Genomic DNA, 69,498 nt, shown 5'->3' on the forward strand with positions numbered 1-69,498 from the left:
GGTAGAACAACAAATCAATTTCTCTCCTCTCCCTTCCTCTCTTTCCCTCTCTCAAATCAATACAAATAAATAAGTAAATCCCTGCAGGGTGGAGTGGATGGAGAGGGGGAGGGAGTGGGGACTGGATCACCCACCATTGAATGAGATGATGGAGAGGGATGGAGGGAAGAATGTGAAGGAGTCACAGTGTCTACAGCCTAGACCAGCCGTGGGCAAACTACGGCCCGCGGGCCGGATCCGCCCGTTTGAAATGAATAAAACTATTGAAAAAAAAGACCGTACCCTTTTATGTAATGATGTTTACTTTGAATTTATATTAGTTCACACAAACACTCCATCCATGCTTTTGTTCCGGCCCTCCAGTCCAGTTTAAGAACCCATTGTGGCCCTCGAGTCAAAAATTGCCCACCCCTGGCCTAGACACAGGCACATCCGCCTTTCTGAAGTAGAATGCCAAAACTCTCATTCCTTGGGGTCCCAAGTGCCCAAGAAAGGTGTGAATACTGGTCTGTGTATGCAAAGTGGGGAGAGGACCTTGCCTCCTGAACTGGGCTGAGAGCATCTCAGAGCCACACTCCACGGACAGCCAGGAGCCATGTTCACCTTCAGGGCCAGCCTTTGGACCAGAAGGGGCCAGAGACTGACCAGGAGGCACCCCAGTCACTGCTTCATTTGTCTTCGGGCCTTCACCAAGCCCCTGCCCTTTCATGGCCTGAAAAGCTCTGGAATCAGCAGGTACTGGGCTACTGCTCCCCTCAGTCAGTCACTTGACACAGAGTAGCCTGCTTATTCCTCACAACAACCTGGTGAAGGAGGTAGTGTTGGTCCCATCTTGCAGATTCAGCCACTGTGACTCAGAGTTGTGATTGTTCAACACATTAGGTGCAGAGCCAGTGTGACCTCCCAGAGGCCTCTGGGGCACTCAGGGTCAGTGAACCACACCCACCTGGGCTGTTTCTGGGAGTCTGGTGCTTTGGGCTACTCTCCCCCGGGGGACTGCTTCCACTCTAGGAATCTTGCCAACCTCTGTGTCATCATCTTTGCACAGAGAGGCCACACTTTAACAAGATCCTCTTCAGAGTGTGGCCCAGATGGCCTTTCTGACAGCCCTTTCCCTATACCACCGCCCCCACCTTTCTTCACTAGGCATGCCCTTGTCCCTCTGCCTCCAGCCTGGAACACCCTGTTTGCCATTCTGTACGTCTTGAAATCATTTTCATCTTCTAATACCCACCTCAAGCCAACCTCTGGGAATCCTTACCACGTGGCCCTGTATCTCTAGATCTTAGGTTGCTTTGCCTTGATTCAAGGGAGTTGGGCACACTGGCTCCCCTACTCACCCTGGCTGCTTCTCCCCGGGAGCCTTATCTCCCCTCTCCTGGAGGTGCCACATTAAAGGTGTGTGGCAATATTGGCACCAGAGCAGCCTGCACCTGGAGGGCTGCAGCCCAGCCTCTGCTCGCACCACCCCCACAGGACAGTCACCTGCCCAGGCGCCACTCGGCTGGTTAGAGACAAGGCTAAGTGTCCCCCAGGATGTCAGAATGATGCCAAGCAGGCGCCTGACACAACCCCTGGACAGGAAAATATTTTTTTCCCTCTTAATAACAGTTATTAAGGGACCTTTGCCCGACACACTGGTCGGGGTTTAGCTATCTGTATGGTTCCCATCACCCTGGGTCCCCACCCCTAGCCGCAGGCCCATGGCCAGGATCCATCTACCGACCCTCCTGTTGCCCTTTACCCATTCGGTCCATAGGGAGGGGCCTCCATTCTTGCAGCCCTGGGGGGTTTGATTTACATGCTTTCATCATCAGGATGCCAGGGATCCCTTTGGCTCAGTCTTCCCACCCCTTCCCTTCTCAATTGAGCTCCCTTGTACCAGAGTTAGGGTCCAAGCCATCACTGTCCAGGCACTCATGTACACAAATAGATCTCTGCCCAGACAGGCACACATGAGTATGTATACACAGATGCACACATAGGTAAATATACACTGACATGCAGCTAGATGCTTAAAGACCGCCAAGTAGACACACAAACATCACAGTACATACATGTACATACACGCACATACATGCACAGGTACAGTTCTGCATAGTTATATGTATATATGTTGAGTCGAACCATATAAAATTGTCAATATTAAGTGTGGGGGTTTTTTACTTACAAAAATGAAATATAATACAAATGTGGATATAGAGGGAAATACATAAAAATACAGAGTCAAATCTGTATACCTATATTCAAGCAGCATTATTTACAATAGTCAAAGGGTAGAAATAACCCAAGTGTCCATCATTGTGTGAATGGATAAACAGTGTGGTATATGCACACAATGGAATATTATTCAGCCTTAAAAAGGAAGGGAATTCTGACCAGGCTACAACATGGATGAACCTTGAGGACATCATGCAAAGTGAAATAAGCCAGTCACAAAGGGACAAATACTGTATGATTCCACTTCCATGAGGCACCTAGAGTAGCCAAATTCATAGAGACAGAAAGTAGAGAGGTGGCTGCCAGGGTCTGGAGAGAGGAAGAAATAGGGAGCTATTAATGGGTACAGAGTTTCAGTTTTGCAAGATGAAGAGAGCTCTGGAAATGGATGATGGTGATGGTTGCACAACCATGCATGTGTGCTTAATGCCACTGAACTGTAAATGGTTAAGATGCAAACTTTGTTATGTATATTTTACCACAATTAAAATAGTTTTTTTTAAAAAGAAAAGTAAAAAATATATACCATATGCATGCTGAGGGATTAACACAGGGACTCAGCAACATAGAAACGTGGCTGCCTTCCCTCCCAGGAGCACTTCTTCAACCCAGATAAGGCCCTGGTTCTCCCCTCAAATAAATCTGAGGATAAGGCCCTAATGAAGGCCTTGCCACCTCGGCTGCCCCACAGCTCATTACCTTCCCACGGCCTGACCTTGTTTACTCAACCTCCTGCCCCTCACACAGCCACTCCAGCCCCAGGGAAAGGTCTCCTTCCAGCTCCTGCTGCTCCAATTTCTGTCCCTGCCCCTGAGATGGGATGTAGTGTTCCCACATGTCAGCTCTTGGCCTAGGCTACTTTCTCCCCCCACCCCACCCCCTACCCCTTGCTCACTTCTAAACTCCTTAAAGACAAAGCCAGCCTCATTCGTCTTTGATCACAGGGGCCAGCTCGACGCTGAGGGGGCCTAGTTCCCGCACCCCTGTGCATGTGTTGGGCCCCGTGTGGGAAACCCTGTGGACATAAAAGAACCTGAGCTCTGGGCCTGACCCCAGATCAGATAGACCAATTGCAATCAGCACCAAACAGGGTCTCCAGACATGGCATCAGGCCTCCTGGCCATCCTCATTGGACCTCACCCTCCATAGAAGGTGGTCCCTCAAGCAGGCACTACTCTGTTGTTGACCACTTCTGCCGGGCCTGGCCCCCCAACTAGCTGCCATCTGCTGACCCTGCTTCTCCAGAGCAAAGCCTCCCACCCATGCTCCTGAGGATGCTGGGACTTTGGCCTATGTTAGGAGCAGAGATAAGAAACCTGCCAGCCCTGTTTGCCTCCTGACTTCGCAGTGTGTTCCCCTCCCCCCTCACATTCTTGGAAACCACCTTTCTTACTAACCATTTAATACTCAGCTTCTGAGGCGGGGAGGAAGGCTGTGGTCTGGTCCCCACCAGGCCCAGAGCTTCCCCGGAGTTGAGGGTGTGGGAAATGCGGCCTCTGGAACAGCATTCTTCAGGGGTGGGCTTCAGCACACTGCCCCGGATGCACCATGTCACTTTTTTTTTTTTTTTAATATATTTTATTGATTTTTTACAGAGAGGAAGGGAGAGAGATAGAGAGTTAGAAACATCGATGAGAGAGAAACATCGATCAGCTGCCTCCTGCACATCTCCCACTGGGGATATGCGCGCAACCCAGGTACATGCCCTTGACCGGAATCGAACCTGGGACCCTTCAGTCTGCAGGCCGACGCTCTATCCACTGAGCCAAACCGGTTTCGGCACCATGTCACTTTTAAGAAGGCAGACTCCAGGAGCCCACTCAGACCTTGTGAATCAGAATCTCCGGTGGGTGGGGCCTGGGGATCTGCATTTTAACACATCCTGGCTAGTCTTGGGAACTGTAGAGTGAGAGCCACAGCTCTAGACCCTCGAGGATGGGCTGAAAGCTGGGGTGAAGGTGGGACAGGTGACAGTGATGCCACAGCTATGGAGGTGGAGAGTGGCAAGGCCATATGGGAACAAAATAAGGCCCACAGACAGGTCATGTCGTTGGTAGTCCTGTGACATTCCCTTCAGCTCTTATTAGGGACTGTGTGCAGGGGTGCTAGGCTTGCAATAGCCATCAGGGTATGTTTGGGGTGATGGCTAGTCTCTGAATTAGTGCTTGGATCTGTTTACATGGGATCAAAATGTGTGGTCTGCACGTCAGCCTGTAGGCTCTGCGTGTCTGTCAACTCTCAGTACGTCAGTCAGCCTGCATGCTTGTGTGTTCACGTCTTTATCTTGGTGTCCTGAGTCATTCATCTACGTGTGTGTGTGTGTGTGTGTGTGTGTGTGTGTGTGTCCCTGAGCAAGGGCATAATACAACCTCCAAGGGTGCTCTGGAAGGTCAGGGTTTGAAGCAAACTCGCTAGGAGCTGGTGTGGATGGGGCACGTAATGCTGGGTGGGGGTGTGGGGGGTGGGAGTGTGCTAAGGGCCTACCACTGACGTTTTCCTGGGAGGGCAAGTCCCAACAGCAGGCCAACAGGTGAGGCTAACCCAACAGGTTCCAGAAGCCAGGGGCAATGGGGCGGAGCATAGTGCCTGACTTAGGTGGCAACGGGTTGGGGGCCCTGCCACACTGGGGCAGGCAGGCAGGCAGGCAGGAGACGCATTTGCTGCTATCTTCCTGCTGCAACCAGCGGGGTGCAGGCCATGGAGCCCACTGGAGGGTGACAGCAGCCTGGTGGGCGGGCATGTTTGGAGGCCTGGGGCCTGGGGGCCTGGGAGTACAGGGCATGGCAGGACCCCTGCGGGGCAGGGTGGAGGAACTGAAGCGGCCCTGGTGGCGGGAGAGCTCACCACTGGTGCTGCAGCACAGCGAGGCAGCCCGGCTGGCGGCCGACGCCCTCCTGGAGCGGGGTGAGGCTGCCTACCTGCGGGTCATCTCGGAGGAGCAGGAACTGCCCTTCCTGAGCTCCCTGGATGTGGACTACATGACCAGCCATGTGCGTGGGGGTCCTGAGCTGGGTGAGGCCCACGGACTGGAGGCCTCAGGACCTGACCGCCTCAGCCTGCTCTCAGAAGTCACCTCGGGCACTTACTTTCCCACGGCCTCTGACATAGACCCCCCGGACCTGGACTTGGGCTGGCCTGAGATTCCACAGGCCACGGGCTTCAGCCCCACCCAGGCTGTGGTCCACTTTCAGCGGGACAAGACCAAGAACATCAAAGACCTTCTGCGTTTCCTCTTCAGCCAGGCCCGCACGGTAAGGACCTCATCTCTTCAGATATTCATTTCACAGATGCGAAAACTGAGGCCCCGGGAGGGAAGGGATGAGCCCAGGGACACACTGCAGCTTCGGTGCAGCACCTATCAGACCACAAGCTCTTAGAGGGTGAGCTGTATTTTATTTATCTTGGTAACCCCTTGGCATTCAGGGTCATTATGGATAAGCGTAGAACAGGATGGCCCTCAAGGACTCCACAAACATCCTGAAAATGCATGCAAAGTCGTGCGTGTTGCAGAGAGGGATCCTTCCTGCATCTCTCTGGGGAGAGGATGTATGGCTTTCATCAGATTCTCAAAAAAGTTTATGATCCCCAAACTAAGAATCCCAACCTTGGTGAAATGTGAGGCACCCTTTGACTTGCAGAGGAGGAAACTGAGGCCAGAGAGGGGCTGGGACATGCTCAGGAAGGTGCAGTCAGTTGGTAAAATAGAGCCCAGGGCTCAGGAAGGAGAGGAAAGGGTCCTGACTCAGGTACAGCCCTGACTCCTGGCGCATCTCCATCCACCCCTCACCCCTGTGCACGGTGCCTCCAGCTGGGCCTGCGGCAGAGGACCCCTGATTCAGGAGGCAGGGGGATGAATCACATGGCCCTAGGCAGGATTGCAGTGGGTTGGCTTCGGTGCCCTTGTCTGGGGGAGCAGCCCGGAGGGTGACTTGCAGACAGCAGGAGCCAGGATGCTGGGATCTCAACTGTTCATTCGGAGCCTCCCTCGCAGGCCTGCCTTTGCCCCGGGCAGGGGAGGGCCAAGTCTAATTGGCACTGGGAGTGAGGTTATTAGTGAGGCAGCTGCTGTGGTCACCCCGTCCCTTTGATCTTTCCTGCTTGTCCTTTCTTCCCTTATCCCTGGTCAGGCCTGTGCCATGTACTGGGCATCCCCAAGCGCTTTGCCTCCTCACCCCCCATCTAGACCCTTCACCTCTGGGCCAGAAGCTTCTGCTCTGGGCTGCCACCGACTCTGAGTAACTTTGGGAAGCTTCCTCTCCCTGCTACCCAAGGCCCAATGTCCTCGTTTGTTAAGGAGGCAGCGGGAAAGGAACATGTGTTGGGCTTCCGTTGTGCGTTGAGTATTTTCACATTTAATTCCCCGTAACTCTGAGATGCAGCTACCATTACCTCCATTTAGCAGATGAGGAAGTCGAGGCTTCCAGAGGTGAAGCTACTCGCCCAGGGCCATATTACTAGGACGCAGCAAAATGCAGGTATGAGCCCAGGTCTGTGTGGCTCAAGCTGGAATGCTGTGCTCTGCATGTCCTCCTGTCGGCCCGTGTTGGGAGAGGGTCCCCTAGCAGATCTATGAAGTGGGAGGGCGAGGAACAGACAGTTGGGGGTTTCGTGGCGCCAGGGGTTATGCAGGGCTTCTCTGACGCAGCCCATTATATGAGGGAGGCCGCAAGCCCCAGCCCCTCAACTGAGGAGAAGACCTGGTCCCACTTGGCATGGGTGGAGTGAGGGAATCCATGGTTGTAAGATGTCTTGCAGACCTCTGTAGCTTTATAGGGAAACTGAGGCGGGTCTGGCAAAGGACATTGAAGGCCCCAGTGTCTGGCTTGAAGCTCTGATCCTTGAGAAGGGAACCTCAGACAGACAGTCCCTGGGCCAGAGCTAGGGCTGGAGCTAGTGGGGAGAGAGTGAGGACCCAGACTGGGAACTGGGGTCTGGCTTCTGCTTCTGGCTCCTTCTCCCTTCTGGGCCTTCGTTTCCCCATATGCGGAGTGAAGCTTCAGACGGGTGCAGTTGATCCACAGACATCTTTGAGAACCTGATGACAGATACACACTCTGTCCTCAGAAAAAAATACACACAAAAACTTTCATACAACGTCTGGCAGTTTAAGACAGCGAAACCTCCCTGTGTCTAAGTTAAGAACCATGGGGCTAGGTCATGGCCAAAAGCCCTTTCAGTTCAGGTTTTCTTGCGGGGTCCGGCCTCCTGCCTTCCCATCCAGCGCTCTCTTCCTAGGACCCCGGCATTGCCTCTGGCAAGGCTGAGCTTCCCCTCTCTCCTCCAGGTGGTGGCTGTGGTGATGGACATATTCACAGACATGGAGCTCCTGTGTGACCTCATGGAGGCCTCTAGTCGGCGTGGCGTCCCTGTCTACCTGCTCCTGGCTCAGGAGCACCTGAGCCACTTCCTGGAGATGTGCTATAAGATGGACCTCAATGGGGGGCACCTGCCGGTCAGTGAGGGACAGGGGCAGTCACCAGGGGTGGGATGGGGAGTCAGGGAGGGCAGAAGAGTCACTTGGGTGGTTAGTGAACATTGAGGGCGGGCGGGGGGGGGGGAGGTCCATGGGAGTGGGGGACTTGGTTCCTTTAGCTGTTTAAGGTCAGAGACCCCATGGGATTTAGACATGGCCTGAGTCCCATTCTCTCAAGATCACCCCGAATCTTCATCCCTCCTTGGTTCAGAACATGCGTGTGCGGAGCACATGTGGGGACACATACTGCAGCAAGGCGGGCCGCCGCTTCACGGGACAGGCCCTGGAGAAGTTCGTCATCATCGACTGTGAGCAGGTGGTGGCGGGCAGCTACAGGTGAGCAAGCAGGACAGGGGCAGAGGGGCCTGGGGCTGGGCCACTGGCTGGCAGGGCCACCTGGGATCTGGCAGCTTTGAATTTTCATTCATTCATCCATCTCTTCCAACATGGGCTGGACAGCTGCCACCTGCCAGGCACTATGCAGGGCTCAGGGGACAGTGTGTGTGTGTGTGTGTGGGGGGAGTGAAGCAGTCCCAGGCTGGGCCCTGGAAGTGGTGCCTATGTGGAAGGATTACTTTAATGCTATTGGCATAGAAAATAACTATTTTACCTCGGAGCTGGAGGGACTTCAGAGAACCTTGCCCCTGGTCCATTCTATAGACGGGCAAGCTGAGGCCCTGGGACGGGAAACCACGTGCCCAAGTCACCAAGCCGGGCTAGGACCCATACAGACTCTGTAGTCAGAGCTCTGCCCCTCACTTGGAGTGGTGGTGGTGGAGTTGTCTTTTGCTGTGACTCCTGCCTAGGCCCAGGGTTCTGCACTTTGCTTCCTGACCCTGACACTCTGCCCCCAGCTTCACCTGGATTTGCAGCCAGGCCCACACCAGCATGGTGCTGCAGCTGCGGGGCCGCATCGTGGAAGACTTTGACCGGGAGTTCCGCTGTCTGTATGCCGAGTCACGGCCTGTGGAGGGCTTCTGCAGCGGCGAGGATCCCAGGGCACCGTGCCCTCCTCTGGCGGCCCTGGCCTTCGGGCCCAGCATCCCAAGCCGCAGGTCCTCATCGCCCTCCAGCACCAGCCTCAGCAGCATCAAGCACTCCCCTCTCATGGGCCGCTCCTCCTACCTTGCTCTACCAGGAGGCGGTGGCTGCAGTGACACAGGAATGGGGTCCTCATCCCCAGGCCCTACTTGTCGCAAAGCCAGTGGCCAGCCCTCCCTCCAACGCCAGCTGTCAGATCCTAACCATGGCTCACCACCGGGGCCCTACAGGGCCAACCTGGGCAAGATGGGGGCGTCCCTGTGGTCCCAGTCCTCCCCTGCCCTCAACCACAGTAGCACCAGCCCCTTGACCCTGGCAGTGGGGTCACCTCTGCTTACTCGCCCACGCTCCCTCCTCCCCTTCTCCCGGGGTGTCCCAGCCCTATCTAGGCTCCCAGAGAATGGGCTCCCAGCGAGCCAGGAGCCTTGCCCCCCACGAGGTCGCTGGGTACCTGGCACAGCCCTGGAGACAGTGGAGGAGAAGAAGGTGTCTTTGAGTCAGAGCCATGGCCAGCTGGATCTCCTCATCCCCTTTCCCAGAGCTCGAGAAGCAAGAGGCCCTGATCCTCGTGTTACCTCCAACTCAGACTCCCTGTGGCCTGGTGAGCAGGCCCAAAAGGACAGGAGGTTATCCCCAAACCAGAGATACAACCAGCTGGATCTCCTGCCCCAGGCCCAAGGTGCTGGGGGTGCCCCTGAGTCAGGTTCCCCCAGACCTGGCAATGGGAACCCAGAGCATAAGAGGCTGCCTCCAAACCACAGCCATGGCCAATTGGACCTCCTGCCACAGTACCCTAAGACTGGGGGCTCCAGAGGGCCCCCTGAAGCCAACTCCTCAGCCAGGGCTGGCAAGCAGGGTCCAGATGAGCGACGGCAGACCCTGGGCCACAGCCAGCTGGACCTCATCACAAAGTTTGGCCCATTCCGGGGTGAGGGGCCGGGGCCCAATAGTCTCCCTAGACCGAGCCATGCTCGCAAGCCTGGAGTGGGCTCTGCGGATGAGAAGCGGCTGACTCTGGGCCACAGCAAGCTGGACCTCATCACCAAGTATCATCAGTTGCAGGGTGCCAGGCAGGGACCTGAGCATGGCCTCCCGGGGAGACCCACAGGTGACCATTGCAATGGCAGTAGCAATGGCCCATTTGGGGATGAGAAACGGCTGACCCTGGGCCACAGCAAACTGGACCTCATCACTAAGTTCAACAAGTCCAAGTTCAAGCTGCTCCGAAGCCGCTTTGAGTCCTAGTCTTGCTCCCAGCAGGGACATGCCCCTCCTACATCTGCTGAGACTAGATTTGGTTAGGTTCCAGACTCTGGGGTAGAAGCTCAGGCACAGGCTGCACGGGGAGGAAAGGATGTCTAGAAGCCCAGGTTAGACACCCCCTGTGCTCAGGATTCTTGCTTACACACACACACATATGCATATGCACAGATGCACACACACAGGGAAATGGAACCCTCAGTTATTTGCCACTGTGCTGGGCACTTCACACCAGTTATGTCTCCCCTTCATCTTCACATCCTGCAAGATAGACCTCTAGTAGGTAGACAATCCTAGGATCATAAGTGTTAATCCTCCCTATTTTATAAATACGGAAGCTGAGGCCCAAAGAATTTGATGACTTGCTTGAAATCAGGTCGAAGTAAGTGGCAGAGGAAGGACCCAAATTTGTCTCTTACTCTTATGATTATGTTTTTGCACAGACACAACCCACAATATCAATGATTCATATGTGCCCAGGCATACTAAATATACACATCACAGTGATGCCCCAAATGCCTTCACAATATACATAGCACACTTACAGGGTTCACACGCATAAGCTGCACACCCATAAGCACAATAAATGTCATTTGACTAAATGAATGGTTACACAAAATATATGCATTCAGTCACATTGTAGACCCCTCAGGATCCACAGACCATAAATATGCACATAAACACACACACACACACACACACACACCAGAACATGCACCAACCAGTATTTGCTTGTACCTAGGCTGTGTACCCAGCCCTGCTGAGCATGCCATAGGGCTGACAAATGAATTAGAATTAAATGCCTAAACCACTGGCCAGCAAGACAAGGCTGTATCTAATGAAAGGCAAACCAATGAAAGAGGTTGGTAGAGAATGAAGGGCAGAGAGTCATGGTGATGGTAGAGTGGGGAGAAAAATTTCTTAGAGGAGGCAGCCTTGAGCCAGGCCTTGAAGGATGAGGAGGATTTGGACAGATGAAGAGGGTTAGAGGAATTCCTGGTAGAGTGAACCAGGTGAAAGAGCTATTAGGGAGGGGACTGAGGGAGTGGGTCTGAGATGAACTGGGGAGGATGAAGAGGATATACAACGGCATGCATGCACACACACACACTCACACCCACATTTTGCTGAGTGTTCCTAGAAGCACAGGCTCTGACAAGTTGTGGGTCCTTTTCCTGAGCTCACCACCTGCCCGGGACAGTGTTATATATGATACAAATCAACAAAAGCAGACATGTTATGACCGACCCAGTAGCAGCTTGGTGTGTCCCTAGGAAGATGGTGTTATGGAACTGTGCCTTGGGGGCAGGGGAAGGGCACCATTTAGTGCAATTATGGAGGGCTCTCTGGAGGAGTGTGGATGGCTACAGGAGGGCTGAGGGGAGGAAAAGGGCTCCAAGCACTCTCTGCCCTCACTTTAACATTCTGAGAGCTCTTATGGTTTTTGTAGATCCTACAAAATGTGGGTCAAGTACATCCTGTCCACGAGTGCCCGTCCCTTGATCAGCACCATCTAGCCAAGGGACAGAAAGTGGCTGCCGAGTGAGTGATCAAGCACATGCAAGGGGCACATAGTGGGAGCCAGTCAGCCCCACACCCTTTCCTACTCTGGACCCTCCCTAAGACTCTGCTTCATCCATCCTCTCCTCTCCCCAGTACCTTCTTCAGCCTGGTTTCCTCTACTTCTCTGACTGTGCCTCTTTCTCCAGCCTCTGTCCTGCTCTCACTTCTCACCTGGTCTCACCTCTATGGGTGACCTCATGCACCCCAGGCTTCAGCCCCAAATCTCAGCGCTTCACTCCCCCCTGGGCTCCAGATCCCGCCACGTCTGTCTCAGACCTCACATTCAATATGTCACCCTCCCCAGACCTGCTCTTCCTCTTCAGGCTTTATTTCAGTAAATTCTCTATCATCAACTCATATGTGAGACATCCCCGGCTCCTCTTATATGCCTCACATCCAACCAGCCACAAAGAGGTCAACTGTGCCTCCTAAAATGTTCCTGGTCAATTGGGGGTGGGGCGGGTGGGGGTGGGGAAACATATGTAATACTTTCAAGAATAAATGATTATTTTAAAAAAAGTTCCTAAAGGAGCCCTAGCCGGTTTGGCTCAGTGGATAGAGTGTCAGCCTGTGGACTGAAGGGTCCCAGGTTCCATTCCGACCAAGGGCACATGCCTGGGTTGCGGGCTCGATCCCCAGTAGGGGGTGTGCAGGAGGCAGCTGATCAATGATTCTCTCTCATCATTGATGTTTCTATCTCTCTCTCCTGCCTTCCTCTCTGAAATCAATCAATCAATCAATATATATATATATATTTATAAAGTTCCTAAAGGCATGAATGAAGAATGAATGAATGGCGAATGAGTGAATGCCTGAGTGTGAGCATGCGGGGGGCGGAGCGAGGTGACGTCACAACCGGCCGATTGCAACCATAAAGTGCACCCAGAGGGTGGAGCTAGAGAGGCTGCCAGCGCGGCTGGGTGCGCCGGGCTCTCCCGGAAGTCTCCTAGGCGGAGGCGGAAACGGAAACCTACTTGGGGCAAAGAAGGCCCATTCGTAGCGCGTCGAGTTTCTGGTTGCCCGCTGAGTCCGTGTGGAAGGTCAGCTCGGGATCCCCGGGTCATGGGGTGGGGGTGGCCGAAAGACTCGGAGGGGTCAGTGGGCGGGACCGGAGACCTGAGGGGCCGAGAGGGTGGGGCCGCGGTGGGGCCGGAGGGGTGGGGTCGCGGTGAGGCCGGAGGGGTCACCCCGGGGGACCAGGAGTCGGGCCGGAGAGGACCCGCCGGCCCTGAACTCCCGGCCACCGCCCCCAGGCCTCATGGCGGTTCGAGCGTCGTTCGAGAACAACTGTGAGATCGGCTGCTTTGCCAAACTCACCAACACCTACTGTCTGGTGGCCATCGGAGGCTCGGAGAACTTCTACAGGTGCGACGGGAGCCCGCCGGCGTGTGTGGATGGGTGGCGGGCAGGGGCTGGGTGGCGGGGGCGCCGGCAGAGCCCGCGAGGGCGCAGCCCGTGACCCCCGAGCCCGTGTCCCCGCAGCGTGTTCGAGGGCGAGCTCGCCGAGACCATCCCCGTGGTGCACGCCTCCATCGCCGGCTGCCGCATCATCGGGCGGATGTGTGTGGGTAAGCGGGGCGGACGCCGGAGGGCGCGGAGCCTCCCAGCACCTTTCATTCTGGCCCTGCAGGTGGCCCCGGGGGTTTCCAGGCGTTCCTCCATGGCGGACTCTGCGGGCAGGCCAGCCTCTGGAGAAGGCTTCCGGGTTGTAGTCACAACAAGTAGCATTCAGTGTTTTCCCTCTTACCCTTGTTCGCATCCCTTCTTCACGAAGACCCTGGGACAGTGATGGCGAACCTTTGGAGCTCGGCGTGTCAGCATTTTGAAAAACCCTAACTTAACTCTGGTGCCGTGTCACATAGAGAAATTTTTTGATATTTGCAACTATAGTAAAACAAAGACTTATATTTTTGATATTTATTTTATATATTTAAATGCCATTTAACAAAGAAAAATTAACCAAAAAAATGAGTTCGCGTGTCACCTCTGACACGCGTGTCATAGGTTCGCCATCACTGCCCTGGGAGGTAGGGATTATTGACTTAATTCGACTGATGGGAAAGCTGAGACTTACAGAACCGAAGTGACTCACCAGGTGCCACACCTGGAGTGAGGCAAGATCAGACTTCTCCCCTGTTGCTGACTCTGGGTCAATTGCTTTTTCTAAGATTTCTAAAAAGCTAAGATTCTGGGGCAACCAGTTCAGTTACTTAAATCTTAAATCCCCATGTCTCTGAGTGGCGTCCCTATCCTACCCCTCAGCACCATTGACTGTCTTTGAGCTGAATTTCTGTTTACTGCCACCCCTTATTTCTAGTTCTGCTCATATAGGAGTTTGTTTCTTTAATTTTTTAAAATCATAATCCTGATGATGCTAGCCTTTGAGTATTTTCTTTTTTGTTTTGTTTTTTATTGTTTGTTTTTGTGTGGTTTTTTTTTTAGCGAGAGAGGGAAGCATCAATTGGTTGCCTCCTACACCCACTCTGGGGATTGAACCTGCAACCTGGGCATGAGCCCTAATTAGGAATCAATCCCGCAACCTTTTGATTTTACAACGTGACACTAGCCAACTAAGTAAGCTACACTGGCCAGGGCAGTATTTTCTAACGAAGGCAAAACACTCTTACTCCTAACCATGACTTCAGAACTTGAAGTTCTGATGTGACTAGGGAGAATTGAGCCTGACCATTGCTGTTTTATTTTATATTATAATGGTAACAACTGAGAATTAAGAAGTTCACAGAATTGTGCCCTTGTAGAGGGAGGCAGAGGTTTAGTCATTGTTGTTACAACATAATTGTAGTTTGTTCATTCTCGTTTCTGTATAGTATGTTTTATGTAAGTATATCACAATGTATTTATCCATTCTACTGACAGTGGGCATTTGGGTAGTTTTCAGTTTGGTCTGTTATAAATAGTGCTGCTATATCTTTTAGTGAGTACATGTATTGATTATGTAATACCTAGGAGAAAATGGCTGGGTCACAGGGTATGTGAATATTCAGTTTACTATATGATGCCAGATAATTATCTGAAGTGGTTAAACAATTTACACTCCTATTGGTTGCTCCATATATTTGCCAACACTTGGTATTGATGTTCTTTTGAAAATTTTAGCTATTCTAATAGGTGTGTGGTGTTATATTTTAAGTGGCAAAATATATAACTAATGCCAAGAACACTTCCTGCTAGTCCAGGTCCCCCTGGTTGGTATTGTCAAAGTAGGTAGTGTGTGTTGGGACAGACTCCTAGGCTGTCTCGGGTTGCCCAGTAGGACTCCTGGTCTCTCTTAGTGTTGTATGGATCAACTGGTTAGAGGGCTGGAGTTGGCCTAAAGCTTTCCTGGGAAAGCTAATTAATTGGGCTGGGTTGTATCCTCAGCTTCCAGGGCTCAGCAGGTATCTGTGTATTCATGGTCTTTCCTTGTTCCACCCCTCAATTTGGATCTTTCCAGGGAACAGACACGGTCTCCTGGTGCCCAACAACACTACTGACCAGGAGCTACAACATATTAGAAACTGCCTCCCAGACTCAGTGCAGATCCGGCGGGTGGAGGAGCGGCTCTCAGCCCTGGGCAATGTCACCACCTGCAATGACTATGTGGCCTTGGTCCACCCAGACCTGGACAGGGTAAGGCAGCCTAGCTTGGTCCAAGAGTCACAGTACTAGCCTAGTAAATGGCTAGTCACCGTTCTTACCTGTCAGGCAGGAAATAGGAGTATCTCTTATGGTTTCTTTTTATACCTGTGGTCTCACATTTTAGTTACTCATTGGAATAGTGATAATAGAGACCTTCCATGGTGTGGTCAGTATAAGAAAGAAGCTGGAGAGGGTATTAATCCTTCAGAATTAGGAACTAGCCAGGCCCAGGAGAGATGATTGACACTTGAACCTTGAGTGCGCATTAAAGGGTGGTATGGAGAGCAGCCCCTGGCTGTTCAGGGTATGCATGGATATTAGGGGCTCCATAGCTGGCCTCAACTGTGCTCCAAGCTGTATCCCCTCCTTTTTCTGGATCAAGCTTTCATATGCAGCTATGTAGGAGAGGAATGGGGGTTTAGGGCGTTAAGCCCTGTGTGGTTCTTGGCATGGAGGACCCTGGATTCTTTGACTTGCAAGCCCTGGGCGCTGAGCACAGTACCTCTGACTGACAGGAGACAGAAGAAATCCTGGCTGATGTGCTCAAAGTGGAAGTCTTCAGACAGACAGTGGCTGACCAGGTGTTAGTAGGAAGCTACTGTGTCTTCAGCAATCAGGGAGGGCTGGTACATCCCAAGACTTCAATTGAAGACCAGGATGAACTGTCCTCTCTCCTTCAGGTCCCCCTTGTGGTAAGCATTCTTGTTCTCTGTCTCCTGCTGAAGCAGATCTCTTTGTCCTGCATTATTGGGCTTATTACCCATCACAGGTTGGGATTGGACTGCAGGTCAGGGAGCAGGGTTTGGGGGGAGTTCTCATCAGGGATGGGAGAAACTTTGATTATTGATGTTATGATCCATATTGAGCTATCATTTGCAGGCGGGCACTGTGAACCGGGGCAGTGAGGTCATCGCTGCTGGGATGGTGGTGAACGACTGGTGTGCCTTCTGTGGCCTGGACACAACCAGCACAGAGCTTTCAGTGGTGGAGAGTGTCTTTAAGCTGAATGAAGCCCAGCCTAGCACCATTGCTACCAGCATGCGGGATTCACTCATTGACAGGTATCTGGGTCTCTCTTCTGCCCTTTGAAGGTAGGGGAAGGAGATCACCTATAATGGGAGCCACACTGTATTCATACCTGTAGGTTCTACTTGCGTGTGAGGACACACCTTCACAATGCTGGGCTGTCATAGGGTATAGCTGCAAGCATTGCCTGAGTATCTGCTCATCCCTGTCTTTGAAGACTTGGTTCAGTGTATCTTCTCTCTGGGCAAAGCTTCCCTCTGGTCTGTCTTATTTTATCACTTACCACATGTAGTTTGTATCTGCCTGTGTATCGGTGCCCCAGCCGGCAGACTGATACAGAAAAGAGCTGTTTACTGAGGGAAGAAGGGGAGGCTGCCCTTAGGAACTGAGGAGGCCTTAGGTGCCTAATGGACTTGGGGGTGGGGATTGCATCACAAGCACAGTCACCTGGGTTTTTGTGTTTATTTGTTTTTTAACGTGAGTTCTTGGGCCTCAATCCTGGAGATTCAGGGGTGTGAATCTCTAGAATCTCTTCTTTCTTTGGAAGAGCAGCAGGTGTTGGGTATTCAGGCTCCTTCTCTCTTATTCCCCACTGAGGATCCTTCCCAGGATATGCTACACCCAACTAGCACAGGCGTCTTTATGAGAATAGAAACTGCAAAGCGGGTTGAGTGCCCAGTAATCGCACTTGCAGCGGGCAGTATTCCCCTTCATTCTCCCTTCTTCATTTATTCATTCGCCTGATGTTCATTGAGCCCTAAAGACAAGGCTTCATGTGGGATAGGCAACTTAGTGCTACTTCTGCCTCTGAGGGGCTCACAGGGTAGCAGGTGAGAAAAGTTGCAGTGGCCACACATACTCTTAGCTATCTTCAAAGAAGAAATAAAAGGTGCCGTAAGTGGCTTGGCAAGCTCTAAGAGACACTTTTTGGGATCCAGAAAGGACAGTTCATTTAGTTTGGGCTTTCAGGAATGAGTAGGTAATTGAATATGCATAGATAGAGTGGGGAAGCACATTAAACAGACACACAGAAGAGTATGAAGGGGAAAACTCTTATTCCAAGAGTGTTGGGGACTGAATGCCCATGTCAAGTCTTTTTTTCCAATTAGAGCTGACACTCAATATTATATTAGTTTTAGGTATACAACATAGTGGTTAGACATTTATATAACAAGGAAGTGATTCCCCCAGAAGGACTGGTACATAGTTATTACAATATTATTAACTATATTCTCTATACTGTACTTTACATCCCCATGACTATTTTTTTAACTGCCAATTTGTACTTTTTAATCCCTTTACCTTTTTCACCTAGGCCCCCAATCTCCCTCCCCCATGTCAAGAAGTTTTGACTATAGACCTATGATTTTGACCTTTGGTCTATGTTGGATGATTGTTTACATAGATTCCTGGCATCATCCCTCAGTTACTGATTCCCTCAGTCTGGAGTGGGGCCCAACCATGTGTGGTTATTTTAATAAGCTTCCCTGTGTGATTGTGATGGGACAGTTTGGAGACCACACTGACAGGCTGTGTGCTGTCAGCCCTAGAGAGCTGTGGAAAGGGTCTGAACAGGAAAGTGGGACCAGTGGTTCTGTCATTTGTTAAACAGCTTTTTTTAAACACCTGTTATGTGCCACACAATAGTGATGTGATGACAAATAAAATATACACTCCCTGCCCTGTTGAAACAGACTTTCATAAGAAAAAGACAGTACTTACACCATTAATCATTTAACTAAAGAACAAAAAAACTCTTAGTAACCTAAGAACAGAAATTTCTGTAACCTGATTATTGGTACCTACTGAAAAATTATAGCAAATGTTGCATTTAATGGTGAAATTTCAGAAATTTAAAGTCATGTAGTCAGCAGCACCGGTCAGCATTGCAGTTTGATATGATAAAGAAATGGGTATTGGAAAGAAGAGACAAAACTCATTATTCTCCTTTGGTTTTGAATTCACTGAATTTGAGGTGCCTGTGAGACCTTAAAATAAAGGTGTCAGGCACTAGAAATATGTACTTCATTTTTATAATCATGCACATGATTATCACTTGCAGGAAGAAAGTTCTGGCCTGAGCTCTGCCACTGGGGGATTTGTGGCTTAGGCACATCCCTTCCCTGTCTGAGCCCCCTTGTTCCTTTCTTTCATGTCTGTTGGACTTGACCCTTGAGGATCCAACCTAAGACCACTAACAGTTTGAATAAATTATTTTTTAAACATATTTTCATTTATTTCAGGGAGGGAGAGAGAGAAACATCAATGAGGAGAGAGAACCACTGATCAGCTGCCTTCCACACTCCCCACACTGGGGATCTAGCCCACAACCCAGGCATGTGCCCTGACGGGGAATCAAACCCGTGAGCTCCTGGTTCCTAGGTCAACACTGAAACACTGAGCCAGGCAGGCTGAGCTGAATAAATTATTGACCCATCTGAACAGGGAAGGAATTACTTTTACTTTTTAAGCATTGAGAGTTCTACAATGGATTGTAACTCAAGGGATCAGTGGAACCTGGAAGGGGCTTTGAATATGGTTCTTCAGGGCTAAGCTGGAACAAAGGGCCTGGGGTAAGGTTGGAGGCAAGCAGCTTGAGAATGGAGGGTGAGGTGTGCTCTGTGAAGCACCTACTGACAATGCTCCTTCCTCTCTCCCTAGCCTTACCTGAATCACCTCCCATGCCGTTTTGTTGGCTCCTGGTTCTGAACTTTGGCTCCCTCTCAAGTCCCACCCACTGTGTTCCGGATGTGGCGGAGAGCTCATTGGTATCAGGTGGCTGGGTGCCCAACCCTTCTTCACCAGTGCCCATCTCCTGACTCTAGTTACTGCAAAAATCTACCATGTACTAGCTGTCAGGCCTTCTGGCTGCGAGCTGAGAGCCCTGCTGTCCTGTGCCAGCCAATTAAAGGCAGCTGCTTCTGATCATTCTGAATGTGTTGTTATTCCCGGGGAAAGATGGGGGAGGATGCGCGGGGGCACGCCCGCACGGCCGCCACAGGCTCCCGCCACACTACTCCATTTTCCACTCAGCTTCAGCCTCACACTTCATGAAAATCACCCCCCAGGGCTGGTCTGAGGATCCGGGGGCACCTGGCTATGGGGCAGGCTTGCCCTCTGACCCAACGTAGTTGGAGGTTGCTGGCCTGACTGCCCGGGGCCCTGCACAGCCTCCCCCTCCGCGGCTCCTCAGTAGCTGGGGTGGGCCTTCTATTGGTCTGGCTGCGCAGGGCGCGTCACCGCAGGTTGGGACGGGATTGGCCAGTTGCTGGTGGGTGGGGTCGAGCTTGTTGGTCCCGCCCCCGGGGCCAGAGACCGCTCTGGAGGCCGTGGGTGGTGACGTCACGGCGATCGCTCCTCCCGGCTCAGCGGCGCGGGCGAGCGGACCGTGGAGGCCGGCGGTGCGATTCTCGGGACCCGCTGCTCCCACCGCGCGAGGTGAGGGTCGGAGGGGCGGGGAGGGGCCGTAGGGCTGGCCGAGCACCTGACGGGCTTCTACTCCTGCAGACCATGGGCGCTCAGCTGAGCGGCGGCGAGGGCGCCGCGGGGCCGGCGCAGCCCCAACCCCAGCCCGCGGCGCCCGAGGGTCCTGAGCGGCCTGGGCCCGAGCCCAGCCCCTGGGGGCCCCTGGACGACGTGCGCTTCCTCATCGCCTGCACCTCCTGGTACTGACTCCGCCCTCCGAGTCACCGCTCACCGCCTGTTCTGTTCGCCTCGCCGGGTCAGGCCGCTGTCGTCTGTCCCCACGGCCCAGTGTCTCAGCCTGTTCCCTCCCGCCCCCGCGCCCCAGCCCCACCGGCGCCCCAGAGACTGGGATTGAGGAGGGTTAGGGGCCTGGAAGGAAGTCCCGGCCGAGCTGCCTCCACAGCAGCGCCTTGGGACACCTTGAATTTGTTCGCTCCCCATCCTACACCCAAACCACCTCAGCCTTCGTGCTCACCCGCACCCCACAGCTCCAGCCATCTGGGTCCTGGCTCAGCTTCCCTGTCACTGACTTCCAGAACCAGGCGAGGGTTCGTGGTGAGACCCTAAAGCCACTGACCTCACTTGTCCCTTAATGCTGAGAACTCGGCTCCTGCTTTTGTTCTGGTCATTGCACGGTGGGCCTTGACTGCAGAGAAGACCTTGCTGCGGTGACTCTTCCTGAGCCAGGGGAGGTTGCTCCTCCAGCCGGACCCCAGTGAGGCATTGTCAGGCTGTATTTCTGGGACCCGATTCCACTGGGCCTCTTGGAGAGAGGGATGTGTGATTGCTGGGCTGGCAGATGAGACGAATGAGGCAGCTCCTGGACACCCCAAAGTACCCTGTTTCTCTCCTCCCAGAAGCTTCTTAGGCCACTCTCAGAACCTGTTTCTCTCTCCCACATTCAAGGGAAATGACAGACTGTATTTTTGTTTTATTTAGAAATGATTTAAAAAACATTATACAAAGGCTGATCAGTTTAAAATGTGACTGACACTGAAATGCTATGATGTTCCCCAGGCTGAGGGGAAGCTGGGCTCTGGGACCCCCAGGGCTTTGCCCCTCTGTCTGCTCTGTCCTGGGGTGATGGACAAACAGATAATCACAAGGCAGGATAATTCGAGTTTGGAAGCCTCCAGGCTGAGCCCTCTCCGGGTCTAGCCTTGCATCCCTCACATCTGCAGCCTGGGCTGCCTGCCTCCATCTCCTGCTCTTTCTCAGCTGACCTTGGTAGTATTAGGAGCCAACGGGAGCCTGCGGGGCCTAGAGCATTCAAGAAGTGAGAGCACCAACCTGAGGAGTGGAGAGGGACCAGGAAGGGGAGAAAGGAGGCCAGGAAAAGATGGATAAAAGAGACACTTCTGATCTCATCTTGGACCTTAGAGGGGTCCACAGGTGGAGACCAAGGCCCAGCCAGCTCACTGGACAGCCTGGGCATGTAACAACCTCTCTGTGCTTCATTTGAGGGCGTGATGAAAATTACCCTTGGCCTCCCAGGGCCTACACTAGTTTCATGTGAGTGGACAGGTGTGAGCTAATAAAGTGCTTTGCAAAGTATAAAACAGTGTACAAACCTATGAATCACTTATATCTCCGCAGTTGTTCCCCACCCGCCCCAGGGAGCCCGCCCTTGGCCAAAATGAGAAAAACAAAACAAAACACAAAAGGATAATGACAGGGAACACAGTGGAGCCCAATAGGTGCCTCTGGGACAAGAGATTTTGCTTTAGACAGTTAGCTCCCAGGGCAACAGAAGTCCCTGTCTCCTACAGCTTAAGCTGACCCAAAGACCAGAGGTCACAGGGTGGGGGCAAGGTCCTTGTAGGCTCAGAGGGCCAGGGTGGCAGCATCCTGAAGACTGATACCACCTCCTGGATTTGGCAGAGAGCCAGCGGGCATCACTGAACCCATTGGTCTTGCCCAGGACGTCTCAGTGATAAGCAGGGCTGCCTCTACTGGGTTGGAGTGAGGCAAGCTGAGCCCTAGGAATTCCTGCCAGAGACAGTGTAGGGTGGGCCCCTAGGCTTGGGGCCACTACCCATGGGGTTGCTCTTTTCCAAAGAGCAACGCAGGAAAATGGCCTAGAGAGCTGGGTTAGCAAGGGCCAAGCTCATGATAGGAACACTGGTTCCAGTCTGAGGGATTGAGTGGGCCTCAGGGTATGTGGGGGGTATGGGCTCTGAGCACTTGAGAAGGCTGCCCTGACTCCCTTACCCGAGGCCATGAGGATGTTGGCCTGAAGCCATTTCTGCCTCACATAACCAGTCAGGCTGAGCCCCAGGCCACAAGCTACAGGCTGGAGTGCTGCTAGAGACTGAGGGAACAGAAAGTAAGGAGAGTGGAGGATGGTCACACACTCAGATCAGCCTCCAGAAATAGGGTCAGCTCCTGCCCCAGTGCGTTAGCCTCAGGAGGAGGGCCTGGCTCCTGGGGTGTCTGGGTGTTAGAGTGGCCTTAGCAGCACCGTGGTCCTTATCACCTGGGGCGTGGCCTGTCACCGGCCTCATCACCAAGACAGTCACCTCTAATTCACCTAAAGCCTCAAGCAGCCTTTGCAGAATGGGACTTTAAACAGTAGAGACAGGACATTTAAATGTTCAAGATGTGACAGCAGGGTCCTTGTGAGACCCGGCTGGGCCACAGCCCTGCCTGCAGCAAGTGACCCTAAATCCTGGGTCTCAGAGGAGACCCTGATGTATGGAGCAGGTTTCCTGAGGGATCTGCTGCATGCCAGCAGGGGAAACCCGTCTTGTTGCCCACTGTGTTGGCAGCAGGGGTCCTGTAGCCTTGGAGAACAGTGGGGTGGGGGTGGGGAGGACATCTGACCAGCAGGTGTTGGCAAAGAGGGACCAGGACTGGTGGCTTCTCCCAGATGGGACTGAGAGCACTAGTGCTGGCTTCCCACAGAAGGTGCTGGGTCCAGCCAGGAACCAAGCCGTGGCGTCTCATGGACACCACAGGATGCAGTGACCACAGGGCCTCCACCTGGCATGGGGCCTGGCCTATTCCCTTGAGTAGGGAGCAGTTTACCCAGGACAGAAGGCTGGCATCTGGGTGCCAGGCACACACCCTGGGGCACAGCTGCCATCACTCCCTGCCCCACGTTCATCCTAGGCCAATGCGCCCACCACTTCAACTACATGACCCCTAGCCTAGGGCCCTGCTGGCTCCAGTGGGCAGTGACCAGAGCTGCCCCTCAGACCCTGGTGAGGAAGGGCCTGCTTGGCCAGACTGAGTGGACAGAGAGGGCTCTAGGCTGCTCACACCCACTCCTGGACTGGCCGCTTATAGTAGGTGACAGGCTGAGGGCCTGCCTTGTTCTTGAACTGGAAGATGGTGTAGACCAGCACCAGGATGCAGAGGGACAGGATGCAGGGGATGACCACGGCCACCGCATTCACAGAGCCTGGCATGTCGTTGATGGTCACCATGATGTCCACGTCGTCCTGGGGCAACCGCCGCTCCTTGCGCCGTTCCACCTCCTTCTGGTTGCAGCCCATCCAGTCACGCAAGATGTTGCGTGGGTAGCCAGGCTCCACACTCAGTTTCTGGTTGTCAAACTTCCAGTAGTCCCGGCCCTTGTAGAAATAGGTGTAATCTGCAGAAACACAGCCCAGCGTCACCACCACTCCCAGACACTTCCCTGCACCTGCATGTGAGGGCGGAAGGCGCTGTGGGTGTGTGGAGGAGGGGCACCTCTCCCACCTGGGGGAGTCCCAGAGGAGCTCTGAAGGAGGAGTGGGCTTGGAGGTGGGGGAGCACAGTGCTTGGCACATCCTGCAAATAGTGTGTCTGGGTCATGGACTATCACCTGCATGGCTGCAGAAATGGGCACCCAGGACCTGGAGCAGCCCACCCCATATTCTCAAAGGTTCTGGGGAGCCATAGAGGGGCTTTAAGTCAAATTGGTAAATTCAATTTGTGCTTCCCAGACTGGACCTTCTCAGTCTGGGGCCATAGCTCTGTGACACTGTCCCCGTAGGCAACCCCATATGGGTCAGATCAAGCCCCCAACTTAGGGCTTGGACAGCACAATCTCCATAGCTCTAGTGCCTCAGTCCAGCTCCTGCCTAAGCCAAGGGAGGCAGGGAGCAAGATTTTTCCTCTTGACAGCAGACACCACCTCTTGGCAATTATCATGGATTTTTTTTTTTTTTTTGGCTTGGCATACATCACTTCAAAACACTGATTACAAGATTTCTGGGACCCTTCTAGGGGAGGGGCTGGGAGGAAAGAAGGCAGCAAACTTTGGGGGCCACTCCAAGGCTCCCAGCAACAGCCTTAGCAGCAAGCCAGTCCACAGATGCAAAGCAACGCACTCAGACTCTCATTGGCCGGTTCCCCACCCTGGCTGGGACATTCATTGGCCAAAGTCTTTGATGTCATCTGTTTCTGAGGCTCCCCAGAAGGTGAGACCACGTGTGTAAAGCATGAGGTACACAGGAGAGCCACCAGATAGCTGCTCTGTCCCTGGAGCTGTTGGCTTTTTTACTAGTGATCCTCGTCAGAGTCCTTCCCAATGACCTCTAAAGTGGCCCCCTCTGCCTAGTTGCTTTCTCACAGCATTTCTTTCCCTTACAGCATTTGTTGCTGTCTTATTTTTCTGCCCCTAGCCCGAGAAACAGGATGCAATGCAAGTCTTGTTCTCTGCTCCATCTTCAACCCTCCCACACAACCTGGTTCTAAGTAATAAAGGTGGAGTGAGTAAATCTGTCATTCCATATAAACTAAAACACAACAAGATGACAATGATGATAGCAGCTAAAGCAGATGGCATGGGCCATGTGCTAGGCATTAGTCTAAGTGCTCTCCATGATTTATTTAATCCTTACAAAATCCTATGAGGTAGGTATCAGGAAACTGAGGAAAAAAAGTGATTTGCCCAAACTCATAGTAAGTGGTGGAGATGGGATGTGAAACCAGCCAGGCTGTGCTTTTGACCATATCAGTGGAGATGTATTCAACAGACATTTATGATACCTACTCTGCGCCTGACAAGACCCAGCCTCTTCCTGAGAAGCTCCTACTCTGGCCTCTAGGAGGAGCTTAGAAAATGACTTGTAAACAAAGAAAGCTTCTCTCTCCACCTCCCTGCCCTCAAACCCTGGGAAAACCATATCATTGCTTTTCAGATTTGATAACTCAAGGAACTCCTGGAGTACACCTGAGGCCCATGAGGAATGCTGTTTGAAGGAATGAAGTCAGTCTATGAAAACACCTCTCAATGGAGAATCATCCCTGAAGATAAGAAATTGTGACTTGGTAGCTGGTAAGAGAATTTTGCTGTGTGAACATGGGTGGATACGAGGCAGCTGTCTTTGCTCCCAGGCAGTGTTTCTCAAACCTGGATACCCTGAGAGTGTGCCCGAGGGCTTTGCTGAGACCCCCCCCACCCTGCCGGGCCCATACATACATCCTTCCTTGCTGATGAAGGCCCCTTGGGGAGCCTGTGGGATGCCCTTCCACACGGTGATGGGCTTGGGGTAGCCAGGGTCTGTGGCCCGCCGCTCCTCGCTGTAGCGCCAGTACTGCTCGCCTTTGAAAAAGTAGGTCTTGCCCACGGGTTCCCAGCGCAGAGCCGTGTCAATGCCTTCTCGGGGCAGACAGCTGCCCAGCTCCCCCAGGCTGTGGGGGTACCCAGGCTCCACCGTCACCTCCTTAAACACCCAGTACTTGTCACCTGTGGCCAAGAGGAGCCCAGGATCAGCTTTGCCCAGTCACTGAATGCCAGAGGTTGTGGCTAGTGCCACCTGCCCATCTTATTCGGGGACTGAAGTCATTCATAGAGCCAGAGTACGACAGGGAAACAGCCCCAGGCCTGCTTGATACCCTCAGTAGAAGACTGAGGCCTCTTGGCCCAGGCAAACCGTAGGGGGCAAGTGGCCAGAAGCCAGTCACAGATCCTGGACAACTCATTCCATGCTGCCCAGGCTCTGTGTTTTACCCTCTGTGACTTGTTCCTTTCTCCTCTCTGAGTGATCTCAGCCACTCGTACACACTAGTGTTCCTTGCTCCCCCCCTTTCACCAATGACACCCAACTCTGAGGCTCTAGCCCATAGCCACTCTCTCAGTGGGCCAAGCACCAGACCTGGGTACCCTGTGGCCCATCTGCCTCTAGGCATTTCCAAATTGGTTTTCCAGAGTTCCCCATCTCCATCACAAGGGGCGCCCTACCTCATCACCTTGCAGCCTCCCAGCGTCCCCAACAAGTCCTGGCATCACCTCTGGCCCTCTTTCCTCCTCCTCTAGCTGTCTTTAGCCTCCCTGCTCTGGGCCTTGCGGACATCACTCTCCTCAGCTCCAGCAACCATTTCAGAAATGGCCTCCCGCCTCTGCCCCTGCTCTCTGGTTCTCTGTTGCTCACAAACATCCAGTGAATTTCCAGTGTTGCCCTAAGAGATCAATATTAAATTCTGGCCTGGCAAACAAGGCTCTTCAGGCCTTCCTCCCTCCCCCCCCCCCCCGCCCCAAACTACCTTTCCAGGCCACTTCTCACAGCTTTCCGATGGGGGGCTCCACGCATGCACATTCCCACACTCCTCCTTTGCCCATGCTGCTCCCTCCGCCTTGGACTGCTCTCCTTGCTTCTCACTATCTGTATCTTACCTGACCCAGGTCAAGATAATTGAAGTGAAACCACCTAGCACAGGATGGGCTCGGGGAGGGCACAGGGTGGCCTGCTGCACATGTTAGGCCCCCCTCCCCCTTCCCTGCCTGTTCCAGCCTCTGGGATGTGTGGCCTCCTCCCTCTGGACTCTTATAGAACTGATAGGGTGGCCTTCCATGGAGTTGATGGTCTTCAGTGGCCTGTACAACCCTCTACTTCATGTGGCTGAGGCTTGTTGCCCACCAACTTTGACACATACAGACCCTTAACAATCACTCCTTGACTTGATTTCCCCAAATTGTACATTGCCTGCCTGAAGGGATCTGTCCTTTCAAATGTCAGTGTCTCTGTTAGGGCTAGAAGGGCCCGTGGAGTACATCTGCCTCCCACCCCACTTCTCCCAGTTCACAGATGAAGAAAGGGGGTCCCGAGGACAGGGAACCATCCCAAGTCCCTCAGCACAGGCCACATTACCTTTGAAGAAGACAAATCTTCCATCAGCCCTTTCATAGGCTGCATCTATGCGGGCAGGCAGGCCCTTCCAGAACTGCTCAATCTGCATGGGGTAACCCTCCTGCACCCGGTTATTGCGCAGGCGCCAGAACCAGCGATCCTAGGAGTTAAGGAGGGGAGAGGAAGAGGCATAACCTGTGAACCCAGTGCTCAACCCAAACCACCCAATACCTTCCCCTGTGCCCAGCCTTGAAACCCTTTGTCAAGTCTGTCCATTTACTGCTTCTAACTTTCAAAGCCCTGTGAGGAAGACAGGATGCTCGTTAACTCTCTTTAAGTAAACCTCCTTAAAGGAGCAGCCTGAGACAGAGTAGACAGGTCTGATGGGAGAAGAGATGTGGAGGAGCAGAAGGGGTGATGCCAGGGCCTGGAGTAGCCACGTGAGGGCAGCAGAGAGTCACATCAGCAGAGCCACTCCTAGGTCATTGAGCCTGGGCAGAGTGCCCTCCTCATTTATGGCTGGCTCCATCCAGCAGGGCAAGGACCATGGGAAGCAAACCCTCTTTTGCTTGGGGGAATTCCCCCAAGACCTGGATGTGAATTCAGGTTCCTCCACTTATAGCTGCATGACCTTGGGCATAGTACTTAAAGAGCCTCACCTGCAAATGGGGGAATAATGAGGGATCAGAGGAGAGAATATAGGCAAAGTGACTGGAACAATAGGGGGCACATAGTTGATGTTGAATAAATGGCAGGTCAGTAGGCCAAGAGTGTGAGAAAAGCCCTCCTCTTCAAACTGGTGCCTGGCCTCACTGCAGCCCCTGGCTGGTAGGCATACTGGGCCAGGTCTACAACCTCCCAGGACCTCAGTTTTCTTATGTGTAAGTGAGGATGATAAAACCCAGACTTGCCTAGGAACTGTTCAGTTGGAGGATCCAAGAGTACAGAAGAATGAATGATTCGTAAAAGATGGTACAAAGGCTAGGAAAGGTTTTTCAAAGGTGTTTTACAAAGCGCTTTCACATCCAGTTTGTTTAAACCTTATTTTGACTTTCACAACTCTGGTTAAGTTGATCTGAGATATACAGGGTCCTAAGGAATTTCAAGTGGGTTCCTAGAGCCACTCGGTGAGAGGCAGACTGACCCAGGGTGCCTGATTCTTGCTCATTGCTCAAATCTTGCTGGGGAGAACTCCACGAGGGGAGTGGGGAAGTCCTCCACGGCCTCCCAGTGTGATGGAGACGTGCTGCCCAGACCCCCTTCATTGGAGGGCTTACTGCCTCCGAGGCTGGGAGTGTGATCAGCAGGCAGTTTTCAACTGCCCACCTCTCAGGATGGCCTCCACTTCAGAGAGTTCCCCCCAGGTCACATCCTTCCTTATCCAATGACTGAATGAGGCAGGGGTATAAAGTTACAGCCATTTGGATCCCAATATGGGGTAATTCTGACCAGCCAACCTAGCTCCAGAGCCCCCTGTGAGGGTGGCTGAGTCTGCAATGGGCCTAATGGCTGCTTATAACTATCATCTTCTGCCCAATCCTGCTTCCCTCCCACAGATGCTGATCCCAAAGGTACTCCCTCATCAAAGTCCTGCATTCCAAACATCGTCTCAGAGTCTGCTTCCTTAGAACCCAGTGCAACACACCAAGCAGGCTTCCCCACCAGTCAGCCCCTGGCTAAGGTGATAGGACCAGGCAGGTGACAAGATGTAGCCTGGCTTGCTTCCTGTCAGGCACACCTGAGTACCAGTCTCTCAGCCCTGGCAGGATCTGGAGACAGACACAGCCACCACTGTGCCAGCCCCTATTTCATAGCCATGCATTATTTGATCTTCATACACCTTCGTTAGGGGAATGACCCCTAGTTTTCAGATGGAGAAACTGAGGTCCAGAGAAGGGAGGTGACTTGCTTAGTCACAGACCAGAAGCAAGTCTCCCAACACTTCCAAGAGGTAACCCTGGGGTCACCAATTTCCCTCCCTCCCTCCCTCTTGATTCACTCAGCAGCACCAGGAAGAGACCCCGTGTCCTAGCCATTGGGCCAGGTCCCAGCTAGGCCCCACAGCAGGCCGAATCCCAGAGCAGCAGCCTGCTCCATGGTGGGGAAGACATGGGAGGGGACCCCTGGAAGGTGCCTGTTGACTGGGCCTACCTTAAACACAAACATCTCGCCCCGGAAGAGAGCCACTGTGTTGAAGTTGCCATCACAGATGTTGGGTTTGGCACCGGGTGTGGATGGCCTGTCCCCGAGGGGTGGCCGAGGAGGCCTGGGCTGGCGCTCATGCTTCCTCTCAGACGGTGAATGGATCCTGCGGACAGGGAGCGTGGGGAGGGGCCTTGTGGGCTCCAGGGGCTCGGCTGGGGGTCCTGGAGAGAGGGGCTGCATCTTAGAAAGGGGCCAGCCATTCCCTGCCTCCCCATCACCTAGGCAGCCTGAAACAAGTCTGTCACACTCCAGCCTCCTGTCCTCTCTCCCCATTTTTCATTCCCCAATCTTTGAGAAAATAGGTGAAAAATAACCATTAAATGAGACTCATTTGTCCACCCTCAAATCTGCATATGTTCTCTTTCTTCTCTCCTTTTGTGAAAGAACAAGTCCCTTCTTAGGTTCAGTGACCCATACCCTCTTCCTCTGCTCCCCTCCACACACACTGGCCCACTTCCTCACTCCCCTCCATTCTTTATCCTGCTTCAACATGGCTCTGCCCGTTACCCACTGCACTGCTCCGTCAAGATCACCAGTGGCCTCTATGTTGCCAGATTCAGTGGTTACTTGGTTCAGACTTTGATGTGCATATGAGTTCTTCAGGGATCTTGATAAAATGCAGATTATGACTCGGAGGATCCGGTGGGTCCTGCGATTCTGCATTTCTTTAAGCTCTCGGGTGATGCTCATGCTGCTGTCTGAGGCCCACACTTGTAGCAAGATCATAGAAACCCTTTCCTCAAAACACTCTTCTCTCTTTTCCGGAACCCAGCACTGTCCTGGTTTCCCTCCTACCCGGGGCTGTGCCTTCTCAGCCTCCTTTACTGGCAGCCTTTCCTCATTCCCCTCTACTCGAAAGGTGGTGGTAGCCCTGGGTCCTCTTCTTTTCTCTCTCTCTATTTTGGTCCCTAGGTTAGAGCTTCTCAACTTGCATAATAGGATCACCTCGGGAGTTTAAAAAAACTCTTGATGCTTAGAAGGCACCCCAGACCAATTAAAACCAAATCTCTGGGGTGAGGGTCTGGTATTGGTATTTTTTATTGAAACCGAAGATGATTCCAGTGGGCAGCCAGGTTAAGACTCACCACCCTAAGTGATCTCATCCAGTTCATAGCTTTAAAGACTCCCTTAGAGTCCAATAGGATGTCCTGGGATGACAGAAATGTTCTAATCTGCACTGTCCAGTACAGCAGCCTCTCGCCACACCTGGCTACCGAACACTTGAAATGAGTGACTAGTTGTTAGTGTGACAGAGGAACTGAAAATTTAATTTTATTTAAGTCTAATTAAGATAAATTTCAATTTCAGTAGCCACATGTGGCTATATTGGACACCAAAGATTTCCAAATCAACATCCCAGCCCAGATCTCTGAGCTACAGACTGGTCAGTCCTGTAACCTCACAATTACAAAAGCCAGAAACCTTGTTGTCATCCTCCTCACCCCATGTCTCATCAATCAGCAAATCCTGGCCATTCTATTTTCAAAATACCTTCCAGTTACCACCACCCCTGTCCAGTCCTCTACAGCTTAGCCTATGGAGATCCTGCCTAACCTTCAGGGCTCTGGGTGGGGCCACCTCCTCGGTGAGGTCCAGAGAGAGCCCATCTATGCTCCATAGCCTTGGGGGGGCAGGGGAGGGGGTTGTGCTATGTGGACCTGCATTTTCTCAAGTAAACTGGTCTTCCCATCTCCACCTACTGGACAACAACAAGAATTTCACATACCAGTGTTACCAGAGAACTGGGTGGGTGGTATGGTAGCAGGCTTCTCATATTTTATCAAGGTATCAGCCTAGCTTCTTAGTTTTTCTTGTTTAAGGAAAAAGCTCTGGTTATGATATTCATCACATTGTATCACTGTTACTTGGGCAGATGTGTGGATCTCCTGGCTAGAGGTGGGACCCCTTGAAAGTGAACCTCAGGAGGCTAGAGGGAGGTGTGTGGAGGGGCAAGGCAAGAGAGAAAAGGGAGTAGGTAGCATACCCTCCCAGTAGCATACCCTCCCCTATTTCCCAGGGTGAGGGCAAGGGAGGATGGTGGAGGTGGGGAGGTAGCTTTGCCCACTCTGGTTAAGCAAGGACATCTTCAGTCTCCAAAGGTCAGACAGCTGTCAGAGACACAGCAGCTATGTGGATGGATGGCAGTGCTCCCCTTCCCTTCCCCGCTCCCCGTGACAGGCAGGCCAACCCCACAGTAGAAGTGGTGGCCCCCTCTCCCCTGCCACGCACCGTAAATCTTCTGGATGCCCTGGAGATCATCCTGAGGCAGCTTGAAGTTGTGTGTCTCCATGTACTGGTAGAAGGGTGCCATGATGGCGCTGGGGTCGTTGGAGTGCTCCAGTCCCAGTGCATGGCCCAGCTCGTGCACAGCCACCAGGAAGAGGTCATTCCCTGTGGAGAGGGGGATGGGAAGGTGCCCAGGGCACCCACTTAGATACCAGACAGTCAATCCATTATGTTGGAAAACACCCAGAGACTTTGTGCTAGGCCCCGTGCCAGACACTGGATCATACCCTGCCTTCTAGAACTCTCGACATCATGGGGGAAAGGGAAGGAGAAACGAAATAAGTGAAACTAGTGTTCCAGATGCTTTAATAGATGTCTATAGAGTGAGGATATCAAGAAGGAGGAGTGATTTAAACTTGAAGGAAGGTGCTCCATGAAGCTTCATCAAGGTGAAGCATAAGTTGAGTGTTGAAAAATAAGAAGTTAGTCTGGAGAATGGATTCAGGGGGTAGGAGAGGAAGATGGGTGGGGATGGCATTCCTGGCAGACAGAAAGCTATAAACAAGATCCAGGGACAAGCAGTTTCATTCCACTTGGCTCTGGAACAAAGCACGAGGGGAGGGCCAGAGAGCGATGAGGTCAGCCAGGCTGGCAGCAGGCTATGATGCCATGCAAAGGAATTTGGATTGGCTTCTTGGCCAGTGGGGGGTTTAAGCAGGAGTGGGGGTGGTGACACAATGACATCACCCTGGCTGTGGTTGGAGGAGGGTTTAGAGGGCGGTGAGACCAGAGGCAGGGGGGTCAGGGGGTCAGTTCGGAAGCTGTACAAGGGCCCAGGTGGGAGATGAAAGGGGCCTGAGCCAAGGAGGAGGTAGTGGGACAGGCAGAGGGGAGTCCTGGGCGATAGGTTGGAGGTCAGCTTCAGGAGACCCAGGGGCAGGCCGGGCTCTGGGCCTGTGGCAACTCTCAGTCCAGCAAGACCTCAGATCTAAACTGAGTTATCATTGAGATCAAAGACAGGAATTCAAATTTGAGTAAAAAACAATAAGGTCCAGGTGCTGAAAGTGGGGCATGGGATCTCAAGTATGAAGCTGAGGCAGCCACATAGCATCGTGGTCTTGAGCACATGCCCGAGTGGAGCAGATCACATTAGTGCCCAGCTCTACCCCCACCAGCTGTGGGAACTTGGCCAGAAGGCCTACCCCCTGAGCCGGGGGAAATCATCGTACCTTATAGGGTTGTGTGAGGGCATAGTTGCTCTTGTTACCATACATAAGGTAGGGAAGGTTGGTGCCTAGAATAAGCCTATTGACCAGAAGGGAAGCACAAGGCCATTGGGGTTCTAGCAACCAGGTCTTCTTAAAACCAACTCCCCTGATCAGGCCTGGGACAGGGAAAAGCCTGATTTTGGTGGGATTAAATAACCCCAACTTTGTGAAAGAAATGCAAGGGGCTGGGAGTTGGGCAGGCTGTTGTTTCAACAGTCCTGACTCTTGTCTGTCCAGTTACAGATTCCTGCTTCCCTTGATCTCTGGCATTGGAATGCCCTTGAGCCCTGCCTCTTACTGCCCAGCTTTGAGGCATGTTGCAGTCCATTCCTGCCACCTTCAAGTACAGGGGAGGCTGCCAGGAGCCTAGAAGGTTGTCAGGAGTCATAGTGTCCACTCTGGCCTCAGTGTCACTGGCAAAGATACCCTACCCCAGTGCATCCAAGGGCCCTGTGAGCGTCAGATGGGGTTGAGGACTGTCTCTGGCCTTTCTGGCTAAAGTCTTGGGAAAAGAGAAGAACCCCATGGGGTGGGCCCAGACACGTGTATGCCTGCTGCTCTGCTGACACCACCAGTTTTTTCAGCAAAGGGGGCATGGGCAAGATCAGTACAAGGTTGGCCAGGAGCCTGGGGCTGCCTTCTGCCGGGGAAGGGCAAGCTGGCATGAGGAGGCCAGGCTGCCCCCAGTTCCTTCCTCAGGTCCTGGTCCCTCTGGCAGCAGGAAAGGGTGAGCTCATCTCTGAGCTCCATCCCAAACAAAGGCGGCTGCTAGAGCCAGCGGAAGGCAGCTCTGCTTCCTGGGGTCCAGTCTTGGCTCTGCTCCTAGCCTGCCCTTCCACCTGGGACAAGCTGCTTAGGCCTCTGTCTCCTGACCAGGCTCTTCCTCGGGGGTATCCACAAGGATCTCTGCTGGAAACCAGGGAGCGGGGCTCCAAGCTCCCGGCCAGACTAAATATTTGTCCCTAGCCTGTGTCTGTTACTCTGTGAGCCTCTGTGCCTGGGTCTCTGTAGACAACAGGAGTAAGTCCTTGAAGGAAAGGGCCTGTGGGTTTGATCCAGGGACCAAAAGGCAGAGAACTGGGGAACTGGCATCTTATTGCACAGAAACCCAAGAAACCTGCCCTGAGGAGATGGAAGGAGAGGGATCAGGAGCAGGAGAACTCCCTGGAGCGTGTGAGGTGGAAAAGCAGAGGTATGGGGAAGACTCCACGGGTCAGAATGGCAGTTCCTGGGAGTCACACTGCCATGAACCCAGCACTGCCATGTCCTAGCAGGGTGACAGGTTAAATCTCTTTCTCTGTAAAATGAAGGGAATAATGGTACCATCATAAGAACTGAGGTGAAGATTAATGAGACAAAATATGTAAAGCATTCATATAGGCTCCTGTCACAGAACTATCACTGTTAATTAGTTGGGTCACATTGAGCTGTGTGTGAGGACCAGCATCCCCAATAGGGAGTATTCCTGTGGGCTGGGAGCTCAAAGCCTTGGGCCTCTTAGCAAGTATATACCTTGTCTGTGCCTCATTTCCTTCTCTTAGGACCTCCAGATTTGGCGAGCCCCATCTGATTTACTCCTCCAACACCCAATAGTTTACAGAATTTCCCTTTTCCTCTGTTCTTTTGCCAGTGCCATCCCCTCCACCTGGAATAGCCTTATTTCTTCAAAGTTCAGCTCAATGCCATATCTTCCAGGAAGCCCTCCTTGATTTCTCCCACTGACAGTGAATGCTGCCTCTTCTGCACTCTACCAGCGGTTTATCTGAACTATCTCTATGGCACTGACCACTTTCCATTCTACATGATAGTATCTAGCACACACTCTCATTCATCCTCGGACTGTAAGCTCCTTGAGAGCAAGCTTTGTGTTTGAGAGGGCTTGGTGACAGCAGGACAGGACAGTGCCAAAAGTTCAATATTTTTTCAGGTGCGGTCTTTGGACCACCTGCAGCAGAACCACCTGGGGTGACTTTTAAAAATTCAGAGTCCTGGGCTCACTCCTGGCTCTGCCACTTACTGACTGTGTGAATTTCTTAACCACATGAAACTTTACTTTCCTCACCTACAAAATGGACATTATGATCCCTGCTGAGTCTAGCTCCCAATGTGGGGAAGAATCACTGAAATAATTGCAAAAGGGCTCTACCTTGTGAATTGCTGGTCTGGATGACTCTTCCCGTCTTGTCACCTTCCCTTGGGCTGGGCTCCCTCCCCAGCAGAGCTTAGTGAATTCTGCTGACTTCACTACTTGACTCATTGGAAAGAGTTGAGGACAGAAAGTCCCTGGAAGCAGTCCCCAAGACCAGCTTAAAGGCGTGGTGGGCTGGATTACCTTTCACCCAGACTCCAACGAGCTGGAGAATCAGAATCACCTCTACCATCCAGTGGTTCTCCAGAGCAGGGGTTGCCAACTGGTGGTCCTCAGACCACAGGTGGTCTGTGAGGTCCGAAAGGCTGGCGACCGCTGCAACAGAGAGCCTTTTAAACACACAGGTGGAGGAGATTATGATTCAGGAGTTTTGGGTTAGAGTTTAGGCAACTTTCCCCCCCTCCTTTTTAAAGTTCCCCAGGTAGACTTTTTAAAGGTTGGGTCAGGCTGACACACCTGAGCCAACCAGTCAACCTTAACATCACTAGAAGTGGGACAACCTGCATCACATGTGCTTCCCAATGTGATGGATTAGGGAGGACCAGCACCACCTAGGACAGCGGTACTCAACCTGTGGGTCGTGACCCCTTTGATGGTCGAACGACCCTTTCACAGGGGTCGCCTAAGACCATCCTGCATATCAGATATTTACATTATGATTCATAACAGTAGCAACATTACAGTTATGAAGTAGCAACGAAAATAATTTTATGGTTGGGTCACAACATGAGGAACTGTATTTAAAGGGCCAGAAGGTTGAGAACCACTGACCTAGGAAGTATTCTTGCCAAAAAAGTGAACCTGAATCTGGCCTGTTGATCTAATTAACAATATTCAGGAAATATGGGGGAGAAAGACAAGTTAAAAGTGAACCTGAATCTCATCAAGCCAAATGACTATACTCAGGAGAAGCGACCCAGTTTCTTTAATATATATGGTTGTTGGGGCACAGGAAAAGGAAGCAAGGTGACTTTTAAATTAAAAGGGCCTTAGGAGACACATCAGTCTTGTATGACGTATGCATGGTGTTTGGATCCTGATGCAAGCAAACAACTATAAAAGACATTTTTGAAGTAACTTGAGAAAATGAACACAAACCGGGTATTTGATTTTAAGAAATTATTGTTAATTTTGTTGGGTTTGATATTGATTTTGTGGTTGTGTAAAAAGTAATCAGAGGTATTGATATATACCAAAATATTTACAGGTGAAATGATTATGCCTGGGATTGTCTTTAAAATACCTTAGCCAAGCCTGGCCAGCATGGTTGAGCATCGATCTATGAATCAGGAGGTCAGGGTTCCATTCCTGGTCAGGGCACATGCCCGAGTGGTGGACTCGGTCCCTGGGGGGTGGGTGGGGGGTGCAGGAGGCAGCCAATCAATGATTTTCTCTCATCATTGATGTTTTTCTTTCCCTCCCTCTCCCTCCCTCTCTGAAATTAAACAAATAAACAAACAAACAAACAAATCTCAGCCAAAAAATAAAAGCATGTGCCGGGAGAGGGTAGATAAAATAGGAATGACATAATGTTGATAATTGTTGTTGCAGGGTAATGGGTACCTGGGGGTTCATATTGTCATTCTCTCTACTTTTGTGAATTTGAAATTTTCCTTATTGGAAATATAGAATAGAGAAGAAAGCCATGAAACAAAAGTTCCAAGGAGAACACTGCTCCCTCCCTCCCTGAGTTTATGTGGAAACTAAACAAGATAATATACAGGTGCTCAATAAATCTTGGTTCCTACCCTTCCCTTTCCAAAGCCACCCCAGGGCAGTTGGTGCCTTTCCAGCTTGCCATCCAGCTATTACTGTGGTTATGAGAGGCATCTGGACAGTTCATGCTTGGTTTTCCAGAGCATAGAAAAGTCCTGACTCTTGTCCAAAGAAGACATTGGCTACCTTGGAATTTCTGTCAGAACCAGCAGTCCTTCATCAGGATGGGGTGGGACAGACAGGAAGGTGCTGGGATGGTCCCAACTCCTTCCCACCCACACGACCAGCAATGCTTAGGCTTTTGAGACTGGGTCCAAGGTCTCCAACAGCAGTGAGTGGATGTGGGAAATGCAAACCCCAGAGCTGGGAAGGGGAGGGCAGAGGAGGAGGAGTGTCTTCCCAGTGCTTCCTGGACAACAATCTTTGAGGGTTTCCTTTATCTCTATCAGGGCTATAACTTAAAATCTCACAAGCTGGCATATCACTGGAGCTAAAAAATGTTAGTTTTCTTCTCCTCACACCTTATCAGTTAGCACAGACCGCCATTCCTTGACACGGATCCAAGAATAAGAATGAGATAAAGGACAGGAGTCCTGAAAGCCAGGAAACCACATCCAGGACAGAAGGGAAGGGACACTGGGCAGAGGAAATGGAGCTAGGTAGGAAAGAGGACACAAGTTTGAAGAGGGCAGGGGGCAAAGAGAAACTGGATTTATAATTTTGCCTGGGCTGAGCTTTGGCCGAACCACCTCCTGAACCGCCCTTTGAAGGATGAGCCAAGAGTTGATGATCCCTGATCCATGCAAAGATAAGTACAAATTTTTCTCAAGGAGGTCATCCCCATTTACAAACACTAGGCACGGCCTCTGAGGAAATGGGCTTTACAGTCTGCTCTCAGCCTGAGCTTCGCCAAGGAAGAGGAATGCCCAGTGTTTCCCAAACTTGCCTAGGCTTACGCATGAGAATCTCCAGGGGAGGGCCTGGAATCCGTGTTTTTAACAAAAGCCATGGTTGAGTCTTACGATCGGACAAGTTAAAGACACTCTGGGGTTGGAGACAGTGTTTCTTGAGGTGATGGAACCCCTGCATCAGAAGGGATTTTATCAGACTACATGCAGATTCCCAGGCCCAGGGCCAGAATCAGAGAATCAGAATAGCAAAAGGTTAGGGGCCTGGAGCCTGGAGCCTGGAGTCTGCATTCTTTAAAAAAAGTTTCTAGGTGATTTTGGTGTGCTATGGAGTCATAATGCTCAGGTTCAAAGCCTTATTTCATCATTCACCAACTATGGGACCTTGGGTAGGTGACCTAATATTTCTCTATATAGTTTACCTATCTGTAAAATGGGGGGAGTAATATATAATATAGACTATGTAAAAAGCACTTGACAGGGCCTTAGAATATTAACATACTAGTTGTCTATTACAATCTAAAATAGAATAGAATAGAATCCTCTGTCCCTTTCTCCCCTAGCCTCCTTCTGTATTTTCTTGGCATTTCTGCTATATCCTCCAGTACAGGCTGCCTGTGCCAGGGATTTAGGTACAATATCTGTCTCCCAACTTGACCCTGGGCTTCCAGAGGGCAGAGACCATGTCTTTTTTTTTTTTTTTTTTAAATGTTTGGATCCCCTGGGTTGTGTATCCTGTTTCATTAAAGTTGGAAGGGACCTCAGAGATCATCTAATCCAGTCCCTCATTTTACAGGTGAGGAGACTGGGGGTGAATTAGTTGCCCCTAGAGCAGCCGTGGGCAAACTACGGCCCGCGAAATGAATAAAACTAAAAAAAAAAAGACCGTACCCTTTTATGTAATGATGTTTACTTTGAATTTATATTAGTTCACACAAACACTCCATCCATGCTTTTGTTCCGGCCCTCCGGTCCAGTTTAAGAACCCATTGTGGCCCTCGAGTCAAAAAGTTTGCCCACGGCTGGGCTAGAGGCATAGCCAGGTGGTTGAACTATAGTTTGAGCCCTGGCACTGCCACTTATCTGCCAGCTATGCCACTTCAATCCCAAACTCTTCATTTAAAAATGATAAACACTTGCCTGCTTACTAAACATGTGCCTTATGAGTAAATACAGAAGCGGGACTCTTTTGCAACCTGAAGAGTATTGTTACTGTTACTGTACAGTACTAACTCTGGATCCATGTAATATTCATTAAATCATAGTGATGAAGAGCAAAGTTATCCAAGAATGTTAGTTACCTGTGAGGTTGACATAAGGGAGTGAGCCAGTCACGTCATCCCATAAGATGGCCTTTGAAGCTGGCGTCAGGCCAGAGCCTACCGCTTTCAGACCCCACATTCAGCTTTAGTTATTTTTTAACCCTTTTCCCCAGCTTCTGATTCATTACTTTATCTTCTTATTCATGCTCCAACTCCTCCCTTCTGACTCAGCCCAGTTAGACCATTTACCAAGTGATCTCACCCATCTCCATGGCCTGGACCCTGGTGGAGCACATGTTGAATATTATGAGGGGACATAGTTCCTACCCTTTTAGGTTCTTAGTTCTTAGACAAGAAGCTCTAGAAACTAGGAACTCATTTCATCTATGGTATCCTCCACGTTCTTACTTGGGGCTTCTGAGAAACCCAGGATTGATCCCCTATTCCCTCATTGTCTTACCATCATGGTTGGCGTTTCCTAATGTCCATGGCTCATCTGAGTCAAAGTGAGTGTCTCCTCCAATTCCGGGGCCAGGGAAGTAGGCATGAGCCAGGAATCCGCCTTCCCCATCAAATGGGGAACTGTCTCCATGGAAGCCAGAAGCAAAGAAGATCATGATGTCTGCCTCCTTCCGGTCACTTTTGATCTCATGGTATGGAACCTCTTCAAAGGTCAGTGGGGTCACCTTCTGCCACACATCAAAAGCCTGGCGAATAGCTTTCCGTGTGTCTAGCTCACCCACCTTTGGGGTATAGTTGTGAATGCTGGTGAGAGAGGGGAAGGAATTAGAATAGGGAGGAACAGACAGCGAGACAAAGACTAGCAGAGCTAAAAGAACATCAGAGACCATATGGCCCTATAATCTTCAAATTTTGACACCTAGAATTCTGCTTAGGTACCCTAGGGGTTGAGGGATAGGCTGAGTAGGCAAGGCTCTGGGTCCCAAACCCTGCCTAAATCAGAGTATCTTTGCTTTAATCAGTGCTTTGTATTTAGTCTCTGACAAAGTCTGTGTTGAATATAGGATTTCCTTCAATTTTTAGAAAAAAAAAAAATAAGTTGGTGGATAGTAGTTTCTAAAATTTATGTTCCTCTGCCTGGCTGGTGTGGCCCAGTGATTGAGTGTTGACCTATGAACCAAGAGGTCACAGTTTGATTCCCGGTCAGGGCACATGCCTGGGTTTCTGGCTCTATCCCCAGTGGGGGAAATGCAAGAGGCAGCCGATCGATGATTCTCTCTCATCATTGATGTTTCTTTCTCTTTTTAAAAATATATTTTTATTGATTTCAGAGAGGAAAGGAGAGGGAGAGAGAGAGAGAAACATCAATGATGAGAATCATTTATTGGCTGCCTCCTGCACGCCCCCCACTAGGGATTGAGCCTGCAATCCAGGCTCAATAATTCACATTCTCCCAATACATAGAATATGTGCATTTATAAAAGTTATAAAAGTAGTTAAACAGTGGAGAGTTTAAATGAAATGTCTCTTACAAACACTCCACACATTTGGCACCAACTACTGCTAGTCTATTTAAAAGCTGGTATAGGGCAGTATATGATTTAATCAGCTATAGATTTAGCTATTTTAGGTTACTATATCCATATTGCATGGTTACTCATAATGGAGTATCACTGTTTCTGGATGTTCTGCCCCATGAACACCTGGAAGAAGGATTATTCACCCATTCTATAGGCAAGAAAACTAAGGCTCAGAGAAGTTGGGTTCTAGAAGTTAAGGTCAGGGTTGTGTTAGAATTCAGTTCTTTTTCTTGATCCACTCTACCTCTTCAGGAGACCCCGAGTCTATCCAGTTTCTATCCAGTCTATCCAATCTATCCAGAAGAACCCAGATTCTTCTTTAGTTTCTTTTTCTTGTCAGATTTCTGAAAGAATCCTGTTCTGATCTCTACAGCTTGTCAGCAGGAGAGCCCTTAGTTCCACTCTAAGATCTCTATCTTAAATCCTACCTCAGAACCTAGGAGATCTACCCAAGATGGACTCAGAGTGTTGTGAGGTACCAACCAGAGCCCACCTGAGCCTGCCCTATGTCTGGCTCTTGTCCCAGCCCCAGTCTGAATTCAGACATCTGAGAAAGCTGTGATGGGCTCCATCATCCCTGCTCTTGATCGCTGGTGTGACTTAGAGACTGATCCTGCTCTGTCCTTGGTTTCCCTAGACCAGTGGTTGGCAAACTGCGGCTCGGCAAACCGCAGCTCTTTGGCCCCTTGAGTGTGGCAGTATTTTGTGGAAGACCCACACTCAAGGGGCCAAAGAGCCGCATGTGGCTCGTGAGCCACGGTTTGCCGACCACGGCCCTAGACAGTCAGCACATGACACTGTTGTGATTCAGGTTCCAGTTCTCTATAGTCCTTAAGAAACAACTGGAAACCTGTGCTGGGAATCTCGCATGAAGTCTATCAGACTAAGTGGGAAAGGGATGTAGATCACAGATAGTGTCGTTTGTCAAGTGGTGATAGGAGAATGAGTTCAGCTATGGTTCTTTATCATTGCTGAAAGTTACTGAAAAATCCATGCCCCACTTTCTGTAGCTACACATGATTGGAATGTGAAGAGAACACAAAGAAGAGCCCCTAAAGAACCAAATAAATCTGAAGTTGGATACAGCATCCTCTGGAAGCCACAAGGATGACAAAGTCATAGGCCAGTGGTTCTCAACCTTCTGGCCCTTTAAATACAGTTCCTCCTGTTGTGACCCAACCATAAAATTATTTTCGTTGCTACTTCATAACTGTAATGTTGCTACTGTTATGAATCGTAATGTAAATATCTGATATGCAGGATATCATATCAGATATCCTTAGGCGACTCCTGTGAAAGAGTCGTTCGACCGCCAAAGGGTCGCGACCCACAGGTTGAGCTGCCATAGGCTCTCAGCACTTGGCCCACGCCCTGATCACAGACCCACCTAAGGTGTCAACCTCTGAAACTCAGGCCAGGAAAGAGAATGAAGGTGGAGCCAAAACCAGGGAGGAAGGGAGGAAGTCAAAGCACCTGTAGGTGATGTGTTTCTGCCTCCACTTCTGTCCAGTGAGGGCATAACGCTTGTTTCTCCGCCTACGGCTCAAGTGGGGGTGATCAGGAACACCACATCGGGGTTTCTTCATCCATCTGGGCAGAGAGAAGACACATACACACCTACACTGTGATCACTGAGCACTCTAGGAAGATACTGCACAGTCTCCAGTCCCAGTTTGAATTGCAGTGTGGGTCACTGGAACCTTGGCTTTGATGGGTTCCCCGATAGGAACACAATCGACTCATTCATTCATTCATTCACTCACAACTGAATATGCGGAAACATTGCTGCATATGAGACTGGGAGTCGGGAAAATGAGCTTGATAGCTCCAGCTCTACCACTAACCATAGGAGCCCAGGCAGGCGACTGAATCAGCATGAGCCTCAGTCTCCTCATCTGCAACATGAAAAGTCAAGTTCTTGCTGTTCTTAGGTTGTAGAGAGCCTCAAAGGAGGACATATATGTGAAAATGCTCTGTAAATGTTACTGAATCGTATCACTTCCTGGTTTGAAACCCTCCAATGATCCCCCCCCCCCCCCAAACACCTAGAATTAATTCGAAACTCCCTACCTTGGCTCACAGGGCCCCCTGTGATCTAGTCCCTGCCTACTTGTCTGATGACACCTTTACCCCTTTCCCCTCATATATTCTGCTCCAGCCACAGTGACCTTCTTGCTGTGCCTTGAACATGCTAAGATTATGCCCACTGCAGGGTCTTGGCAATTGCTGTTCCCTCTGCTTGCAACACACTTCTTCACATGGTTTGTCTCCTTCATTTAGGTGTCTGCTCAAATGTCACCCCTTCAGAGATGACTTCCCTGCCCACCTTCTCTAAGGTTTATCCTGCTTAACTTTCTTCATAGCATTTACCATTCATGGAAATTATACATTTGCATTTTTATTTATTCTTTTTCTCTCCCACCAGATTCTAAGCCACATGAGGACAGGAACCTTGCCTGTATTCCCAGTGCTGGCACAATGCCTGACACAGAGGTGGTCAATAGTGATTTGCTGAGTGAGTGAGAACTGTTCAACAGTAGAATGGCATAGCTTGGAAGACAGCAAGTGCCCTGTTGTTCAAAAAGTGGCTAAACAACTGTAGGACATAGAATTTTTAAATTTATTAGTCTGTTGTCTCTAGTAAATGAGAAAATCTTTGAGGACAGGAACAGTATCATATTCATCACTGTTTCCCCAGAAGTTAACCCAGTGCCTGGAACTAAAGTAAATTCTGATAACTGTTTATTACCAGGTAAAGTTATATCAGGGAACAGTAACCTCGGACATTATTGGGATATAAAAGAGGGGCCAGGGTAGGAGATTTAAAAACTCATGGCTGATTGGGGCCCAGGCCATCCAAGTCCCTGCTGGCCTGACTCTCTCACTAAAACAATAGCTTGGGATTGCTAGAAGGGAAAACAGTCTGACCTCATTTGCAGTTGTTGAAAGCAGTTGCTACTGGCAATATAGAAAAGAGACAGAATATTATAACCAAATAAAATATAGTGTCTACATCATCTACAGTGTCCTATACTCAGAAATCAATAATGGAACACACAATAATAACAATACCATGCATTGGAATAAAAATTGATAAATTTCACAGTGTTTATATTAAAAAAATTTTTCTGATTCTCAATACAACTTAGTGAGGTAACCAGAAATTATTTATTCTCTGCTTTATAGGTGAGGGAAAAGAGACACATAAATTGAGTAACTTGCAAAATATAACAAAACAGTGAGGTGGGGCTAGAACTTAGTTGAATGAATAAGTGAACTATTAATTTTCATGCTTAGCACAAGGTTGGGCTAAAGGAACTGTTTGTTGAATGAATGAATGAATGAATGATGAGTGAATGAGTGAATGACTAATGTGTGACGTTTTCCAAGGTAGGCACTCAAAAATAGTACTTAGGCCCTGGCCGGTTTGCTCAGTGGATAGAGCATCGGCCTGCGGACTGAAGAGTCCCAGGTTCGGTTCTAGTCAAGGGCATGTGGCTTGGTTGCGGGCACATCCCCATGGTGGGTGTGCAGGAGGCGGCTGATCGATGTTTCTGGCTCTCTATTCCCTCTCCCTTCCTCTCTGTGAAAAATCAATAAAATATATATTTTTAAAAAATAGTACTTTGAATTGCTAATCTAGCTTCCTTTCACTGACAGTCCCTGGGAAAGGAACTAGGAGCCATCTCTGCAATGACAGGGCCGAGCAAGGCCTGGAAGGTTCCCCAGGGGGGAAACAGGCCCAGAGAAGGCAGTGGACTGCCCAAGGCCACAGAGCTGAAGCCAAAACTAAGGTCTCTAAATTTTACCCCAACGCCTTCCCTATTCTTGTTTTAAGTGTGACTGCCTTCTTCCTGTCCAGGCCTCCAAATCAGCATTCCCCACCTTCCTGCAAAGAGGGGGCGGGGCAGAACCGCAAGTGGGAAATGCCATCCTCCTCCCTCAGATCATTCCCTCTGTCTCCTCCTCTCGTGTCCACCTGCCACACTCTGAACTCTGTCCAGCAGGCCTGGGGCTTTCTGGAACAGAGTAAAACCCAAGGCCAGGTGGTGCCTCAGCAGAGACACCAGTGCTTCTGCCCCAGGATGCACTGCCACGAGCCCTGCACAAAGCCCTCAAAATAACCTCCGCTTTGAAAGGCGGTCGGGTCCTCTCTAACCAGCTCACTCATGGGGCCACAGGGCTAAGGAGTCCATTGTACTCCCAGCATCATAGGAGCAGTCTAATGTATTATCTCAGAATTCCACAGTCTCACAATCAGAGAATCCTAGGAGTAGAAAACATTTGGACAGAATGTTAGGCTCATAAAACCCCATACTCACCACATTTTAAAAGCTTAGACACTCAGAACAATGGAATCTAGAATTTGAGAGTCATAATTCAACACTCCCCTTTGTAAATGAACAAGCTGAAGCCCAGCGAGATGATTCTCTCACGGAGTGACTCATCCGAGGGGTGGATAGATCCTGGCTCCTCAATTGGGTGGATTTTCTGTTCTTTCACCCACGACCTTCCCCACATCCCCATCCAGCCCTGCTCTCCCCGCCACCTGAGCTCAGGATCCAACCCCCCCCACCTCCTTTCTCATGACTTTTCTTAAACAAACTGAAGCATGCCCAATTCTCTTCAAACTTAAAATAAACAAAATTAATTCCTCTCTAGCTATCATCTATTCCTCCCTTTCATTAAGCTTCTTGAAAGTTTTCCTACATTTGCCATCTCTACTCCTCACCTGTCCTTCTCCCCACTGCAATCTAATTTCGTCTCCACCATTCCAGAGCTTACAATGACCTCTTTGTTTCCAAACTCAGCGGACACATCCCAGTCTCCTGTTTGACCAGCCTGCACCAGCTGAGCTCATTCGCCATTCCCCCCTTCACTGCCATGACATCACAACCCCAGCTCCTTAAACCTCTCTGTCTGCTCCTGCTCAGCTTGTCTTGAGGGGCTCCATCCCCGGCACTCTTCCCTTCCTCCTCTTACTCTCCCTGAGCCATCTCGACCATCCTCGTGGCTGGTTTGTTATTACCTCTCAGTGTCTCCCTGAAACTCAGTGTTTCCTCTGAGTCCTAGACTGATGTAGCCAGATGACTATTTTTCACTAAATTGTAAGCCTCTGGGGGGGGGGGGGGGGGCAGGGACCATAGGATCAAGCACAGGCACTCAGCAAACATTTGATAAATGGAAAAAGTGCTTTTTTTTCAAGTGTTCTCTGCGTCAAGTGTCTATCTCGGGGAATGCTAGAGGGATGACTCGTAGAACCACCAGTTCTAGAGTCAGGAAATTTAAGGTAATCTATAGCCAAACCCCTTGCTGTGCTGATAAGGAAGCCTAGGCCCCAAAGGGTTAAGTGACTTGTCCAAGGTCACACAGCACGTTTGTGGCAGAGCCCATCCCCAGCTCACCTAGGAGAGGGCACCTTGGGGTGTTGCCTCCCGGGATGACACTGAAGAATAAAGGTAAGGAAGGTAGGATGGGTGGGCATGGTGCATACATGAGGCCATGACAAATGTGAACCTAAACATAAGTCCAGAAATTTCAAAGGCACAATGTCCTATGCAAATCTTACTCGATTGTTGTCTGATCCAACACACCGGTGACTGGGATCCCGTAAAACTGCTGCATAGTGGAGACAGCTGACTGTAAGGCCTTCCCTGAGTGCAACGCAGATGCCCGTGAATCATAGGGAAGCAGATAGCCATAGGACTTTAACCAGTTCTGAAAGACATGTGAAAGGAAAGGATGCATTATGCTGGAGAAGCCTCTGTTCTAGCTGGGCAGAGATCTGCCCTTGAAACGGATCATTTTACCCAGGGGCTTGAGGACTCATGCTCTGATTTCTTCCTCCTTGACTCTCTCCTGAAGACATGCAAATTCATCTCCAGAAAACACAGCTCTTGTTGGCTTACTCTCCTGCTATAAACCTTTCACTGGATCTCTACTGGCTACAGAATAAAGATTAAATTTGCATTCAAGGCTTTCTACTACCCTGACTCTTTGCTCATTTATTGAGTGGTTTCCACTGACAGATGTAACATACGACTAGACATGTGAGGGCACAAGAACAGTTCATTTTCTGAAAGAGAGTGGCCTTCCAGAAACCTATTTGTCTAAAGCCAGAGTCTGATGAAGAATTATGCTGTAGAATATTTACTGGCATGAGGTTATAGTATACATTCTTTACTGCTAACCCCTTCTAAAAAGCAAGCCATTAAAAACAAATATGAACAAAAACAATATTGATATTTAATTTAAATATCAATACATAAACATATGCATAGAAAAGCCTATAAGGGCACAATAATAGTATGATTACATAAGAGAATTTCTTGTTTTTAATAAATACACACTGAAGTATTTAGGTTTACATAAGGGTGTATCTTATCTGCAACTCTTTCTTAAATGAGCTCAGGAAAAAAAATAGAGAGAGAGAGAGGAAATAGATGTTGTAAAATGTTAATAGTTGGGGAATCAGGTGAAGGATATTCAGGAATTCTTTGTCCTATTCTGGAAAACTTTTCTGAAAATCTGAAATAATGTTAGAAAGTTTATATAAAAATTAATAAATATCCTTTGTTATAGTATCATGGGGGACTTCTTTTTTTGCTCTTTTCTTTTTTTCTAAGTTTTATGCATGGAGTCATTAAAAATAAAAAGGGCAAGAGAATCTGAAGTAGCTTGGATGATGAAGCTCCAACAAAGCAATGAATCTGAAAGGCAGCGAAGTAAAGACAATTATTCCCACTAATGAGCATGAGGGGATGGAAGCCTGAAGAAACCAGAGCACCAGGAAACACTTGTGGCATCAATTGGAGAATGAGAAGAACATCCATGTATTTCCTGAATTCATAAGCATTTACAGGAGCCTCCTGCGTGCTTGTCTCTAAGCCAGACAGAACCTGTGCCCATCCACAGAGGATTGTCCTGGACACCAGGTGAGCTCATGGAAGAAAAAGAATGTAGGCAACGATATTATTCCCTTTCTATCTATAGTTTTTGTTTCTTGTTTCTATATGAACAGTCTTATTGTGGATATGCCTGTTATTACAAGGCAAATCAAACCATTTTTGGAAGGAGGCAAACAAACTATAAATAATTATTTACTTTACCAAAGGTGACTAACATCTTTACTGTCTTGTGATAAAATCCATTGGACTGGTTAAAAATAGCTTGGCTCAGTGGCTGAGTGTCAACCTATAAACCAGGAGATCACATTCAATTCCGGTCTGGGCATATGCCTGGGTTGCTGATTTGATCCTCAATAGGGGGCGGGTGCAAAAGGCAGCCAATCAATGATTCTCTTTCACCACTGATGTTTCTCTCCCCTTCTCTCTTCCTCTCTGAAAGTAATAAAGATATATATTTTTAAAAAACACAAAAACAGCCTGGCCAGCATGGCTTAGTGTTTGAATGTTGACCTATGAACCAGGAAATCATGGTTCGATTCTGGGCAGGGCACGTGCCCAGGTTGTGGGCTCCATCCCCAGTAGGGGGCATGCAGGAGGCAGCCGATCAACGATTCTCTCTCATCATTGATGTTTCTATCTCTCCCTCTCCCTTCCTCTTTGAAAACAATAAAAAACATATTTTAAAAAAATCCGGCATGTACAGGGTTCTATGGGAGAACAAAAGAAGGGTGTCTTAGCCACACGGGGGGCAGGGACAGAGAGAAAGGAGAGCTTGGGAGAGGCCTCTGAGTGGAGATGGGATCAGAGCTGTTTTGGTGGATATAGCATGTGCAACTGTCTGGAGCTGTGAGGGAGCACGGCACATTCTGAGCAGCCTTTAAAATGGGTACAGCTCGGGAAGGGCTGTGTGTTGATGAGTAGAGAGGGTTGGAAAGGAAGAAAGTGGGGAGGTGATATACAGGGTGTGGCAGTAGTTTACAGTTGTTTGTATGGAAAATAATATAAGAATAAGCTCTGTGTTTCAAGTACTCACAACTGTAAATCTGTGTTTGCCCCACCCTGTATAATAATCTGTTTACCAAGTGGACAAATTACAGAGAATCACTTGTGACTGGATGGTGGCCTAGGATCAGCCAAAAAATTAAGCTTCCATTTCCTTACTTGTAAAATGTAAACAGTAATTCCTCCTCCCCAGATGGTTATTAAGATGAACAAATGCACCTGACATAATCACTCCAAAGGTGTGTGTTATCTCTTTCTTTGGGTAACGTGCGTGTTGAGATCTAGTCATCTCGCCTTCCCACGTTCTCCCTGAGCCAAGAGCCAGTCCTACTGGGTCCTTTGAAGGCGGTACATTGTCATGGTCAAGCCGACTTGCTCCCAGGTGACCTATGGACATAACCTCTCAGCAGCACCGGGAGCACTGCACACGGAGAAACATCAGCCGACTTGAATTGTGTACTCTTTACCCTGTTTCTCAACTTCTTAGGACCAAACACAATCACTTTCTATCAAACTTTAGCTTAAGGAAAATGATTTCCCTACAGGAGATTCTGTATGGTTTTTTGGGGTCAGACAATGAACACTGGGTAACCAATGGTTTTCCTTTTTGGCCTTTCTGCCAGGAATCTTTCAGCCAAATTTATAGCATAAGTGTTGAACACGGTGATGCTTGGAAGTAGCTATTATTTTTGTCATCTTTCTGACCACCACGGTATGTGTCATCCTTAAAAGTCTTACTTAAGAACATTGTTTCAATCTGTAAACTGCCGCAAGCCCTTCCAAAAAGAGGTATGGTACAAATCCACAGTAAATCCAATTCCTCTCTAAAAATCCAACTAAAATGAATTATGGCATATGGGAAATGGCTGGGGCTCTTTGGACAGATACTGTTGACAAACCAGTCAGCCAACTGATTATTCTTTGATTACCTACCTCTAAACTAGCATGGAATTTAAGAATCTTCTCCCCTCCTGCTCTCATTACTGCTTATGGTAGGAGGTAGGGAACAGGGAACTTTTAGCATAAACCCACTCCAGCCTTCTAGGGCTCCGGGAAATTAAAAGTATCTCCTCCTTAGTAAAGGGCAGGCTGACATACCCAGATCCTTTTCTGGGACACTCCAGCAAGAAGCATCTCAAAGCCAATCGGATCCACTATGAAGGTCTCAGTCTATCTCAGAAGCTACAGGAGTTAAGATCTAAGCACTCAAGTCCTAGGTAAATGTCTGGGTCAGGAACAAACACTGGAATGGATCAGCCTTCTCTGGGTTCTGCTTCCCTCCCATGTTCACTGGGGACAATCCTCAGAGCTCAGGGGCAGGCGCCTATGAGGGGACGTGGGAGCAGGAGGGGCTGGTCAAATGACAGCTCTACACCAGGGAACAGGGCACTGAGCTTGGACCTGGTGCATGCCTATGAGCATATGCACATGTGTGTGTATGTTAGAGGGTAGGAGGCCAAGGACTATGGATTAGCCACCGGACAATTCCAACTGCTGCTGTCTCTGCCACTCACTTGCTCTGCGACCCAGGCAGTTCTCTGACTGCTCTGGGCAGAAGCCCCTGATGTTGGAGCAAGTCTTCTAAACTCCAGTCATAGCAATTCCAAAACATTTCCTGCCCTCTCTCACGCCCAGGCTGCTCTTGCTGCCCATAAAGCCCATTCTCTTTGTGTGTGAGCAAACGCATCCTTCAGGTCTAGCTGAAATGTCATCTCCTTTGGTAAACCTTCTTTAACTCTCCTGGGCAGAGCTAGTGGGTGCCCTGTTTGCTCCCGAAGCGCCTTCCTTCTCTGCCACTCTAAGCACGACTTCCGCCGTGTGTCACACCTGATGGTTGACATGTTTTGCTCACTAGATTGAGTTCCTGAGGAGCAGAGGCTGGTAATTATTTTTGTATTTGCTATGGTACTTAGCACAGTGCCTGGCACAATAAATAATGAATGAATAGATGAATAGTTCGTCTAGGAGGCAAAGTCTGGGCACCAACAAAGGCATTTCATCTTGGCAGGTTTAATGAGGAATATACATGAAAGCACCAAGTACAATTCTTGGTATCTATTAGAGGTTGGAAAAAACATTTGCTGAAATTCAATCTATTGTAGTTTGACTTCTTTGTTTAAAGAGGCAATAGGCTCCATTGTCCCATCTGGGGGGAAAAATCCACTAAAGGAAAAAAATCCCCATTCAGTTTTTGTTTTGTTTTTTGAGAGAGATCCCATTCAGTTTTTTTTTTTTTTTTTAATTTAAATCTTTATTGTTCAGATTATTACATTTGTTCCTCTTTTTTTTCCCCCCATAACTCCCCTCCTCCCAGTTCCCGCCCCACCCTCCGCCCTCACTCCCCACCCACTGTCCTCAACCATAGGTGCACGATTTTTGTCCAGTCTCTTCCCGCATCTCCCACACCCCTTTCCCCCCCAGGAATAGTCAGTCCATTCCCTTTCTATGTCCCTGATTCTATTATAATCACCAGTTCATTCTGTTCATCAGATTATTTATTCACTTGATTCTTAGATTCACTTGTTGATAGATGCATATTTGTTGTTCATAATTTGTATCTTTACCTTTTTCTTCCTCTTCCTCTTCTTAAAGGATACCTTTCAGCATTTCATATAATCCTGGTTTGGTGGTGATGAACTCCTTTAGCTTTTCCTTATCTGTGAAGCTCTTTATCTGACCTTCAATTCTGAATGATAGCTTTGCTGGATAAAGTAATCTTGGTTGTAGGTTCTTGGTATTCATCACTTTGAATATTTCTTGCCACTCCCTTCTGGCCTGCAAAGTTTCTGTTGAGAAATCAGCAGACAGTCGTATGGGTATTCCCTTGTAGGTAACTGAGTTTCTTTCTCTTGCTGTTTTTAAGATTCTCTCTTTGTCTTTTGCTCTTGGCATTTTAATTATGATGTGTCTTGGTGTGGTCCTCTTTGGATTCCTTTTGTTTGGGGTTCTCCGCGCTTCTTGGACCTGTAAATCCATTTCTTTCACCAGGTGGGGGAAGTTTTCTGTCATTATTTCTTCAAATAGGTTTTCAATATCTTGCTCTCTCTCATCTTCTGGCACCCCTATAATTCTGATGTTGGTACGCTTGAAGCTGTCCCAGAGGCTCCTTACACTATCCTCGCATTTTTGGATTCTTTTTTCATTTTGCTTTTCCGGTTGGGTGTTTTTTGCTTCTTCGCTTTTCAAATCATTGACTTGATTCTTGCGCTCCTCTGGTCTGCTGTCGGGAGTCTGTATAATATTCGTTATTTCAGTCCGTGTATGCTTAATTTCTAGTTGGTTCCCCAATATAAGATCAAGGGTCTCATTAGTTTTCTTGTAGATCTCATTAAGTTTATCGGCGGCTTCTAAACAGTTCTTGAGAGACCTTAAAAGTGTGGTTCTGAACTCTATATCTTCCATTGACAATTTTGTCCTGTTTCTTTGTCTCCGCATTTTGTTATGCTTCCTTGGTGCACCCCCTAGTGGTCTTTGTTCGAAGTTTTATAGTTAAATCTTGATTGTTGTAGCTAATTCCAGGGAGGGTTTGACCTCCAGGCCAATTGGCTATGAGAATCAGCTGTGTCAGCAGTGAGAGAACTTCTGTCCTCTAGGGAGGTGCTAATCTGGCGTTTGCCTGAGGCTATCCGGCAAATGCCTGTGTGCAGGGCTTGGGCGGGGCGGGTCGCACAGGATCAACAGGGTGGGCCGGAGAGAGCAGTTATGGCGGCTCTCAGTCCTGTCCCCAGGGGCTCTGCCTCTCTGAGTCCCAGCACCCGCTGCAAAGCTCAGAGAGAAAGCTGCACTCGCTCTGACCGAAGCCAGGCAGTCCCGCTTCTCCCGTTTGAGTCTGGGTCCCTAGAGACTCGCCCGGATCTGGAGCTCAGAGTCTGCGACTCCCTCCCGATTGAAAACGCCAACCGCGCCCTCCGCCGCCAGCCCTCTCCGCGCACTCCGCACCTCAGAATTTGACTTCAGCACTGTGCCTCCTCTGAGTGTCCGTATGCGTTTCTCTTTCCTCCTAGTTGTAGGACTTCCACTCAGCCAGCGTTCCTGTGGTTCTGGGTGATGTCCCTTCCGTTTTTTGGTTTCACTTTTGAAGTAGTTGTTCAAAGCAGCAAACTCCGGCGTTAACCTATGCCGCCATCTTGGTTCTCCTCCCCATTCAGTTTTTGTTTTGTTTTTTGAGAGAGATCCCATTCAGTTTTAAACAAAATGACCCACCTTTCATCTTTTTTGCACTTGGACCCATTAATCAATCACCAGCCACGTCAGAAGTCTGACCTTTACAGCTCAGTTAACCAACTCTAAGATGTCTGTCACCCTTTAAATGCTGAAAGAGGTGTAAACCCAGAGGAAAGTGAGAAAAAGCTCAGCGCGCAGAGCAGGGACCAAAATAGCTGGGCTGAACCAAAGATGTAGAGTGTGATTGGTCTGCTGGCCACAAGGCAGGATTTGGTTCTTGAGAAGCCAAAGCGGAGACATTCAGAATTAGTGGTAGACAAAGGAGAGAACAGAGAATAACAAGGAGAAAAAAATGTGGCCCAAAGAGGGAAGAGAGGGGCAGACAGCAGAGGTGGTGGTAAGATTAGAAGTGGTAATGGAGGCAGTAAGAAGCAGGCCAACTGGTGGTGCTGCTGTTTGCTCTTGGAAAACAGGCATGATCATGGGTGGGGAGGGAGAGAAAGATGTATCAGTTAAAATCGTGTGAGCTCCTGGAGGTATGCAGGAGCTCACACCTGGTTGGACGGGAGCTCAAACCACTATAAGACCTGGAGAAGGAGTGGGAGATTGGTCAGGATCAGGTGTTTGATCAGAAATGCAGTGGGGAAGGTGTTATCAAAAAGGCCAGAGGTGACATTTATTAAAAAGGACCAGGCAGAAAGGTGTCAGATTTGGAAAGCATGGACTAGAATGAGGGAGAAAGAATAAAAAAACTTGATCAAAGAGTTTGGGCAACCAAGGCCATAATCTAGGGTGATGATGTGAGTGACAGGAGCAAGGCATTGGTCTCAACAAGCACAGGAGGCCCAAGTCCGGTTTTGGAGGCTGCATGTGTAGAGGGACGGTGGCAAACTAGAGCATGACTAAGGGAGAGTGGCCAGGAAGGCCAGGAAACCAGGAACCATGTTCTGTGAGGAAAGATGAGGCTGTGGAGGCTGAAGAAGAGAGCTGCAGGGAACATGACAGTCTTCAAAAGTCAAATGGCTACGGATGAAGGAGATTTATATTCTGATTGGCACAGTGCAAAACCAAGACCGGCATGGAGACAAGCGGATATAAGAAACAACTTTTTAACATAGATGTTCTAATTATAAGAACAATTATAATAGCTACAATTTTTAGAACACCTTACTATATACCTGGCATTGCGCTAGGCACCCTAGAATGTGATGACCCCATGAGGTAGGAATTGTGATCCCTGAACTGCAGATGAGGAAACTGAGGTTCAGAGAGGTTAAGTAATCACCCAGAGCACAAAGCTAATAAGTGGCAGGATTCAAACCCAGATATATCTGAAACTAGGCATTCCTTCCTCCTTATCACAGTTCTTATCACACAGTGCTGTAATCACATGTTGACTCACGCGTCTCTTCTTCTTGACTATACAGTACCTGATGGCAGGACCATAGTCTGTCTTCTTCACCATTGTATCCCCACACCTAGCCCAGGGCCTGTTATAGATACATATTTATTGAATGAAGATGAGTTGATGTGTTCAGGGTCAGAACCATTTACAGAACAGGGTTTCTCAGTCTCAGCACTATTGATATTTAGGGCCAGATACTTCTGTTACAGTAGGGGGCTGTCCTGTGCACTGTAGGGTGTTGAGCAGCATCCTTGGCCTCTACCCACTAGCTGCCAGATGTCTCAGACATTGCCGAAAGTTTCCCTGAGGCAGACAAAGTTGCCTCCTGGGATGAGGTTCAGAGTGAGAGCTGGTTTTCTTATTTGGGCAGGTGGCTATGAGCAGGCTTGATGTAGGATGTGGAGAGCAGTGAAGAGCGAGAAAGCCTGAGTGCACGTTTAGGGTCAGGGTTGAGAGTGTATACTCTGGCCGAAACCGGTTTGGCTCAGTGGATAGAGCGTCAGCCTGCAGACTGAAAGGTCCCAGGTTCGATTCCGGTCAAGAGCATGTACCTGGGTTGCGGGCACATCCCCAGTAGGAGATGTGCAGGAGGCAGCTGATCGATGTTTCTCTCTCATCGATGTTTCTAACTATCTCTCTCCCTTCCTCTCTGTAAAAAAAAATCAATAAAATATATTTTTTAAAAAAAGAGTGTACACTCTGGAGACAAACTGTGCTGGGTTCAAATCCTAACTCTTTCATTTACATGACCTTGGGCAAATTATCCAGCCACTCTACTGCTTACTTCCCTCATCCACATCATGTTATTAGCAGGTGCCTCATGGAGTGGTTGTGAAATTAAGTAACATAATATGTGGTATTAAGAACTCAGCAAAAGATAGCAATAATAATGACTAATGACTATCATTTTCCTGGTAGGTGACAAACAACTCTAATCACCTCACTGAACTGTAGCCCCAAACACTAAGAATGTGTTCCTCAGTGTATAGTCCTGTGTGTCCTGGGTTGTCGGCATTGCATCATCTGGGGAGCTTGTTCAAAGTGCATGTTCCCAAACCTGCGCCTAGATCTACGGCACTAAATCAGAGACTCTGAGGTTGGGAACTGGGGATCTGCACCTCAGGTGATTCTGTTGCTTACTAAAGTTTGAGAACCACTACAGCAGTGGTTCTCAACCTCCCTAATGCCGCGACCCTTTAACACTTCCTCATATTGTGGTGACCCCCAACCATAAAATTATTTTCGTTGCTACTTCATAACTGTAATTTTGCTACTGTTATGAATCATAATGTAAATATCTTATATGCAGGATGTATTTAGGCAACCCCTGTGAAAGGATCGTTCAACCCCCAAAGGGTCACGACCCACAGGTTGAGAACGCTGCACTACGTAAGGACCTTTGGGAGTGATGACCCAGTGCCATGAAGAAATGTGTCACCTCTAATTTACTAAGGCAGAAAGACTGTTACCCAAGGCAGAAAGACTGTTACTAAGGCAGAAAAGCCAGCCACTACCCTCTGCCTCAGTTCTGCTCTCACCTTTGGGTCCTTTGCCTGCCCATCTCCTTGGCCAGTCCTAACTTCAGCAAACAGCCCATCAGTACCCCAAGCTTGAGATTCCATTGTGTCATTGCATAGCAGCATCAAGAGTGGCCCAAGATCATCCTTCCCCATCCATTGCCACATTAGCTCAGTCCTAACAACTGGGTGTTTACCTCAGTTCCCCAGCCTGGTACTCAGGTCTTAGCTGAGATTGCTATGATCCTAATCCGTTTCTCAGTCTCAGATTCCTTGCCTGGTTCTCAGTCTCTCCAGAGAGTGAGACTCTAATCCAGTGGTTCTCAACCCTCCTCATGCCGCAGCCCTTTAATACAGTCCCTCATGTTGTGGTGACCCCCAACCATAAAATTATTTTCGTTGCTACTTCATAACTGTAATTTTGCTACTGTTATGAATCGTAATGTAAATATCTGATATGCAGGATGTATTTTCATTGTTACAAATTGAACATAATTAAAGCATAGTGATTACTCACAACAACAATATGTAATTATATATGTGTTTTCTGATGGTCTTAGGCGACCTCTGTGAAAAGGTCATTCAACCCCCAAAGAGGTCACAACCCACAGGTTGAGAACCGCTGCTCAAATCCCTAACTTCTATTGCCTAACTTTGCTCTTTTCAGCTGAATGTCCTGGTGCAAATGACCTAACTTCTTTTTCTTTGTCTGTTAAATAGAGGATGATAAAAGAAGGCTTGTTAGGCCTGGCTGGTGTGGCTCAGTGGTTGAGCATCGACCTATGAACCAGGAAGTCATGGTTTGATTCCGGGCAGGGCACGTGCCCAGGTTGCAGGCTCAATTCCCAGTAGGGGACATGCAGGAGGCAGCTGATCAATGATTCTCATCACTGATGTTTCTATCTCTTTCTCTCCCTCTCCCTTCTTCTCTGAAATAAAAAAAAATATCTTTTTTAAAAATGGGCTTGTTAAGAGGATTCAGTGAGATAATGCACCATGGTAGGTAAAATAACAGTCCTTCAAAGAAGTCTACATCCTAATCTCCCAAACCTGTGACTATGTTACCTTACATGGCAAAGGAGAGTTCACAGATATGATTAAGTAAAGGACCTTCGGTGGGGAAGATAATCTTAGGTTACCCAAGTGGGCTCAATGTAATCACCAGGGTTCTTAAGGAGGCAGGGGGAGCAGAGTCAGAGAAGGAGATGTAATAATATAAACAGATGTCAGAGTGTTGCCATTGCTGGAAGGGGCCACAAACCCAGGAATGTGGGTGGCCTCCAGAAGCTGAGAAAGACAAGGTATGAATTCTCTTTAGAGCCTCCAGAAGGAATGCAGTCCTGCCAACACCTTGATTTAAGCCCTATTTTGAGCTTCTGACCTCCAGAACTGTGTTGTGGTAATTTGTTTCAGCAGCAATAGGAAACTAGGATGCATGTAAAGCATTGAGCAGATCTTGGCACACAGGATGCTTTCTCACAATGTCACTGTCTGTGTTCTTGCTCCTGTACACTCCAGCAATAGATTGATCCCTTTGGTCATTGCTGCCAGAACAAGTCACTGTATCTCTTTGGTGACTCCTCAGAGATCAGCTCTATCACTGTGTCTTTTCCCTCCAATTCCTATCCCACAGAAACCCTGTTTCCTCCTCTACCCATACAACTGAGGCCCAGCCTTTCCACTGAGCCCACCTGAGTTATAACTAATTTTTGAATACTTTAAATGTGAAGGCTTAACCATTCAGGTATCTAGAAAATGCACTGGCCAACCATACTTAGAGAGCATCTAATTTAGCATGCTTGTGTTGCAGAAGAGAAAAATAAATCTGAGAGAGGGAGAAATTACTTATCTAAAATCAAAGAGCAAGTTGGTAGAGAAACTGAAAATGGAGCCGCATGTCCCTGCCTCCTAGGGAGGGTTCTCTGTCATGCTACACCCTCCACACTAGCTCTGGTTTGCCTCCACAGGCTGTGTTTCCGCACCCTCCCACCCCCACCCCCCAGTTACACAGCCTATCTAAAAAGGGCTCTCAGGATCGCCCACAATGCCCAACTTAGCTTCTTGACAAACACCTTAATGGCGCGGTGTTGCCTCTTGGCTGCCACCAGCTCTTGAGTGGGTGGTAAGTGCACTGGTGGGAATTCCCTGGTGTTCTGCACAATGTCCTTGGCCCACTCCCAGGAGGCCACCACAAGCCAGACAACCACCATGCCCAGGGAGGTGGCACATTTGGGGTTTGGGGTCAGCTCTGGGATGTCTGAGTTTTCCAATGTGGGGAGGCTTCCTCTCAAGGCCAGGAGTGTGGCAATGCTCCTGTTCACTCTCTAAGAAGTGAGGAGCCTTAGCCTTCCTCGCCCTTTCCAGTGCCTTCCTGCAAACCTGCTCGTTTCCTGTTCCTGGGGCTTGACTTATTGATGAGTTAGAAGAGGGGAAGACAAAGACCATGATGAGGCCTTACTTTCTCAACTGTAACAGGCAGATGGCAGAACTAGATAACCGCTGAGTGATTATATAAAGTTCTATTATTTTAGTTTAATTGGATTCAGTATGGAGCCTACCTTCTGATTTCTCACTGCCAGTCTTAAAACCCAAGCTCCTTATCATGGCACTCAACAAGCTTTTGCCATCTGAGCCTTATCTTCTGTTTTTATATCCTACCTCTTTATTGTCCACCCCAAGGTCCCCTACTCTAGCTATGGATCTTCTTGTGTTGCCTGAACACATTCTGTAGGTCCCTTCCTCTGTACCTTTTTCATCCCCTCCCCTGAAATGTCTTCCCTCGTGTATTTTGGCCTCTCCCCGATAAACTATTAAATATCCTACAAAATACAACTTGAATGCCACTTCATTTGGGAGGGCTCTCTGGGGTCACATGGACTCCCTCTGTGCTCCCAATGGCATCATCTGCACCCTCACGAGCAGCATCTGTCATAGTACATTATAAGTAGTGGTTTACGTGCCTATCACCCTCCACTGAACTCTTCCTTATACAGCTTACAGCCTGGTGGGGGAGGTGGACATGGAAAGACTGAATGTTTCCTTGCAGTTGTGGTAAGTGGCGTGAAGGAAAAGGAGAAGGTGCTATGCCAGTGTATGACAGGAGATGCATCTATGATGTCAGAGATGGCCTCCCAGAGGGTGTGACACCTCAGCTGAAATCTGGGTGTGAGTGAAAGAGGTAAAGGTGGAATGATGAGTATCCCAGGAAAAAGACTATCTTATTGAATTCCTGAGATGGGAAGGAGGTTGTATATTAGAAAAAAGGCCAGGGTGGCTGGAGCTTACTGAGAAGGTGGTACAAAAGGAAGCTGGTAAGGTGGGCAGAACTCAGTGATACAGGGCCTCAGACTTATTAGGCATCCCAGTGGGTACTGGCTACAAGGGGGTTTGTAATACTATTCATTCTACTTTCATGTGTCTTTGAATTTTTTCCATAATAAGACCTAAAAAGAAGTAGTAGTATTAGCCTTTATCGTAAAAACAAATTTATTTATCTATCTATTTATTTATTTATGAGAGTGAAAGGGAGGAGGAAGAGGAGAGAGAGACAGAGAGAGACAGAGAGAGAGAGAAACATCGATGTGAGAGAGACACATCAATTGGTTGCCTCCTACACGAGCCCTGACTAGACCTGGGAATTGAACCTGCAACCCAGGTACATGCCCTTGACTGGGAATCAAACCTGTGACCCTTCAGTGTGTGGCCTGATGCTGTAACTACTGACCCATACCAGTCAAGGCCTAAAAGCAATTTTAAGCAAGCATGATCAGATTTTTTGTTTTATTTTAATTTTTTAATTAAATATTTCAAGTGTCCAAAAGCATCTATATAAAAGCCCAGTGACTAGAACAACCAGTGGCTACGACACGCACTGCGGCAGCCAACCAGCCTGATCTGGGCCCCGATCGGCCCCTCCTCCTGGCCAGCCCTGCTCCCAATAGGCCCCCAACACCCTAATCGGGGGCTGGGCCAGCCAGCCAACTGCCCACAGCCTCTCCCCCCAGCAGGCCCCACCCCCAGTTGCCCCCCCACCCCAATTGGGGGTAGGGCCAAGACGGCCAACTGCCTGCAGCTCCTCCATCCCACCAGCCTGGCCCAATGGGCCCCTATCAGGCGGGCAGGCTGGTCCCCACCCGTGCATGAATTTGTGCACCAGGCTGCTAGTATAAAATAATAAAACAAACATTGGATAACCACCAACCAGCTTTGTTAAACCTTAGCTTTTGCCATATTTACTTCAGATATAACTGACCCCTTGTAGATTTATTTTTAAAAGGTCACTCTGGCTGCTATTTGAAAAAGGGTTAGAGGCAGGAAAAAGAGGCTGATCAGATGGGAAGTTTTTGACATCCGGATGTGACATGCTGGAAGCTTAGACTAAGGTGAAGGCAGTGGAGGTGGAGAGAAGTGGACACAGGGAAGATCCACACAGGAGGTGGGGTTGCTGGGGCTTGGCGATTGATTTTGTTGAGGCAGGTGAGGAGAGGAAGGGGTGAGGATGACTCCCATCCTTCTGGCCCTGTGTTTTTGGGGCACACAAAACCATGCACATGAGTGTTTTTGGTATATAACTGAGTTTTTAAATGACCATTGCTAACAAAAGTTGTTAATAACAATGTCTTATACTTCTCTACCTACTTTATTATAACAACACGGTCTAATCTTTGAAAAAGTATTATCTTTTATGTAGATGGCTTTGCTGTTATCCTATATACCATTAAAGTCTGGTTCAAAGTTGGCTTTTAAAATGAATGCATGGAGTAAAGATGAAGAAAAACTAGTGAAAGACTTGAATGGAATCAGTGCTGAATCCAGAGAACCTAGATGATTTGTTACCAAATCTCTCAGCTGGAGAGGGCCAGAGCTGGCATTCACTGCTCTTATCCACAGCTGTATCCCTAAAACAGGTACACAGACCTAAGCTGTGCTAAGAAAGCTGAACACATCCAGGGCAGGGGCCAGCACCCAGAGCAGCTTCAGAACAGGCCCCAGCCCCTCCACCTCCTCAACATGGCTCTGAGCCGGCCAGGTCTGTGCTCAGAAACCTTTAATGACTCCCCTGGCTTTGGAAGAAAGCCAATTTCACAATCTGCTCTCAGCCTCCCTTTCCAGCCTCTTCTTCTCATACACTCTTACTGGAAATAGCAAGTAACCCAATGCCCCAGGCACAGCAAATTATTTACTGCTAACTAAATCTGCCACACGCTTTTGTGGAACCTTGGTTCATGGTTTTTCTTCTGTCTGGACTGCCCCCCTCAACATTCTCTGTCCTTCTCGTCTCTCAAAGGCTTATCTTCAATGTCAGCCTTCTTTCTAAAACATTCCCTGACTTCCCCAACCTCAGCTGGGGACCTCATCTCCTTCCCCTTCAGTGTCCCTCCAGACCTTGTTTATACCTCTAGCAAGCATTCATTTATTCGTTCAAAAAGTTACTGATTTTTTGTGCACCAAGCACTGTTCAAAGAAGTTGGTGGGGGACAGAGACATTGAAATTAATTTTAAAATGTTTATCAAATGTCTTGAATGTGCCAGGCATATACTAGGTACTGGGGAGACATTGGCTGCAGTCTATTAAGAATTCGGTTCCTCTCATTTTAAGTTCAAACTATACCATATCATAAGGCTAAGCATTTCCTAAGATTAATCTCTTTGGTATAATTATAATTTACTTTTATTTGCTCTAAAATTACTTCTTCAAGGACCGGAGTGGGACATACCTGGAAATGGAAAACACTGGCTAAACAGCTATCACAGTAATCAAGAACAGGACAGTCTAGTGTAGAGGGAAAAGACTCAGACCACAGACAGAAAATCTAATTCTGGTCCTCTCTTTACTGTTTATTAGCTACACATGGGTCCCTGGATAAGATCTAGATTAGTCACTTCATCTCTCTGAATCTCTGTTTGCTCTTCTATAAAGTAAGGACAATATTTTCCCTGTCTATCTCTTGGCATTGTTGCCAGGATCAAGAGGGGCCATGAACATGGAAGTACAAAGCACCCTGTAGTAATAAGAAAACGCACAGTAATTGTAAGATACAATGAATTAAAAACACAGGGACTATATTCAGGTTAGGTAAAAGGAAGAACTTCCTAAGAGTGAAGTTCTTTTTGTTTTTTTGTGTGGTTTTTTTAAGACAAGAATGAAGCTATGCTGGAGGCCATGGTAACACTGAAATATGTTTGGCTTGGGAATCTGATAGTGCTTCTTCATAGGCCTACCCCACCGCTAGTCATTTAGGGCTCTAACTTTCCTTGACTTCAGATACAAACCGAAGAACATTCTGCCCAGAGCAGATTCCTCGAGCTGGTCTAGAGGGCAGGACTCCATTATGCCCTTGGACTGGGCATCACTCTGTTACTTATGTGCCTGTGTGATTGGCTTGTCTCTTTCTGCCTGTACCAATCTTCCTCAGAATCAATGGGAAACTGGGAAGGCCAAAAAAACTATTTGTGGGCCATTCTACTCTGCTAATATGAGAGATGCTTTAAATAGACCAAACACAGGAAGCCAAGTAGAGAACCCCCCTCCCAAAGTGCAAAATACAAAAGAAACACTTAAGAAAGCAAAGGAGAGGTGCTCTCCCTCCCAGGAGCACGCTCTCCCTGCCTTTCCCTTTCCCTTTTCTCTCCTCGTCCCCTCCCCTCCATGCCCCAGAAAAAAAAAAAAAGGAGAAAACAAACTGGATGAAATTTCTTTTGTCTTTTGGTAATGAAAGATGAGAGATATGGAACCAAAAGCCAAAGATGGTGAAAATGCTTTCAACTAAGAAGTCACGAAACCAGGAAAAAGTTCCCAGTCACCTACTATCAGGTTTAGTGCACTTGGGCAATTCACTAATGGCAATTCAAGAAATACTAAGTACTACTATGTGCTTATGTGCTGGTCTCTGGTCATGGCCACCTCTCTCTCAATTCCTCTTTATTGTATGTCCTACCACTAGATGACAACCTACCGAATGGGTTATGAAAGAACTCAAGGGTGAAATTGTGGAACCACTGCTGAAAGGAATAACTCTGTTTCCACTGAAGGAAGAACAGGTAGGCAATAAGTCCCATCCCTAAGGAGGGTTTTAGAAAGGACCTGGAGATCCACATACCCATGAGCATCTATTTCAGATCCATGTAACTTTTTGGCATCAAGGGTAAAGTGTAGAATCATTGAATGTTTGAATACTTAACGATGACCACTGGTTGTTGGGGATTGTGTTAGATCTAAAAACATAAAGTGTTTTGGTTGGAGAAGGCCCTGCCTAAGAAGTATAACTCCCACCCCCACAAATAATGTTTAATTATTTAAAAAACTTAAATGGCAAACTGGCTGAGGCTGCCTCAAACTATTCCCCTGAGAAGAGAGAAATAAATGACGAGAGAAGTCAAGGAAAGTTTCCTAGAGAAGCAAAGCTTGGGCTGGAACTTTAAGGAAAGGATGCAGATGGATGGGTGGAGGTGCAGACATAAACAGCATCTGTAGGAGTCCAGAGAAACCTGGGTAACTTGCCTTAAGATAAAAGAGAGCCCAGCCAGTGTGGCTCAGTGGTTGAGCATTGACCTATGAACCAGGAGGTCACGGTTCGATTCCGGGTCAGGGCTCAGGCCCAGGTTTTGGGCTTGATTCCCAGTAGGGACCTTGCAGGAGGCAGCCAATCGATGATTCTCTTATTGATGTTTCTATCTCTCTCTCCCTCTCCCTTCCTCTCTGAAATCAATGAAAAAAAAAAAGATAAAGACAAGCCTTTCTGGAGTTAGAATGTGCACCGATGAGCAGTGGGAAAGGCAGCCTTCTAGTAAGGAGGCAGGGTGGAGTCCAACTCCAGAGGCTTCAAAAGAGAGAAAGAGGAGTAAGCAACGTTACCTGCAGGCTGTAAAACAACAGTATTTATGTCAGGTTTCAACCATGTGATCTACTAGTACACAATAAAGGGATAATTAGATGCAAATCGTTGAGAGAAGCAGTGGATATAATTAATCTATCAGAAAGTTTTGGACAATATATTAGGCATTGAAAATGGAGACATCATGGAATTAAGGGTGGTGCTTTAATGAGGGCCTCAGAACTCAGAGACAGGAAACAATAGGTGGAAATAAATGGTCACTTCACTGAATGAAAGGCGATTAAGAGTGCAGGGGGCCCCAAGAGACTTTGCTGGGACTTGTCTGATTTAAATTTTTTATAAGTGATCCCGAAGAAGTAGAGCAAAGTGAAAATTTCAGGACTGCAGATCATATTAAGCCCTTTTAGGTAGGGAAATGCTTTGCCAAAGGAGAGCGTGAGAGCTGAAGCAAAGGTATTGAGTGGGATGCAAAATGGCAGTCAATGTGGGGGAATGTAAGGTAATGCACTGCTATAAAAATAATCCACGTACTGGGTGTTGTGTTCCATGCTATCAGTTTTGACCCAGGAAAGGGATCCGGGAGCTAGATTGTTTCCTAAAGGCAGTGGCCTAAAGTGTTGGGGTCAGGAAGGTTGACAAAGGAATAGGCAGAAGCAGGAAGGAACCTGAAAACCGAAGAGAAAACCAACCTTCCTTTGTGCAAGACTACAGGGTCCCACATCTAGGGACAATGGTCAGGTTTATATCTATTTAAAACTAGGGTGCTTTCTTCGGCAGCACATATACTAAAATTGGAACTATACACAGATTAGCATGGCCCCTGCACAAGGAGTAGATAAAAAAGAAGTCAGGGCCCAAGGATAACTAGAAAAGGGCAACAAAAATGACCCAGAGGATGAATACGGCTAATCTAGGGGTGGCCTGTTATTAGGGGCAAACTTAAGTGTGCAATGGCAAAGGCTAAGAGAGGTGGAACAATCAAAGCCCATAAAACTAACAAGGATAAGGAATGGATACAACCTTCTTTCCAAATCCTGGCACATTCAAGCAAATAGCCTCCTCTTAGTGCTTGAAATTTCATAGGAATAAAGGGTTTCAGAGTTTAGATCACCTGGCCCTATCCTTCCATATTTGAGATGGTAAAATCCGTGCCTAGAGAAAGCAAGGAAACGGCCCAAGGTCACAGACACCACCATGGGCCACATTCAGATTAGAAGCTAGGCTTCCTAAATCCCAGGTCAGGATCTTTCCACCTCACCCTATGCACTCAGGAGGACTAAAGGAATCCTACTTTTTATAGTGTATAAACCCATGATGTCATGCAAATGCATTACGCTGAGATGTAATAAAGATGAAACACAGCCTTAGCTGGTTTGGCTCAGTGGATAGAGCGTTGGCCTGCGAACAGAAGGGTCCCAGGTGCAATTCCTGTCAAGGGCATGTACCTCGGTTGCAGGCTCCTCCCTTATCTGGGCCCTGGTCAGGGCGCATGCAGGAGGCAACTAATGGGTGTGTTTCTCTCACATCGATTCCTCTCTGTCTTTCCCTCTCTAAAAGTCAATGGAAAAATATCCTCAGGTGAGGATTAAAAAAAAAAAAGATGAAACACAAACAGACTAGGGAAAGTTTTAATTAAAAGTCGCCATAACTGCCCTGACCGGTTTGGCTCAGTGGATAGAGCGTCGGCCTTCGGACTCAAGGGTCCCAGGTTTGATTCTGGCCAAGGGCATGTACCTTGGTTGCGGGCACATCCCCAGTAGGAGGTGTGCAGGAGACAGCTGATAGATATTTCTCTCTCATCAATGTTTCTAACTCTCTATCCCTCTCTGTAAAAATCAATAAAATATTTTTTAAAAAGTAGACTAGCAATTATAAGATCTTTGAAAGACAACTACCAAATGGGGCTAAAAAGACTTTCTACCCACTTTAATTTTTTTTTATTTTTTAAATCCTCACCCAAGGATATTTTTTTTATTGATTTGAGAGAGAGAAAGAGAGACAGAAAGAAAGAGAGAGAGAGAAAGAGAGAGAGAGAGAGAGAGAGAGAGAGAGAGAGAGAGAGAAATATCGATCAGTTGCTTCCTGTATATGCCCCAACTGGAGACTGAATCCTGCAACCTAGGCATGTGCCCTGACTGGGAATTGAACCCACCACCTATTCTTTCTTTCTTTTTCTTCCTTCCTTTCTCTCGCTCTTTTTTTGGTGCTCAACCATCTGAGCCACCCGGCTGGGCTACACTCTAATTTTTTTGGATCATGTACCCATGAGAGATTGAAGAACACTATGGATTCTCTCCTAGAGAAACACATTTGCACATACAAACACAATTTTGCACATAATTTCAGAGAGTTTATGACCCCCTGAGTTCCATGCCCAGTTCCCATTCTGGCAGATTCTTCTGAACAAATAGACTACTTGCTTCAACAAGCATAGTCTATCTCTTAGAATTTACTAAGGCAATCACTCTGATTTTCCTCAGCAAAAAAACCACTATCCCAACTAATATCACTTACTAGAATGTAGACCTCTAGGTTGGAAGAGACCAAAGAAATTACCTAGTCCATTGTCTTCACCACCATGTGATATAAAACAAAGTTATGGTTAAATATACACAGGGACGATAATCAGCCTGCCTAGGTTAGAATCCCAACTCCATCACTCACTAGCCCTCTGACCTTGGGCAAATTGTTCTCTATTTCCACTGAAGGAAGGTGGGTATGTAAAATGGGAATAATAATTGCAACTATTTCCTAGAGTAGTTATGAGGATTAAACAGGATACTAATTTATATACATCACAGCACCAGGCCTGGCATGGAGTGAGTGCTCATTAAATGCTAGCTGGCATTATTATTATTATGCATGTATCCGTGCAAGTATGCATGTATCCATCCCATCTTCTCCTGGAGCTTTGGCTTGCACATGCCAGTAATGAGCAGCTCACCGCCTCCGAAGCTGGTTGAGCAGCTCCGATTGTTACAAACTTCTTCCTATATTGAGCCGAAATCTGCCTTCTTGCAACGCCTACCCCCACCCCTGTTGGCCCTAGTACTGCCCCGCGGGGCCACGCAGAGCAAGTCTATCCTTGCTCCACGTGACAGCCCTTCGGATACGAAGACAGTGATGGAGTCCTTCCCGTCCCCAGGCCCCCACCCCACCCATCCTCTCCCTCCAGCGTGCACATCCTCGGGCTCTTCCCCAGCCCACAACCGACCGGCTGCGCTTACTATTTACTCCGAGGCGGTGTACGGCTTCCCTCACACATAGTCATGCAGGCCACACACCCCACCGCCGCTACGACAGCGACCCGCCCGCGCCGCTGCCCCTGTCCGCGGTGCTGAAGCGCTCCCGGCCCCGCGGCCCCGGCACCGCCCGCCGGCCCCCGCCCCGCGACCCCAGGCGCGGACCCCCGCACCGCCACCTCCCCGCTCCCAGCCGCAGGCGCGGCCCGGCCCCGGCGCCGACCCAGCCCCCGCCCTGCCCGGAGGCCCCGCGCCCGCGCCCGGCCCCGCGCACCAGCCCCACCTGCCCGGCGAAGGGCGCCTCCGCCTCGGCCGCCTGCGCCGCCGCCGCCGCTCGGTCCCCGGCCCCCGTCGCCGCCGCCGCCGCCCGCGCGGCGCCCGGGAGGCAGCAGAGCGCGGGCAGCAGCAGCAGCAGCCTCCCAGGGGCCCGCCAGCGGCTCCAGCGCGGGGCCCGGCCGGGCGGCGGCGGCCCCGGCGCGGCGCGGCCGCCCCGGCTCCTCGGCATCCCCGCGGCGGGGCCCGGCCGCCCGGCTGCGATGGCGGCGGCGGCGGCGGCGGCGGCGGCTCCGGCCGGGTCCTCCCGCTGCAGCCGCTGCGGAGCCGCCGAGTCACGGCGCTGCGGACACGCGCCCGGCCCGCCTGTCTTCGCCGCCGCCGCCGCCTCGGCCGCCAGCGCGCCCCCGCCTCCGCGCGCCCCGCCCCGGAGAGGGGCGGCCAGGGGCGCGGGGGCAGCACCCGGCGGGACCCGCGGGGGGCGGTTCTGCGCCAGCCCGGGGGCACTGGTCGAGGAGCGAGGCCGGGAAGGGGCCGCGGAGGCCAGAGGAACAGCTCAGGAGGCAGGGTCCAGAGGGGTGGGGCTGGAGGAGGGGGGTCGAGGGGCAGCCCTGAGGGAGGAGGAAGAGGCTAAACAAATAATCCTGGAGAGAGAGCCACGTGATGGCTCCCGGGAGGGTATAGGGGTCGAGGGTCCGAAGCCACTGGACTGAGAGGGGATGCGGGGGGGTGCCCTGGGGTTAATGGCGAGATTGGAGAAGAATGAGTTAAAGAAACAGCCCGGAGGAGAGCGCCTGGGGGCCTGCCCTGGCTGAGGACGGGAGAGTAGAGCGGCGGGTGTTTCAGGGGGCAGGCCTGAGCGACGTTAGGTGAAATTAAGGTGAAGCTCACCCCTCACCCCCCAGAGGGAGAGAGATCACCCAGCTGGGAAGATCATCTGTCATCCAAAACAACCCACGTTAGCGAGCACCCCCATATGTATGGAGAACTCGGGACTACCTGGGATACCACAGAAAAAGAGGCTGGTTCCCTGACGTGTAGAGTTTACAGCTTGGGGAGAAGCACAGGGTAGGAAACACCGAGCGCCCAAAAGGACGCTGGCCGGTGCTTCAGGGGTCGGGAGGCTCGCTTGGGCCTGAGGAAGGCAGGGGAGGGGTTAGGGAGCAGGTGGGACTCCAGCGAGGCCTTGAAGGAAGGGTGGATTTAAACCAGGGAAAGGGAACGAACGGGAGGGGCACGTCAGGTAGGAAGGTGAGGATGGACGGGATGTGACTGGGGCAGTTTCTCTGGAGCACAGGGTTTCTATAGGAAAGAGCTGGGAAGTGAGGGAAATAGTACAAGACCTTAATTCCTAGGATTATGAATTTGGGTTGAAGGGAGATGGGAGTGGCGGTTGAAGATTTTTCTGTTTGTGTTTTGTTTTCTTTCTTTTTTTTTTTTTTGAGCAGGATGATATGTGGAAAACGGTATTTTATAGTTACCTGGTAATTTGGAACCGTGGAAAGGGAACAGGCTTTAGAATTAGTCCTATGTTCAAATCTTGGCTCTGTTACATTTTTATAAAATGATGCTGGTAGAACTGTTTAAGGTTGCTGTAAGGATGAAGTGGTTGGCACTTTATAGATGTTCCACATTAGTTCTCCTCCCAGTGTACAGAACAATGACCAGAGGAGACAGACAGATTAGTTGGGAGACTACGGCAATAGTCTAGATATGAGAACTAACGATAAGCCCAGCTGGCATGGCTCGGTGGTTGAACATTGACCTATGAACCAGAAGGTCATGGTTCAATTCCCAGTCAGGGCACATGCCCGGGTTGGAGGCTCAATCCCCAGTGTGGGGCATGCAGGAGGCAGCTGATCAATGATTCTCTCTCATCATTGATGTTTCTATCTCTTCCTCTCCCTTCCTCTCTCTGGAATCAATAATAAAAATATGTTTTAAAAAACAGTTTCAAATTTTTAAAAAAAGAACTAATGATAACAAATAACAAAATAATTAACATTTATTGAATGCCTACTGTGGCCTAAGCCTTTTACTATGTTATATTGCCTTTAATCCGTATAGGTAAACCCTATGAAATAGATTATCTGGAGCAATCTGACCTTAGAACACTTTTTCTAGAATGGCTTGAGGGAGGTGACAGGAGTTTGGTTTAGACTTTCTGAGATGGAAATGACCACAAGATGCCTGAGATGCATGTAGAAATGAGTTCAGAAGAGGGTGGAGAAGGAATATTTTGGAAACCTTCAGTCAATATGATAGAAACTGAAAGACCAGAGTGGGAAAGAGCCATATAAGCTAAGAGCCTCATCTTTTTAAAACTATATATATTTTTTAATGATTTTAGAGAAGAAGGGAGAGGGAGAGAAAGAGACATCAATAATAAGAGAAAATCACTGATGGGCTGCCTCCTGCATGCCCCACACTGGGGATTGGGCCCCCAACCTGAGCATGTACCCTGATATGCCCTGACCGGGTTCATAGATCCATGCTCAACCACTGAGCCATCCCTGGCCGGGCTACAAGCCTCATCTGACACATACATATTCAGGGCCTAAAAGAAGTGGAGCCCACAAATAAGTCTAAAGAGTGGCCTAAAAAGATTGAGGAATTGGTTGTGATGTATCATGGGAAAGGGGAGGAGTGTTTCAAGGTGAGGCAGAGGGTTGGCAGTTTGAGGGAGATCACAGGGACTGAAGACTTGGATACATACCATTGAATTGAGCAGCTCACATTCTACTCAAGAGAGAGACATAAGTAAGTCACTGTGGTTACGTAATAAATTATGACAGAGATGGCAACAAAGTGTTCTGGAAACATTGAGGAAAGGACAAAGAACTGCCCAAAGTTGGAAGATTTTGGAGAGGGTATATTCCAGAAGGAGGAAACGTACATTCAAGGAGTGAAAGGGAACAGGCTGGGCTGAACTTAAATACAAGATCTGTCTTATTCATCTCCTTACTCATAATGCCAAGTGCTCATTGAAGTGCTAATGATGATGTAGGGCTAGAGCTGACTACCAAGGATGGTGGATATAAGTGACAGAAGATAATTAATGATAAAGAAAGAAGAGGTTGATATAAGGCAAATGGATGCTTATGAAATGTATCCCTAAGGTAAATTTCTAGT

General features: G+C 49.2%; 5 protein-coding genes and 1 non-coding gene across 6 annotated transcripts in view; 5 read left to right on the forward strand and 1 right to left on the reverse strand.

Annotated features, from left to right (window-relative positions):
- Window positions 1-4,746: 4,746 nt before the first annotated feature.
- FAM83C (family with sequence similarity 83 member C) lies at window positions 4,747-12,009 on the forward strand. The gene is made up of 4 exons (XM_036322927.1): window positions 4,747-5,471; window positions 7,505-7,672; window positions 7,905-8,029; window positions 8,548-12,009. The coding sequence occupies exons 1-4, from the start codon at window positions 4,788-4,790 to the stop codon at window positions 9,977-9,979; spliced, it is 2,409 nt and encodes an 802-aa protein (XP_036178820.1). The 5' UTR covers window positions 4,747-4,787; the 3' UTR covers window positions 9,980-12,009.
- Window positions 12,010-12,435: 426 nt separating this feature from the next.
- Window positions 12,436-19,153, forward strand: EIF6 (eukaryotic translation initiation factor 6). The gene is made up of 7 exons (XM_036323260.1): window positions 12,436-12,597; window positions 12,811-12,922; window positions 13,040-13,125; window positions 15,012-15,187; window positions 15,712-15,888; window positions 16,076-16,257; window positions 18,884-19,153. Exons 2-7 carry the CDS (start codon window positions 12,816-12,818, stop codon window positions 18,891-18,893), a joined length of 738 nt encoding a protein of 245 aa, XP_036179153.1. The 5' UTR covers window positions 12,436-12,597; window positions 12,811-12,815; the 3' UTR covers window positions 18,894-19,153.
- A 357-nt stretch (window positions 19,154-19,510) lies between these two features.
- MMP24OS (MMP24 opposite strand) lies at window positions 19,511-20,655 on the forward strand. Its single transcript, XM_036323261.1, has 2 exons — window positions 19,511-19,660; window positions 19,730-20,655. Exon 2 carries the CDS (start codon window positions 19,733-19,735, stop codon window positions 19,892-19,894), a length of 162 nt encoding a protein of 53 aa, XP_036179154.1. The 5' UTR covers window positions 19,511-19,660; window positions 19,730-19,732; the 3' UTR covers window positions 19,895-20,655.
- On the reverse strand, window positions 20,604-45,788 carry MMP24 (matrix metallopeptidase 24). Its single transcript, XM_036323258.1, has 8 exons — window positions 45,590-45,788; window positions 41,494-41,610; window positions 38,940-39,244; window positions 31,180-31,341; window positions 28,897-29,111; window positions 26,767-26,905; window positions 25,098-25,364; window positions 20,604-23,282 (listed from the first exon to the last, which is right to left on the reverse strand). Exons 1-8 carry the CDS (start codon window positions 45,766-45,768, stop codon window positions 22,945-22,947), a joined length of 1,722 nt encoding a protein of 573 aa, XP_036179151.1. The 5' UTR covers window positions 45,769-45,788; the 3' UTR covers window positions 20,604-22,944.
- Window positions 45,789-62,034: 16,246 nt separating this feature from the next.
- Window positions 62,035-69,498, forward strand: part of LOC118663539 (ER degradation-enhancing alpha-mannosidase-like protein 2) — a 99,363-nt gene continuing 91,899 nt past the window's right edge. The window contains exon 1 of the mRNA XM_036323257.1: window positions 62,035-62,057. The gene's annotated coding sequence lies outside the window, so the exon portion shown is untranslated. The remainder of the gene's footprint in view (window positions 62,058-69,498) is intronic.
- LOC118663857 lies at window positions 63,613-63,717 on the forward strand. Its single transcript, XR_004970162.1, has one exon. It is a non-coding gene; the product is annotated as a U6 spliceosomal RNA (small nuclear RNA).

This window comes from Myotis myotis, unplaced genomic scaffold (genome assembly GCF_014108235.1).
Source record: "Myotis myotis isolate mMyoMyo1 unplaced genomic scaffold, mMyoMyo1.p scaffold_m19_p_9, whole genome shotgun sequence".
Taxonomy (NCBI): Eukaryota; Metazoa; Chordata; class Mammalia; order Chiroptera; family Vespertilionidae; genus Myotis; species Myotis myotis.

Bases quoted from the DNA above. Each gene is read 5' to 3' on its own strand.
- FAM83C (XM_036322927.1), top strand. From the start codon at position 4,788: ATGGGGCGGAGCATAGTGCCTGACTTAGGTGGCAACGGGTTGGGGGCC. The intron at 5,472-7,504 runs GTAAGGACCTCA...TCTCTCCTCCAG, and splicing joins TCTTCAGCCAGGCCCGCACG to GTGGTGGCTGTGGTGATGGA. The intron at 7,673-7,904 runs GTCAGTGAGGGA...TCCTTGGTTCAG, and splicing joins TCAATGGGGGGCACCTGCCG to AACATGCGTGTGCGGAGCAC.
- EIF6 (XM_036323260.1), top strand. From the start codon at position 12,816: ATGGCGGTTCGAGCGTCGTTCGAGAACAACTGTGAGATCGGCTGCTTT. The intron at 12,923-13,039 runs GTGCGACGGGAG...GTGTCCCCGCAG, and splicing joins GGCTCGGAGAACTTCTACAG to CGTGTTCGAGGGCGAGCTCG. The intron at 15,889-16,075 runs GTAAGCATTCTT...TATCATTTGCAG, and splicing joins TCCTTCAGGTCCCCCTTGTG to GCGGGCACTGTGAACCGGGG.
- MMP24OS (XM_036323261.1), top strand. From the start codon at position 19,733: ATGGGCGCTCAGCTGAGCGGCGGCGAGGGCGCCGCGGGGCCGGCGCAG.
- MMP24 (XM_036323258.1), bottom strand. From the start codon at position 45,768: ATGCATCCTTTCCTTTCACATGTCTTTCAGAACTGGTTAAAGTCCTAT. The intron at 31,342-38,939 runs GTAAGACAATGA...CCCTCTCCACAG, and splicing joins AGGAAACGCCAACCATGATG to GGAATGACCTCTTCCTGGTG. The intron at 29,112-31,179 runs GTGCGTGGCAGG...CCCTCTCTCCAG, and splicing joins GGGCATCCAGAAGATTTACG to GACCCCCAGCCGAGCCCCTG.